This window comes from Hippopotamus amphibius, chromosome 13, assembly GCF_030028045.1.
Source record: "Hippopotamus amphibius kiboko isolate mHipAmp2 chromosome 13, mHipAmp2.hap2, whole genome shotgun sequence".
Taxonomy (NCBI): domain Eukaryota; kingdom Metazoa; phylum Chordata; class Mammalia; order Artiodactyla; family Hippopotamidae; genus Hippopotamus; species Hippopotamus amphibius.
The window spans coordinates 102,981,081-103,045,735 of NC_080198.1; the positions used below are offsets into that span (position 1 = coordinate 102,981,081).

Here is a 64,655-nt window from a genome sequence, read left to right on the forward strand (position 1 = left end):
GCTATCAGCCTTCAGTCCCTCCAAGACAAATGCCTCTCCAGGCTGGCCGCCCAGACCCCCTATTTATCACCATTTAATATATATTAAAGCGCTCTCACCTCTGATCGCGAAAACAAACAAAAAAACGGCATGAATCCCGTGGCAGCAACAGGCAGCGGGCGGGGGGTGGTGGCGGGGTGGCAGCAGCGCCCCAGGGACCTGGGCCCAGTGTGTGGGGGCGCGACCCGCGGCCAAGCCAGCTCTCCCGGGCTCTGTCCCCCCCCGGTCGTCCCAGCATAGAGGAGGAAGTGGAGCGGCCCGTGGCCAGCAAGTGCCCCACCCCCAGGGCCCCCCGGGCAGGTCTCGTCCGGAACGTGTCCACGTGCTGCTCCCTGCAGGCACGAGTGGCCCAGGGTTTAGGGGCCCCTGGTGCAGGGAAGCGGGCGACTCTGCCCAGAGCCACAGCCCGGCGGGGGCCTGGTCTTGCCCCCCCTTCCCAGGGACCCCGTGGTCCCCAGGCCGGGAGAGGGGACACTGAGGCACATCCCTGCTGGAGCTGTGTCGGGCCCTGGGCCTCTGCCAGGTGTTCGCGGGGAGGACGCTTCCTCAGGGAGAAACGGACCCCGTCCAGGAAGGCACTGCAAGCCACGCGTACGCCGCAGCGGGAGACGGCCGGGAGAGGACAGGCCCGTCGCGTCCAGCCCCAGGGCGGCTCTTGACTTATTCACGTGGTCAGTAAAGACAGATGCTGTCACTGGTCCACCCTGGGGCCAGGCACCGCGGGCACGGCGCGCCCCCACGGCACAGACAGAGAGTCGGAGGCTGCAGGTCCCCGGCCCAGGCTCACTGGCGGCCCGCGGCCTCTGCCAGCCTCCCTCCTGGTGGCCGCGGTCCACTCCCCTCCCATCCCACGGTAAGCCCCGCCCCGGGGGTGGAGCCCCGTGGTGGTCGGCAGTGGGGGCTGCTGGGACTGCGGCGGGCGGGGGCGCGCGGGCCGGGCCACTAAATCAGTCCACGCCTGTCACCCTCTCGGGGCGCGGGAGCCGCCCGAGCGGAAATAACAAATGGCTGTCATTGTGGAGCCAAAACCTGTGATTATAATTATCACATCCTCGGTGACCTTGCGTAAACTTTAATCCCTCTCCAATGGAGCATTTAAATAGCCTTCGCTGCGCACCGCAGCGCCCCCGGCCCCGGCGGCTCCCAGGGGGCAGGGACGGCTCCGCCACCGCGCCTGCCGGGCGCTCGCCGCTCGCTGGGCGCTGAGCGGGGCTTCCCGGCACCCACGCCCACCCCCAGCGGGGAGGGGGCTCCCCGCCCCCATTTCCCAGTGGCTGGCACGGGGAGGCCGAGCGGCCACCAGGGACGTGGGGCGCTGGGCTGCCTCCAGGGCCCTCCGATTTGTCCTCTGTGTCCCCAGGCCTCTGGGGTGAGAACAGGGCAGGTCAGAGGCACCGGAGGAGGCCTGGGGCGGGGGGGTGGGGCTTGGCCACTTGGCCGGGACTGTGGGGCCTGGGATGGGGTCCCTCAGACCGGGGCTCCGTGCGGGGATCTGCAACACTCAGCTCTGCAGGCGTGGGGAGAAGCTCGGGGGCTGGAGGCGGCGGGCGAGAGGAGGGTGCGGGACGTCATCCCAGCCTCTCCTGAAGGGGTGGTGGCTGTGGGGGGAGCGGAGGCGGCAGGGGGTGAGCACACACACACACACGTGCACGAGGCACACGCGCCAACAGAGCACGCCCTCACACGGGCACACGGGCACGTGCACACAAGGCGCACGTGAGCAGGCACGCCGACGCACACGTGAACAGCACACCGGAGCACACAGGGGCACGCGCACACACGAACCCGCGTCCACAGGCATGTGCTCCCCCGGCACGTGCACGGCACGTGCACACCACATGCGGTCTCATCGTGCTGAGCGGGGGGCGGGGGGGGGGTGAGGCCCCCCCACCCCCGTGAGGAGGGGGCCAGGAGGAGAGGGTCCTCCGTCCCAGGAGAGCCACCTGCCCGCCAGGGCGGGCCCTGGGTCAGAGGTCAGGGGGTAGGATGTCCCGGGGTGGCAAAGGAGGTCTTGAGGGCCAGGCCCGAGCCCTGACCTCCCAGGACAGGGGGGCGGCAGGTGGAGGCAGCAAGGAGCGGAGCCCCATCTGCCCAGGAGGCCGGGTGGAGGGGTGGGGCGCACAGGCCGTGGGGAGGGTCCCGGCTCCCTGTGGGGGGAAGGCAGGTGCGCGTGGCCCCACGGCAGGGCCGGCCGCACGCTCCAGCACCACTGGGGTCAAGCACCTGTGGGTGGCTTGGGGCGTGCGGGGCCAAAGGAGGCCATGAGGTGGCTGGAGAGCAGGGCTCAGAGCTCGGACCGGGAGGCGGCGGGCCCTCTCCAGCCGGGGAGGCCCGAGGAGCCGCGCCAGCCGCATTCCCGGGGTCGGGGGCGGGAGTGTCTATCCTGGGTCCTCCCCGTCCGCTGGGCCTCAGTTTCCCCCTCAGCCTTAGGTGGGGGCCGCTGCCGCGGCCAGGACTGCCGCGGGGGGCCGGGAGGAGGCGCCTGTGGTCCGGGGCCGGGACCTCCATGACCGCCCGCGGATGCAGAAATGTCAGCCGTGCCTCCCGCGCCCCGGCCGCAGAGCTGCGCCTGAAGCGCGGCAGCCCTGGCCCGCGGTGCGTGGCTGCGCAGCCACATAATTGCCGGCTGCCACGCGGTCACCCTTGACAGGCGTCCCCCCCCTCCTGAGTGACACGCAACCCCCACGGGAGGGTGGGGGGGCGCTGCCGTCTGCTCTTCCGCACGGGGGTCGCTCACAGGAGGGGCTCACCACCAGCCGGCCTTCCTAGCCCCCCACCCCCCCGGACCGCCCTGCGTCCTCTGAGACCCCCCCCCGGAGAAGCCAAGGGTGGGGGAGACGGGGGTGAGCTGCGGGGGGGCGCCGACCGCCACCAAGAGCAGAGGGACCTCTGCCCACGGCGGGAGGACGGCGCCGGGCCCCACCCTCGCGGCCGGCCCCGCCCCTCGGCACGCCACACAGATGCACCACCACATGCTTTCCTCCAGTGCGCACTCAGCCCCGGACCCAAGCTCGGGAGAGCCAGGGACTGCCGGCCCTCTCAGGGGCCTCCACCTGCTCCAGGCTGCCAGAGAAAGACGCGCTCGGCGGCCCGTCCAGCAGTGGGGTGAGGGGGGAGGAGGCCCTGACACGGCCGAGGGCGCCCAAACCGAGGCTTGGGGGGCAGGGACATCCCCATCTGGTTCCAGACACGGGGTACCCGTTCTCCTGTCCACCCACCCACCCATTCGTCTTCCTCGCTCCCTTCATCTGCCGTGCACTCACGCGCCCATCCGTTCACCCCTCCTCCACTGGTCCAGGCAAGCACAGACTCGTCCGTCCGTCCACCCGTCAGTCCATCACCTCCCTTGTGCACCCATCCGCCCGTCAAGCCCTGTCCCTCTCCATATGTCTACACATCCATCCGCCAGCCATCCGTCCATCCATCAACCTATCCAGGCATCTGTTTTTTCCATCAGTGAATTGACATCCATGTGAGAGTCTGGTGCCCAAGAGCGGCTGCTGGTCTTCCCAGGGAAGCAGGGAGGTCACCTGTGTCCAGGTGGGAGCAGGTATGCAGGTGGCTGTGGAGGTGGCGGTGGTAAGAGAGGACGTTCTCTTTTCGTTTATCCTGGTCTCTTGGCGGATGAAGAAGGCAGCTCAGCTGAGGCTGAGGAGGAAGGAGTGTTGGCAGCTTAAGGAGAGAAGTGGGTGGGAGGAGAGTGTCCCAGAAGCAGGAGGTTAAGAGCGCGCGAGTGAGGGAGAGAGCGAGGGAGAAAGGGGTGGAGTTGGATCGCTAGGAGCGCAAAGGACCCCTTGAGGCTGTGGTCATACGTTTACAGAGCGGTTGGCATGGCTGTGTGTGGCTGTGCAGCTGTGGTCAGCTGCTCGGGGCATCCACACCTTCACCCACTGGCCGTCCATCCGTCCGTCCATCCACCCATCCTTCCACCCACGCTCCCTCACTTCCATCCATTCATCACCCACCACCCTCTCTCCCATCCACCCACATGCCTCACCCCTCGTCCATTCCAGGGGACGGTACCGGGGACAAGACACTCTTCCTGCCCTCACAGAGGGCTAAAGTCCGGGGCGAATTGAGGGGACAGTGAGTACGCATGGAGGGGTGATGCCCGTGGTCACTGGGGTGACTGTCCTTCTGTGGTTGCTAGAGGCCCGAGTCCTAGATCCTTCTCCTTCTGCTACATCCTGAGAAGCCTCCTGGACCTCTCACCTCCCAGCTCAGAGGTGGTGTCTCTGAGGCCAGGGACTGGGCGGCGAGCGGGGCTCCCTTCCTTCTACCCACTCACCGCCTTTCTAGTGTCTTCCACTCTTCCAGAACAGGCTTGACCCCAAACCCGCATGTCCTATAATCTACAAAAAAGCAAAACAACATGGAAACGGTCGGCGTCCTCCACACGACTCCAGACTCCCCTGCCCGCTGTGGGGCGCGGGCAGAGTGGGGCAGGGCCGGGGCCCAGGCGTCCCTCCACAGCCCACACCGACAGAGGCGTGATGTCACCCAGCTGCCCCGCGGGGCTGCCTCAGGACCCACAGAGGATGCAGCTGCTCTCAGAGGGCAAAGCCCGAAGCTGCCCCTGGGTCTTTCTGCAGGGGCCTTGGCACAGGGATGTCCAGCGAGGGGCCGGGCAGCCCCAGAGCCTGGCACCTGCGGCGACGCAGGACGCAGCTGTTGACTGAGCATGCAGTGCCCGCCCCGGCCGGCCCCAGTGGGGGCGTGGGGGGGCGGTGGGCCGGGGGCTCTGCCTGGAAGCCAAGGGGCGGCCCCTGGGCTGGGGGTTCCGATGGGAGCCGGCCAGTGGGTGGTGGTGGCACAGCGGCCCACAGAAGCCGCCCAGGCAGGTAGAGCCCACTCCAGGCTCACCCCGCCAGGTGCATGAAGACAGGCTTGGGCGCAGGCCAGGCCGGGGCACCTCCCATCCTGCTCGGGACATCGGCTCCCTCTGCCCCTGCCCGGTGGGCTCCCCGAGACCCTGGTGACTGGGGCCACTGCGCACGCGGCCCCGGCCTCGCCCTAAAAGCCTCTCTTCACACAGAGTGACCTTGAAACCAGGAGTCGTCCCAAGTGATCAAGAGGAGAGAGTACTCACCGCATAAATTTCATGCTCTTCGAAATGACATTTGTCTGCTGCCAGCTCTGCGCAGACAGGCGGGCCGCCCCGTCCTGCCCGCAAGAACCTGAACCCGAGACCTCCACCCTCCTGGCTCCCGCCCAGAAACGCTCAGTGTGGGGCGCCTGCTGGCGCAGTGGATAAGACTCCCAGCTCCCAGTAAAGGCGGCCCGGGTCTGACCCCCAGTCAGGGAACTAGATCCCACGTGCATGCTGCAACGAAGGGTTCACACGCCACAACTGAGGAGTCTGCGTGCTGCAATGAAGGATCCCATGTGCCACAACGAAGGAGCCAGCACACCGCAATGAAGACCTGGCACAATCAAATAAATAAAATAAATAAATAAACATTAAAAAAAAAAAGAAGAAAAGGAACAGTGTTACCACGGCCAGCCCTCCCCTCCCCAGGAGGAAGCAGGACCCCAAGCCCACAGGCCGCGCCCCTGTCAGCCACGGGGGACGGACCTGGAGGACCCGGAGGACCCGGAGGACCTGGAGGGCGGGGCCCTGGAGGAAGATTTGGTGGGAGGCGAGACCCCCGCCACGGCCGCACCGCCCTCCCACCTGGTGAAGCCCGCCGGCCCGTGGCAACCTGGTGCCCCACGTCCCCTCCCACTGGCCCTCCGTCCCTGGGTGACACCCCAGGCGTCTGGTGGCTCGTCCCCCAGGCTCCCCCACACCGCACAGTCGCAGACCCCAGGCAGCCTCGCCAGACCCCGGAGTAGAAAGCAAGCTGGTGGTGGGAGGACACGGTGAGGCTGCCCGGCCCCCGAGCCCGCCCCCACTCTGGCCCTGCGGGGGGCACCGGCGCAGACTGAGCCCTCGCTGGACATCACCGCGCCACCAACCCCGCTTCCGCGCAGAGCCTGGCGCTGTCCCCAGCCTGGGGATGCAGAGGACCGGGCCGAAGGCCCCCGCTGAGGGCCCTGGGGCCTGGGCCGCGGGCCTCACGCGTGTCTGCCCGCAGCACACAGAACCACCCGGTGGCCGCATTCCTCCTCCCGCATCCACCCACTCAGCACCCCTGGCACGGTGCCCCTGGCAGGTGACCTCGCCGTGGCTGGAGGGTGGAGGGCAGGCTGGGGTCCTCCAGAAGGGCTCGCGGGACAGAAGGCGCTGTCTGCCCTCGAGCCTGGGCCAAGGGCACGCATCACCCGCTGTGCCCGGCCGTGGGGAGGCTTGCTGCTGGGCCCGGGCGGAAGCCCTCGCTTGGGGCCTGGGCCACCCTGGGAACACTGGTGAACCAGGCCTCACAGGTCAGGACCCCACACGTGGCCCCAGAGCAGCCACAGGACCCTTGTGGGGTGCAGGCCTGTCGGCTGGGTCACCTCCTGGCTGAGCTCCTGGCGTCCTGGGGCCTCCTGGGCTCCGTGCACGAGGACTCGGGCTGCTGAAGGACCACGGTGCTCCAGACCTCAGGCAGCCCTGACTCCGGTGGGGAGGGGTGTGGGGGAGGCGGGGGTCCCACAGCCGGGTCTCCCAGACTCCTTGTCATCGGCCAGGCCCTCCCTCCCAGGCCGCTCTGCCCGCGAGACGGCTCAGGGAGAGCTGGCCAAGGCGGGTCCGAGGGCTGCTCGGCCCCCAGAGGGCCCGGGGGTGAGAGCAGGAGGGGCGGAGCCGCCCGTGCCTGGGGTCTCTCCCAAACGCACCTTCTGGAAAACCCACCCTTCCGCTGGGGACACCTCGGCTGCGCTGTGCGGAGGGGTCCCCCCGGCAGCCCACGCCTCAGGCAGGTCGTGGCCAGGCGGGGTGGGCACACGGTTTGAAGGCCGAGGCAGAGCCAGGCCCGGGGGCCCATGAGCGGAAGAGGCTGGGGAGTGGGGGGGCCTGGCTCCCACCGCCGGCCCCTCGGACGCTCCAAGGATGAGCACGGATGCCCCTCCCCCCACGGACATCGCTCCCGTTCGCCAGGGCGGGGCCGTCACTCTGCGGTCTGTACCCCAGACCTCAGGGCCGTGTCCTCCCGAGCAGCAGGCCCCGTCCTGGGCCCCCGTCTCCGGCTCCCTGCTCCCACGCTGAGCGGAGCGGTGGAGAGGACGGGGACCCGCCCGCCACTCACCCCAGGATGCCCCTTGGCCCAGCTCTGGGCGCCCCTCGTGCCGCTGGCCCCTGTGGGGGTCTCAGGGCCCCCCCCGTGCCTGGGCCCTGTTCTCGGCGGGCTCGGGCTTTCTGAGCCGTGTGTGAGGGGTCACGGGGAGTGTGGCGGCTGCTGGACACCGAAGTAGGGCGGCCCCTCCGCCAGCTGCCCCTCGCTGAGGCTCTGGCCCTGCAGGGACCCCTTCCCACGGGCCTCCCTCTCATCCCAGCCCCTCCAGGGAGAAGACCCCGCCCATCTCGCCTGCAGCCTCGGGACGCCCACGAGGCCTCAGTCCTGGACAAGCAGCTCACGGCAAGTGCCCCCCGTGCCCACCATGCAGACCTGGGGTCCGGGGGGGAGGAGCGGATCTGGCCCCTGTGCCCCTTCCCCCTCCCCCTCCTCCGTCCCACGGGCTTCCTCGCCCTGCAGGGCCCCCACCCTCTGGGATTTGGACTGGCCTCCCTCTCTGGGGTCCAGGCCTCTCGGGGTGGCTGGTCCTCCACTGTTAGATGGTGAAGGATCCCACCTCCCCCACCTCCACCTTGGCCGTCTAGGGCAGGGGGGCGGCCACCTGGTGGGCAGCATCCAAAGAACCAGCACCAGCGGTGGCCCCTGCCGTGGCCCCTGCCGTGGTCCCTGTGCACCCTGCCCCCCGTGGGGTCTGCTCCACAGGCCCTGGTGCGGAGGGGTGGGGCCTCACACAACGGGAGCCCCCTGCAGTCAGCAGGACCATCGCAGGAGGAGACGGTGCTGCACCCTCAGGGAACCGGCATCCGACACAAGACACATCTCTCACAAGACACATCTCTTCCCAAGACGACTGCCCCGGCCCAGCGCCCTCTGCGTGCGCAGTGAAGGTCCCACCTCGGGCGGGAAGGGAGGGGCCGCTTCCGGGAAGGGCTCAGCCTGGCGGTGCCTCGTGGGCTCACCCCACGGAAGCCCGGTGGGCGGCCGTTGCAGTAACAGGTAAGTCTGCCCTGCAGCAAGTCTGCCTTGGCTTTGCCTCTCCGAGGGCTGCCGAGGAGGCCACCTGCAGGGCCGTGGACGGGCGGGCGTGGCCGAGACACCACCCCCCCCACCCGTGGGTCAGGCCGCTTGGGGGCTGGGCTCTGGATGCCCAAGTCTGGAGGGGGAGACAGAGAAGAAAGGGAGGGGTGAGGGCAGATCTTGGCTCCCACAGGGACCCTCTACTGTCACTTCCTCCGACTTCCTCATTCTCGGCCCAAATCCCCCGTAGGAGGCACCACGGACGACTGCCCTCCCCGCCCTTGGGCACAGCCCAACCTCACCCCCACCGCAGGGCCAGGCACCTGGCCGAGCTGGGCCAATCACGTTGCTGCTTCTGGGAACAGAGGCAGGGCCTTGAGCAGAAGGGCCCTGTCCCAGGAGAACAAGAGGCCAGCGTGGCCCCAGGGAGAAACAGAGGGGCGCTGCCAGGGCGCCTGTGGTGCAAGGGGCAGAGACCCCAACTCACAAGGCAGCAAGGGGTGCTCCACCTCAAACAGCCAAGCGGGCCAAGGACATCTGCTTCAGGCAAAGTTTGATCCAGCAGCTCAACGTGTCAGCAAGGAGCAGGTTTTCTCTGCCCTTTGGGGTGATTCAAGAGGCCTCTCTGAGGGAGGGCCAGGGCTGTGAGTGGCCATGGGAGGGCCGAGGCGTGAGCCTCAGCTTGCACCCTGGGCTGCAGGGGACTGGGGTGGGCCCTACGGGGCGGCAGAGGAGTGGGAAAAGGGGCGTTCAGTTTGGGTCACGCTGGGTCCTGGGAGCACAGGGCAGTTGGTGGAAACGGGCGGGAAGGGGGCTGAGGAGGCCCGTGGGAGACCCCTGCACTGTGGTACATGGCGGACCTCCCTGGTTCCCGCATGAATGAAGAGGCGCACCTCAGGTGCAGGAGGGGCCGCCTCTGCGAGCCTGCAGGGGTCACAGAGGCCTTCACCCCCCAGCAGAGCCCTGGAGGAGCAGGGGTCCCCGGTCCCATCGGTGGGGGGTGTCCCCGCTCAGGACGTTGGGGTGAGCCACACGTGAGAGCTCCCCAGAACCATCAGGGGCTCTGGACGGGCAAGTGGGGGTGGGTCATGGCATCCCGGTCCCTGGCTGAGCTGGGGGGGGGCCATGGCGGGAGGCCACGGGTGGGCGGCCGGTGGCTCTGGGCGGGAAGACTTTACCTGGGCCCCCCTGCGAGGACTTCAGGGCGCCCTCTCCCCGCCCCGGCCAGGGACTCAGCCTCCCTGCAGCTGGACTGTGGTTCCACCTGGCCACACAAGCTGCGTGGGCCCAGGGCCACAGGCCCGCCCTGGCCACTGAGGTGCCCGCCGATGGCCGTCTGTGGGGAGCCGCTCCGCCCAGACCCTCGCTAGGGAGCTCGTGTGCTGGGAGTTAGTAAGTTCATTACCTTCTACAACGTGATAAGCCCTGTTCCGATTGCTGCATTAAGGGACAGGACGGCCAGATTATAAATTACAGGGATGTGCTCGCGTGTCTGTCTCGGAGGCCAGGCGGGAGAAGTTAATTATTTTCACAGGTCCAGAGAGGGCATGGGGCCATCAGAACGCCTGGTTCCAGGTCCGGCCCAGAAGGACGCCGCCCCCGCCCACCCCGCGTTCCGAGGACCCCACGCCCGGCCTCCCCGGGGGGCCTGCCAGCCTCCTTCCCCGCTGCCAGGGACGGCTGCACGGGTGTCTGCGGTTTGCTGGTTATCCCTGCCCGTGAAGCGGAGTGGGCCGGGCTCGGCGCTCTGAGTGGCCGGTGGGGCCATCCGTAACCCTGAGGGATGCTCAGCGATCTCTTTTTCTCCCCCAATTGCCCACTGCAGCCTATATTACAAATACATAAATCATAATGTTTCAACAAAAGCAAAATTTAATTTTCTCCTTTCAGCCGTTATCGGGGCCGGGTGGCGTACGGCAGGCCGCGCGTGGCTCATCTATTACTCCCGCTCAATGGGTAATGGCAGGCCGGGCCGATTGTCGCAGCTTTGTTAGGGCCCTGAATGTGCGCGCAGGCTGAGGTGGCCCAATCTCTCCCCATCTGTAATAGATACACAGGACTCTATTATTCCTTGCCAGAGCAAAATTAAATAGTTGTGTGTGCGCGGGGTGGGGGCCAGGGCTCCTGGGAGGCGGGGGAGGGGCGTGCCAGGGGGCGGCCAGCTCACCCCGCGAAGGCCAGCCCTGAGCCTGGGCAGGAGCGCCGGCTTCCTTGGGGCCCTGGCGGCCGCCAGGCCTGGGGGCGGGGGCAGCTGCCCTCTCGGACCCCAGATGCAGCCGGGACTGGCTTTGGCTCAGCAGTCAGGGACCCCACCTCCGCGGCCTGGCCGCCTGCGCATACCCGCCATTCGTGCGCTGGGCCCATTTCACAGACCCAGGAAGCCGAGGAAGCTGCTGCAGCACCCCGCGTGGACCTCCTTGCTGGGGAGACGTCCTCGGGCCCTGGTGCTTCCGGGTGAGCTGCCTGCCGGGACTTGGCAGCCGGAGGCGCCAGGACTCCCACCCCTGGAGAAGCCCCACTGGATCCTGGGGTTTGAACCCAGGGTCTGTGTGATCAGGGCGGCCAGGCAGGTCGGGCTTGCAGAGACGGGCTCTCACGCCCCTCCACCACCAGCCCGTGCCCCTTTCTGTCCACTGGAGCCCCCTCCTCCACACAGCCTGCGAACACACGTCCAGCGCCTCCAGGGGCGTGTCCCCTGGGCCGCGTGCCCACCGTGGGACTGCCCCTGGTGGCTCTGAGAGGCAGGAGGCAGGAGTGTGCGCAGATCAACCCCTCGCCCACCTCCCCGGTGAGTGGCACAGGGGCCCTGACCCTATTCCCAGGGCAGCAGACAGGCCGGTAGCGCCTTGTCCAAGGCGCCAGGGTGGAGCTCACACCCGTGCCGTACGTGGGGCCCAGGGCTCCCCCAGGAATCCCAGGGCCTGGCTCCGTCCTACAAGAGCCCAGGTGGGGATGGGGCAGGGGGGCCCTGCCTCGAGCCCTCTCTGAATGGGTGGCTGTGGCCCTGGGACCAGTGACCATGGCCCCCAGCCCCTCCTCCTCCGAGCAGGACACACCCTGCACGGGGAGCGGGGGTGGGGACCCCCAGAGAAGCCCCGCCTCCGGCGTGTCCCCACGCCCACTGCAGCCCACGTGGTGCAGGCTGGACGGCGGCCCCTTCTGGCTCCCGGGAAGCGAGGTCCACCACGGGAGTGCGGTCGCACTGACACATGTGCGAAGGGTGCTTCCTACCGTGTCCCCGCGTGCGCGTCTGCAGGTGCGCCCCGACCAGACAGAGGTGGAGCACGTGCGGGGCCGTGGCCACTTCTCCCTCAACCCCGTCCTCTTGCCGTCAGGCCCCTGAGGACGCGCCCAGCCCTGCCCCGGGCTGCCGCGCAGGGGTCCAGCAGGCAGCGCCCACAGGCCAGAGCCCGAGGCCGCACGTGCCCTGGGGCCGCCACCGCCGGGGCCCACGGACGTCCACGTGCCCGGCCTCCCCAGCGCCACGGCGTCCCCGCAGCTGCACCTGCTCTGGTGGAGCCCACCTGGCGTGGGGGAGCAGGGGTCCTCAGGCCCCGTGGGGCTCCCCTGGACCCTACACTCTCGGGGCTGCCCAGGCCCCGACCCGGTCCAAGGCAGCGGCGGGGCCCCCGTGGTCACCGCGGCAGGAGGGCTGCGTGTGCACACAGCGGGGCCCGGGGGGCGGGAGGGAGTGTGAGAAGATTCTGGTTTTCTCTACTCACGCCCGCCAAGTGCTGTGTCTTTTCATGACTCTCAAGCAGATTTCCTAACTTCCTGCTCACCTGTGGCTATGACAACTCAGTAAGCAGCCCGGCCCCACGTCACAGCACAGGGAACTAGCTTCGCTGTCCTGTAATGAACCACCACGCAAAGGAAAGTGAGAAAGAGCCGATAGAACTGGGTCACTCTGCTGTACACCCAAAACTAACACAATGGGGTAAATCAATTGTACCTTAATTTTTAAAATAGTTATAAACAATCAATAAATAATGTAAAACAGAGGGAATTCTCTGGTGGGCCAGTGGTTAGGACTCCGCACGTTCACTGCTGTGGCCCAGGTTCTATCCCTGGTCTGGGAACCAAGATCTCACAAGCTGCCCAGCGCAGCAAAAAAAAAAAAAAAAAAAAAAAAGTTTTTTAAATTAAATAAATAAATACATACAATAGAGACCACCCAAAACCTCAGGTTTAAAACGCTCATCACACACCTGATTTTGGACTGGGCTCCCTGGCCCCCGAGGGCAGACTCCAAAGGGCTCAGATGAGTGACCAGCCTGCAGGTGCTCCTTCCCTGCGTCTCCGTCTGTCCCCTGGCAAACCCTGGCCGAGCACCTCCCGTGCGCAGGGCCCCGTGCCGGGCGCTCAGGGGAGGCCGGGGAGCAAAGGGACGACGGTGCCCGCCTGTGTGGAGCTGGCGTCTCGGGGACAGAGAGGACCCACGAACATGAGACGTAACCTTGGTGTCAGGAAGTGACAACTGTGGGGTTGGAGGTGGCGGGGAGGCGTGCAGGGACGCGCCGTCTCCCGTGGGGTGGTCCGTGAGAGCAGCGACGTGAGGGAGGGCGGGAGGGGACGGCGGGGAGGCTGGTGTGGCCGACGGGGGTGGTGGCCAGGCTGGGGGTCCCCGGGCAGCGCACACGCTCTAAGGACCGTGCAGGGGTGGTGACGTCCCTGTAGCGAGAGTCTGAGAGGGAGGAGCGAGGGTGGTGTGTGTAAGGACCCCCGAGCAGCGCGGAGAGCAGACCACGGGCCGGGGGGACACGAGGAGGAGAGGCCGGGGCCACCGCCGTGGCCACGGAGACCGGAGGCCTGGCCTGGCAGTGGCTGCAAGGCCGTGAGAAAGATCAGGATCAGGTAGTGGGGTTTGTCCATGAGAGAGAGAGGGCGGGCGGAGTCATGATGACGTGCAGGTCTGGGCCTGAGCAGCTGCAGGAGGGGACAGGGCGGGAGAGCAGGTGCCGCACGCTGTGCGTCCTCGGGCCCTGAGATGCCGGAGATGCTGCGTGGTGGCCGGAGTCCTGGGCGTGCGGAGAGCGCGCTGGAGGCACAAGGGTGGCGTCCCGCCTACGCCACGTGACCCAGTGAGACTGCAGGGAGCGCGGGAGCAGGGAGGGTCCACCCTGAGCCCTGGGGCGTCGCTCTTAAGGGTCAGGGAACGGGGAGAAGCCACAGAGGGGATGGAGGAAGGACCACGGGGAGGTGGGCGGGGCCGGCGCACAGAAGGCGTCCCCAGGAGGAGGGAGGGAGGCGGGGAAGGGGCCAAGACGGGGACCCAGAAGGGACCGCTCGGAGGTGACACAGGGCGGTCCCTGGTGACCTTGAGGGGGTGGAAAACCTGCCGAGTGGATGTGGGAGGAGGAGGGAGCTCCGTGTAGGGCCAGGAGGGAGGAAGAGGACCTGCATTTGCCCTCCCACCGGAGACAGGGAACAGACGCGATGAGACACGTGAGGCCACGGCTTTGCAGGCCCTGGACACCAGGCCGGGCGGACAGAGACGCTGAGGCCTGCGCAGCGAGGGGAGCCGGGCGCAGGGCTCGCTGCCTTAGGGGCCTCCCGGCCGCGGCCCGGGGGGCCGGGGGAGACACAGGGCGGGGCTGCGGGGCAACGGCCAGCAAACCTGTGCGCACCTGGAGCTCCCGGGCGGGGGCTGGGCGCAGGGAGGACGCTCAGGAAGCAACGAGCCACACGTTCCCGAGTCGGAGGAAAACGACAGCCCGCGGGTCCCGGAAGCTCAGCGGCGCACGCAGAGGGCCCCACACCAGCGGTAGCGGAGGAGAACGCCGCGGCCCGTACGAGGACGTTTCTCTCTCCCCGGGGCGTGTGAGCCGGGAGATCTTGGCGCGGCGTCTTCAGAGAGAAAACCACCACGGTCAGCCTGGATTCTGCGCACGGTGGCGAGAACACCCTTCCAACCCAAAGGCGCAGTGAAGGCTTTCAGACGTGAAAGAGCGGGGGGAGTTGAGGCGCCGCACCCCTGGCGTGTCCGGGGCGCCTGCAGCGAGCACGCCTGCCCCAGGGAGTAAGGAGCCCGGGTGCTAACTACGGGGACCGGGTGTCTCAAGCAAAACGGTAAAAAGTAATGATGTGTTGTGAACACTGGTGACGTGTGACACAAGCAAGGAGCACAGAGACCAGGAAAGCAGACCCCGGAACGTGCTGGGCACGGCTCCTACGTGACCCGTGAGGGCGTGGAAGGTCACCTGGAAGCAGGCAGACAGGAACTGGAGGTACACCTTACAAACCCCAAAGCAACCCCCGGAAGGGCAAAATCCAGGATTAGCACTGACAAACCAACGAAAGAGAGTCGTGAAAGAATACTCAATCCAAAAGAAGACAGAAAGAGAGGGAAAAGGGACCCCAGGACAGATGGGACAAACGAGAACAAAAAGAAGAGGCGGGTTTAAGCCCAGACGCATCGGTATCGCAGGCCGTGCAAATCGTTCGACGCTGCAGTGACACGGCGAGGCCGTCTGCGCGGATAACCTCCGTGAAAGCCATGTAAACGTGACAACATGACCGACAGAAGGGTGGGAAGAGATGGACTGGCTACATGAACCAAAACTGGCGTCACTGTGGAGAGTCCTTAAAGCACTAAAACAGAGCTACCACGTGACCCAGCCATCCCACTGCCGGGCACGTACCCGGAGAACACCGTCATGCAAAGAGACACACGCACCCCAGTGTTCACTGCGGCACTGTTTACAATAGCCAGGACGTGGAAGCAACCTAAATGTCCATCAACAGATGAATGGATAAAAAAGATGTGGTACATGTATACAATGGAATATTACTCAGCTGTAAAAAGCAATGAAACTGGGACATTTGTAGAGACATGGCTGGACCTAGAGACTGTCATGCAGAGTGAAGCGAGTCAGAAAGAGAAAACCAAATATCGTGTATTAACACGTATATGTGGACTATAGAAAAATGGTACAAATCAACCGGTTTGCAAGGCAGAAATAGAGACACAAGTGTAGAGAACAAGCATATGGACACCAAGTGGGGAAAGCGGGGAGGGTTGGGGGGGAATGAATTGCGAGATTGGGATTGCCATACATACGTTACTAATAAGAAAAGAATATCAAATTGTACACTCTAAATATATGCAGTTTATTGTATGTCAACTGTATCTCAATAAAAGTTCTTCAAAAAAAAAAGAAAGCTGGCATGACTATATTAATATTAAAGTAGATTTCAAAGCAAGAGCATTACCAGGGATAAGGAGGTCATTTCATAATGATAGAGGGTCATTTCACCAAGAGGACATAAACATTTTAGATGTTTTGCAGCCAATAACAGAGCTTAAAATACTTGGAGCAGAAACAGAAAAACACAAGGAAACATAGACAAAGCCACAGTTGTCATCAGAGACGTCAACACCCTTCTCAGTCAGGGACAGGGCAAGTAGAAAGCACATCACGACGACCCTGGAAGCCTCGGACGCGCTGTCACCGAGCCGACCTGACTGACGCTGGGGCACTCTGCTCAGAACAGCAGATTACGAGAAATCCAATTTTTCCAAGTACACCAGGAACACTTACCAAGAAAGCCCATGTTCTGGACCATAAAGCAAGTCATACAGGTCATGTTATTGACCACAATAGAAATAAACTTGAAATCAATAACAGAAAGATACCTAGAAATATCCTAAATATTTGGAAACTAAAAAACTTACCTCTAAATAGCCCCTGCCTCAAAGAAGAAATCTAAAGGGAAATGAGAAAATATTTTGAATTAAATGAAAAAGAAAGTACAGCATGTCAAAAATTTTGAGATGCAGCTAAAGTGGTACAGTACTGAGAGGATAAACATCTACATTGGAAAAAAACAAAGATCCTAAATCAATGACCCCAACTTCCACCTTAAGAAACAAGGGGAGGACGTCCCTGGTGGCGCAGTGGTTAAGAATCCACCTGCTAATGCAGGGGACACACGTTCAAGCCCTGATCCAGGAAGATCCCACATGTCACAGAGCAACTAAGCCTGTGTGCCACAACTACTGAACCCATGTGCCACAACTACTGAAGGCTACACACCTAGAGCCTGTGCTCTGCAACTAGAGAAGCCACCACAATGAGGAGCCCATGCACCACAATGAAGAGTAGCCCCCACTCTCAGCAACTAGAGAAAGCCCATGTGCAGCAACAAAGACCCAACACAGCCAATAAAAAAAAAAATCCAATAAGTAAATAAATAAATTAAAAAAAAAAAAGAAGCGAGGAGAAAAAGAGCCACTCACTGAGGTCAAAAAAAAAAAAAAAAAAAAGATTGATACTTTAGTTACATACCTCCTATACAAGAAAAGCTCAAGCCCAAATAGGTCTCATGAAGAAATGATAACAATTCTTTAGGAACTGTTCCAGAAAATTGAAGAGAAGAAAATACTTTCCAACTCTTTCTAGGAGACAAACTTTACCCTCACACCAACACTAGGCAATGAAAATAAAGAAAACTACAGATCAATATCCACTATGAACATAAATGCAAAAATTGTTAAAATTTAGCAAATAGAATCCATCAATATTTTCAAAGGATCATGATCAAGTGGGACTGATCTAAGGAATGCAAGGTTGGTTGAACTCGCAGCAATCAAAAATGTAATTCACCACAGCAGACTGAAAAAGAGAACCTTATGACTAAATAGACAAAAAAGTCATTTGATGAAATCCAGCAATCACTTCTCATAAAAATCCTCAGTAAAATAGGCACAGAAAAGAACTTCCTCAACCTGATACAGGGCTTCCCTGACAAACCCACAGCTGCTGCCACACTTAGTGGTAAAAGATGGAACACTTTCACCGGAACATTAGGAAAAGGGCAAGGATGTTTTTCCCCAGTTTTTCTATTCAACATGGTACTGGACATTCTAGCCAGTGTGGTAAACAAAAATGAAGAGCACCCAGATTGGAAAGGAAGAAGTAATTACTACACAGTGTAGATTGTCTGCGTAGACAACCCTATGGAATCTACAAAAGAAGCACCAGAACGGATACTTCAGCAAGTGTAGCCAGGCCGCAGGATGCAGGATCAGCACACAAAGATCAATTGTATTTCTGTATACTAGCACCAAGCAATTGGAAATTGAAAATCTAAAGCAGTATCTGCAATGCTATCAAAAACATGAAATAAACGTTTCACACACCGTGAACAGAATGTGTGTGAGACCTGTACACTGAAAAATACCAATCATTGCCGAGAGAAATTAAAAAAGAGCTAAACACTGGCAAGACAGACCGCGACCACGGGCAGACGACGCGATACCATTACCACGTCTGCAGCCTCGTTCACCAGCCGTCCAGGCTGGCTGGTCCGTCAGGGGGCAAGACAGAGACTGTGGGCCAGCGGGGAACACAGGCGGGGAACGTTCGGGACGCGGTGACTGATGTGTGAGGGAAACGCCAAGAAGGGAAAGCCTGGGGCCCAAGGAAGCCTGAGACTGGGAGGCCACCTCGTCCGAGGGTCGGCGAGACCCTGCCTCTGCCTCCCGGGCCCGCGCCAGCACTCAGTGCCCAGCTGGACCACGAGGCCCCAGCAGCCCCGGGCACCCGGCCCTGGGAAGCCCCCGACGTAGGGAATTTCTGGGCTGCCCCTCAGGCGCTGCCCCCACGGGAGGAGTGACCCCCAGTGGCTCCTGGCTGGGAACTGGCATGGCTGGAGAGTGGCTTTTGGGGAGCGTGGACCCCTGCTGGGGTGTCCCCCCCCCCCAGGGACTTGCTGGCACAAGGAAGGTGCTGAGAGCTCTCTGTTGGTGGGGTGGGCGCCGCCCTTTTGGGGTCCAGGAGACTGTCTGTCTGAGGCTGTTGGTTCACCTCCACTCTGCCAGCTGTGATGGCAACCACCTTTGCAGACGGGGCAGGAGCAGGAAGGCTGGTCCGATGGAGGGGTCACGGTGAGCCCAGCCCCGCACCTGCCCTGACGGAGGAGGGAGCCGGAGGTGGGGGAGGGTGAGCAGCCAGGGCAGAGAGACCCAGAGGGCTCGGGAAGGACCGATGGCCAGACCCTTCTGCCCCCCCCCCCCCCGCACGGCCCCGGCCTCTTTCTGCCCCACCCCCACTGTTTGGGGTGTGGGCCCTGCTGAGCCACGTCACCCCTTCCAGGCTGCCGTCCAGGTCCACTCAGCAGGCACTGGCGCCAAGGTCTGGGCGCTGCCACACGCCGGGCACAGGGGTGGCCACTCTGTCCTCCTGGGGCCAGCGGGATGCTCTAGGGTGTCCCCACAGTTCCCGGGAAGGGGCCTGGGGCTGGGCTTACTTGGGGGGGGTCTTCTGCGCTGGGCTCATGAGTAGATGGGACAGTATCGAGGGGCATTGGGACAGCGTGGAAAAGAGGATCAGGACCTGCCCAGCCACCCCAGGGCACCCCCCAGGCTGCTCCCTGGCCCTGGGGCACCCCTGCACGCCCCTCGGCGCCCTGCCGTCTCCTCCTGCACAATCACGGTACAAAACTCAACCTGAGCTGAGCCCCTCCCACCCCACATGCACACCCTCCGCCCACCTGCCTGGACCCTCACCCGCGCCGAAGGTGGAGAGAAGGCGGAGAGGGGCAGCTTGTCCAAGTGCGGCAGTGGCTCCCCACTGGGGCCCAGCAGCCCTGGAAGGGCTGAGTGAGTCGGTGGGGAGGGTCACGGTGTCACGGGAGTGACCCTGCCTCCTGGCGCCGCCCCTCCCCTTCTGCAGCGTGTCCCTTCTTGTGGGAGAGCCAGGTGATGGGATCCAGAGATCTGTTTTCATACTGCGGTGTAAGGGACCACCCGCCAAGCCTGGCCTGGAGGCCATGGGGGAGGAGCAGTCACAAGAGGGCAGGTGGCAATGGAGAGGTTGGGAGCTTGGGGGCCAGCTTGGAGACCTCTCCGCCCACCCTCCCCACGCCCTGCCCCCGGCCTGCGCTGCCTCCACGCTTGGAGGATGGGCACTGAGAGGTGGGCTGTCTGGCAGGGAGCCCCACAGGCTTAAACGAAATGGGGGCGTGGGACTTCCCAGGGGGCGCAGTGGTTAAGAATCCGCCTGCCAATGCAGGGGACACGGGTCTGATCTCCGGTCTAGTAAGATCCCACATGCCGTGGAGCAACTGGGCCCGTGCACCACAATTACTGAAGCCCGAGCCCTAGAGCCTGTGCTCTGCAGCAAGAGAAGCCACCACACTGAGAATCCCGTGCACCACAAGGAAGAATAGCCGCCCCCCGACCCCGTTCGCCACAACTAGAGAAAGCCTGTGCACAGCAGTGAAGACCCAATGCAGCCAATAAATAAAGAAATAAATTTATTTTTTAAAATAAATAAATAAATGGGGGCTAGTTTGGGGAGCACAGGGACCCCCCCCCCGAGACGTGGCACAGAAGCGGGGAGGGGAGGAGGGAGGGAGCGTGGTGGAGAGGTCGTGCACAGCAGGAGCTGGTGCTTTCTTCTGCCCTGTCCTCCTTTTCACGCCTCACTCCAGGTCGCGGCGGTGCCAGCTGGGTGCTCGGGCAGAAACAAGCTTACTGGTGAAAAGCAGAACGTTACCAGTCCGGGGCTTAGACTCCTGAGCCAGAGACACACGGCCAGCCCGCCACTCACCCCTGGGAGACCACACACAAGAGTGACCATCATCGGGCCCTCCCAGCGCCTCTCAGCGGTCACCGTGCCGGCCTGGGGGCCTCAGCCTCCCCCTGCCCTCTTGCCCGCCATGGGCTCCCACACCCCAGCGCCAGGCCTGGGAGCTGCTCTGGCTGCTGGGTTCGCTGCCCTCTGACCCCCCAACCCTCTCCAGGGCGTGCACGTGGCAGGGGACCTGTTGAGCCACAGGACCCTTCTGAAACTGAAGGATTAGCCACCAGCAAAGGGAACAGCATCTCCATGGAGGGAACAGCATGAATGAAAGCCATGTGCTAGGAGGCGACTGTGAAAACCAGGACTGGACAGGGCCAGCTTGGCTGGAAGGCAGAGAAGAGGGGACCCCAGGTCAAGGGGTGGGGGAACAGCGAGACCCTGGTGGGGCAAGGCTGTGACCGCATCCTGGGGGCACAGGGAGTCACTGCAGCGTTGTAAGCAGGGGGTGATGGCAGGTGTCAGTCCAGGCTGAGATGAGGGTGAGACAGTGGGAGGGGACGGAGGGAGAGCTGAGATCCTTAGGAGGAATGCGGGGCGGTGAGTCGGGGCCCCCCGGGCAGAAAGAGCTGGACAGGGGACCCTCCGGTGCTCGGGATTGGGTTTGGGGCGTCTGGGACCGCAGATGGAAACAGTGAGTGGACAGTGGGGACTGGCCAGAGGCGAGGCAGGGTCCAGCTCGCCTGAGGAGGGAGGGACGAGAAGGGCCGCCTGTGTCCCCGCAGCCCCCAAGCCCGGGGAGGACAGAGAGGGGCTCCCTGGACGTCCTGCCCTCCTCCAGGGCTGACGGCCACCCTAATGAGGCCGCAGCCCCGCTTCTCGCTTCTCGGGGGAACTCGGAGGCCTGTGGAGCCGGGCCTGTCTGCGGACGCAGGGAGGGCAGGGTTGGACAGGCCGAGTCAGACTCCCTGAGGGCAGTGACCTGAGACGGTCCCCTCCTGGCCTGGCTCACCCGCCCGGACGCCCAGCGGGGCCCCAGCCACCTCAGTGCGTTTCTGATCCGCGAGATCAGCTCCCCTCCTGGGAGGACAAAGGCCGCGGAGCAGGAGTGGCTGTAAAGCTCCCAGAGAGGCTGCATGGGCGCACTTTTAATTTGTGACTAATTTGTTGCACAATGAGGTCGCAATTTCCTAATTGTGATTGCCATTTTAATTTTACTCATGGCTGTGCAACCAACAGTGTAGAGTCTAGTAATTAAAATTAATTGTACCTTCACCTGCATATTTCTACTAGGCTGTTAAATGTAGTCTGTAAGCTCAATGATTTTGCTCCCTGAAAGACGCCGAGTTCACTTCTGCCACACGCGCTGACTCCCCGCTCTGAAGGCAGCCTCGCCCTCCAAGGGGGCCGGGGCCCGCCTCTGCCCCGGCACCTTGCTTCTGGCAGGGCCGGGAGCGAGGAGCCCCCAAGGGCTTTCCCGGGGCTTATAGAGCTCTCATGTAATGAATTACGGACGAGTTATTAGGCTCCCAAATGGTACGTGGGGATTTCATGAGTAACCTTGGAAAGCCTAGACGGGCGTCCTCCCCCAAATTGAGCCCATGAATGACGCTCATGGCGTGTGCGGGACACCGTTTCCTCAGCGCGGGCATCCTGGTGGCCTCAGAGGTGCGGAGGGCACCTCCCTCTGAATTCCAGTTGCCCGACCTTGGACTCAGGTATCGAACATCAGGTGCAGGGAGCCCTCGGATGCTGTCACCCGTAGTCACCTTCCCAGCGGGTCCCTGGGTCCCCGGGAAAGCAACCCTCCTGGGCAGGGGGAGCGCGGACAGGCCCTGAGACCCAGCCCGGCTGTGCCCTGGCAGCACCTCGGCTCAGCCAATCAGACGTGCCCTCCCAGGACCCCAAACCCACGGGCCACCTCAGAAGCTGGGAGGTATGGGTACCATGGCGGCAGCAGCTGGGCAGCACAGCTGGCAGGACAGGTGGACCCTGAGCTCGTGCCAGGGCGTCCAGCCCATCCACACCCTCCACTGTCCGCCTCTGGAGCTAGCTGGAGTGGGTTCCACAGTTTGTGACGAGGATGCCACCTGACCTGGTCACCATCCGGTCTAGAGCGGGGCCTGGGGGGAGCCTGGTTGGGGGTCCCGGCTCCTCCTGCTCCCCACAAAGCTGCGGACAGGGCGGTCATGACGGGTTGAAGGTTCTCCAGCCACCTGAGCCAGGAGACCCCGCTTGCCTGCGCCCAGGCCACAGTGTATCTGGGGAGGGGTCCGCTGTGACCGTCCTTCCTCTTCACTGAGGACGACTTGGCTCCTGAGTGGGCAGGAGGGAGGGCTGGAGCCTCAGCACCAGCTCGGGGAACCCGGGGACAGTCGCATCTCCATCCACCCGTCCACCCCTGGGCCCACCCCCCACCTGTCCTCCGACACCCGTGTGACTGCCCCTCCGCTTGACACCCTAGGTGGCTCCTGTCACCACGGGATCGAGGCCAGCCCCCCCACAGCCTCTGAGGCCCCAGCAGCTCCTGCCTCATCGCCCTTCACTGACATTGTGCCCCCCTCCTTCCCTGTCCTCAGCCCAGAACCTCTCCCCAGGTCTTCCCCTCGTGGCCTCCTCCCCCAGGAAGCCCTCCCTGACCACTCAGGCAGGGCTAGGCGTGCCCGCAAGCGCCAGACCCAGTGTGCACACCCCCAGGATGCCCCCCCACCGGATGCAGCCCCAGGGCCTTGCCCAGCTCCCCCGCGGGCCCGCTTCAGCTCTACAGACGCTGGGGGGTCAGACCCTTCTGCCCTGCGGCCTCCCCGAGGGCCCAACGGCGGCCCTTCCGTCTCAGCTCAGCACCGCCCCCGCTCCTGGGGCGCAGGGCCGCAGCAGGGGGTCCTCCTGGGCCCCTCCCTCACCCCCTGCCCACCCCTCCGCGCCCTCTGACCCTCACTCCCTGCCACCCCCAGCTCCATCCCCCGCAGCTGGGGTCCAGACTCGCCCACGCCCTGGCTGCCTTCCCGCTCCGGAGCCCCGCCCACCCCCAGCATCTCTCTCTCTCTCTCTCTCTCTCTCTCTCTCTCACACACACACACACACACACACACACACACACACACACGCAGTGTCCTCTGCTTCCTGTCAACTAGACCTCGGGGCCTGCCCCCGTCGTCGCTCTCTCAGCGCCCATCACCGGACGTTGCACGCGGCCGACAAGCAGGACGGGGCACTGCTGTCCCCGCGGTACCCCTGCGGCCCGAATCCAGCGCGTATCACTGAACGAATGAATGAATGCCACACAGCTGATCAACGGAACCCGCGGTTTCACACGTCTTCTGTCCACTGATTTTACACAAAAAGCAACCACATGCTCTAAGACCCGTGGGAGCAGATTCTGCGGTGCCAGTGAAGGCAGACACTCGGCCACGTGGAGCCACTGGACGGAGCGGTCCAGCCTCGGGCTTTGTGCTGGGGTGACCGCCCAGCCCTGGCCCACACCTGCTGCTCCCTCGTGCCGAGAGTGGCCGGTGAGGAAGGGTCAGGGCTGGGGGGCCCCTGCCCTAACTCCGAGCGGGTGTGTGGGGAGGGTGGCAGGCTTTTTCCGGAACAGCGGGGTCGGTCCAGGGCAGGGACAAGGTGGGTGTAGGGCTGGGGGGCAGGTCAGGGAGCCCAGAGCTCAGGATCCCAAGAACAGCTATTTACGGGCCAGGGTCCCACCCCACCCCTGCCTGGAAGCCCCTCAAGGGTGGGTCCAGAACCTCCAGTGAGTGTTGCAGTCAGAAGGCATCTTCCCCGACGCCTGTCCTTGGCCTCCCCCAGCCAAGCTGTCCTCCCCCCCGGGGCGACTCCTGGCCTGCTTCCAGGGATGCCTCCTTCTCCAGGCCCAGGGCCCCCGGGTGGGGTGAGGGGCCAGGGACGCAGTCACTGAGCACCGACTGTGTGCTGACACCACTCTGGGAGCTGAGAGCCAGGACAGACACACACTGTGAGCTGTCAGTAGCTGCCTGGGACAGACAGTGCCCAGGGGAGGGTCACAGTGCAGGAGGGAGGGGGACCTGGAGAGGGGGACAAGAGACCCTGGGAGGAGTGTTCCGAGCCCGGAGAGACGGTGGGGACAGCACGTAGGGCAGGCGGGAGTGCAAGGACAGCGCCGGGGGCCTGGAGTCGGAGGGGGAGGGGACACAGGTGGGTGGTGGCAGGGGTGGCCCGGCTCCAGGGAGGCAGGACTCCTTGGGGCCGCTGAACAGAAGAGGGCCCTGAGCTGACCGTACCCCTCCTTCTGTGCAACCAACTGAGTGCGGGGTCAAGGGTCTCGGCCCAGAGAGCGATGGGCTCACCTGGGAGGGGGGCGAGCCCTGGAGAGACTCTGGAGGTGGAGCCAGGAGGGGCAGCTGCCAGCGGGAGAGGCGGGCGGAGTGAGGGGTGGGGGCCACAGGCGGGGCTGAGGCCAGGGGTCCCGGCCTGGACTTAGGAGTCCGGAGCTCAGGGTCAGGCCCTGCCCCCGCTCGGAAGGGCCGGGAGGTCCCGAGGCCGGAGGAGGGTGTGTGCCCCGCAGGGCGTCGCATCCGGAGGTCCTGCCCTGGACTGTGCGGTGGAGGGAGACCGGCCACGGGGTCTGGGGGGAGGGCACCGGGGGCCCCCCGCTCCCGCCCAGCGCCCCTCCCCCCCAGCCCCGCGCCGGGCGGCCTCCCGCGCCCCTCCCCCCGCCCGGGAGGCTCGGCGCCGGCGGGACCGGGACACGGGGACACGCGCGCGGGGACCGCTGACATCCGTCAGCCCCGATAACGGCGCGGCGCCGCCGACGCCGCGAGCGCATTAATCTTCCCCAAATTAAAATCTGCAGCGCGGCGTTTAAGATTGAGGCCACCACGGTTCAGCGCGGTGTGACCGCCGATTTTGATAAAAGTGTTTTAAGAGAGGGAGCCGGAGCTAGACTGCATGCGCCGGGCGCCGCGGGAGAGGCGCGTCCCGGACAGGGGACCCCGGCTCCGCACGCGGGACCCTCCCGGGGCGCCCTGGGTGCCCAGCGGGGAGGAGGGGAGGGGGGAGGAGGGGGGAGGGGAGGAAGGAAGAGGGGAGGAGGGGAGGGAAGGGGGGGAGGAGGGGAGGGAAGGGGGGTAGGAGGGAGGAGGGGGGGAGGGGAGGAGGGGAGGAGGAAGGAGGGAAGCAGGGAGGGGGGAGGAGGGGAGGAGGGGGGAGGGGAGGAAGGAAGAGGGGAGGAGGAGGGGAGGGGGGAGGGGGAAGGAGGGGAGGAGGGAAGAAGGAGGAGGGAGGGAAGAGGGGAGGAGGGAGGAGCGAAGGGCGGCGCTCGGCCCTCCCTCGCAGCCGGCAGCTTCCGTCGTCGTTTGGCAACATTTCCTGAGCACATGCTCTGCGCACCTGCCTGGATGCTCCCCAACCCCGAGCAGAAAGCCAGGGCAGGCTCCGCCCCAGTCAGGGTCTAGGCCCCTGCAGCCCCCAGGATGGCTCAAGTGGAGGGTGGGCTGGGTGCCTGGTCACCTGGGGTCAGGGGCCTGGGGGAGGGGCGCTGTGGGCCGCCTGGGGGAAACGTCACCAGGCTTTCCCTGTCCCCGCAAAGAATGCTGCTTTCTCAACTCTCTTCCAAGCCGGCTTTGCCCTCATCTCAAGGTCAGGGCCAAAGGACCCTCCTCGGTGTGGTGCCCCTCCCCAACTCGGTCACTCACCTGCCCTCCAGTGCCCTTCCCATCACTGCCCCTCTCTCTCCTGCACCTATCTTTGGAGCAGGGCCTGGCCCCCCACCCAGGGTCCCCTCTGTCCCCCAACCATCCCCAGTGTTGGTCCCAGCCAGTCCCCCACCCATTCCACAACCCTCCCAAGCACAGCCTCACTCCCTCCAGCTTCTCCGCATGGAAGCCTGGCTGGCTAGAGCTTCACCAAGTCAGCAGGGGGTCTGGAGAGGCAGGTGAGACACGGGCACACCCAGGCTGTGAAAGAAGGCACAGCACTAGGCTGGAGCCCTGGCCAGAGCAGGGCCAATGGTTTGAGAAGGAGCTCTCCTTGAGGGCTTCCTGGAGGAGGGGGCTTTCTCAGTCAACCCTGAGGAGGGAGTAGGAAGGGACTAGCATGGGCAAGATACAGAGGCACAGAAGTCCCAGTAGGGCTGGAAAGGGGAAAGGAGGGGTCGACAGCCCTGCAGACAGGATGGAGCAGGACCAGGGAGGGACCACCGGGACTCGGGACTTGGGCAAATCCGGGAATGCCCCGGAGGAGGTGGGCCGGCATCCCCTCCGCTGGCTGCGTTGTTGACAGCTTCCGCCTTTTCTTACTAAGTTCAAGCCAGAAACACGCAGTTCGCATCAGGCATCTCCTGTCTGTCTCTCCTCCCTGAGCAGCTGTGAAATTGATATTTAAAACGAATGGTACGGCGCCCCCAGGGCAGCCAGGCCAGGCAGCACCGGACAGCACCGTGTTCATTCCATCTTGCCTCAGGCTCTGTCCGTGACCCCAGCCAGGAGATTAGGGGGCTGAGGACAAGAGGGGCTTATCTCCCGAGGACAGTGGCTGCCCCACCCCCGCCTGCCAGCCGGAGCCCCTCCCCCAGTTGCCGGGCAGCTGCCAAGCGGCCCCCTCCCTGGAGAGCGGCCCTCCCATCTCATAACATCCAATTACTGCCCCCGACGGCTGTCTGGGGCTCAGATCAAATCACTCGGCTGCAGTGAGGAGCCTCAAACAGGTCAATCTCAGCCGGTTAGACACGGTGTCCGCCGCCAGGCCACAGGCAGCCCGCCTTGGGAGGCAGAGGCGCGAGCGTGGCCAGGGAGCCCAGTGGACCCCAGCTCCTCACTGGGGTCAGCTCTGGTTGCCGTTCAAGGCCGGGTCCGAGAACATCGTCTGGGAGTGCAGGGCGCGGTCAGGTGTGCACAGGCGGGCGGTGGTCTCTAGAAAGGTCACCAGCAGCTGGGACTGCCAGGCTTCCTGACCCCTTCGCAGTCCGTGTCACAACAGTGTCCCTCCGAAATTCTTCCCCACCCAGAACCCACGACTGTGGCTTGCCTGCACAGACAGGGTCTTTGCAAATGTGATTAGTTAAGCTGAGGTCATGGTGCAGTTGGGCGGGCCCGCAGTACAACGGCAGTTGTCATTATAAGAAGAAGAGAAGAGACGCATGCGGGCTGAAGACAAAGCAGAGGTTGGAAGGAAGGCCGAGGGTGGCCGGCCGCCAGCAGACACGGGTGAGGCAGGAGGGATCCCCTGAGAGCCTCCGGAGGGAGCCCGGCCCTGGAACTCAGCCCTGCAACCTGCCCCCTTGGCTTCAGCCTCCTGCCCTCTAGACGGGAGAGAGATCTCTGTCCTTTCAGTCCACCGGGTTGCGGTGTTTGCCACGACGCCCCAGCAGGTGAGTGTGGCCGGTGTGTTGGCGAAACGCCCTGCCTCCGGGCGCACGGCTTCTCTCTGCCTCCCCCAGCTCCCCGACCTCAGCCCAGTTTCTCCTGTGGCCTTTGAACTTCCCACGCCCAGACCCTGCTGTCTGTCCCCGCCTCCTGGCCCTGCCGCCCGCCGTCCACCCAGAACCCTCAACGACTCCTGCCCGCCCCTGCCAGGCCGCCCCACAGGGGCGGGTCCGCTTGGTCCCCACTCCCACCCCAGGGACTGTCAAAAGCTCACTTAACACAGCCCCCGGCCCCCGGCCCCTGGCGGGTGCTCACAGACGCTGCTCTCTGCCCCTCAGGGCTGGCAGCCGCCCGGGCCCTCCTCCGGGCCCTCCTCCGGGACCTGGCGTCTCAGCCTGGAGCGGGAGGTGTCACCAGCTCGTGTGGCCGCTCTCCACCTGCAGCCAGGCCCCAAACGTCAGGCCCTCCTGCCATGGGCACTTAAGCTCACCTATGGCCCTCCAAACAGGTAGGGACTCCAGTTTGAGTAACTGCCTCTTCCTTTCTACCAAGCTATTAAAAACCTAGTATTGGGACTTCCCTGGTGGCGCAGTGGTTGAGAATCCGCCTGCCAATGCAGGGGACACGGGTTCCATCCCCGGTCCGGAAAGATCCCACATGACGCGGAGCAACCAAGCCCGGGCGCCCCAGCTACTGAGGCTGCGCTCTAGAGCCCGTGAGCCGCAACTACTGAGCCCGTGCACAGCAACCACGGAAGCCCACGCGCCTAGAGCCTGTGCTCCGCAACAAGAGAAGCCACTGCACTGAGAAGCCCGCGCACCGCAAAGAGGAGTAGCCCCTGCTCACCACAACTAGAGAAAGCCCGCGTGCCGCAACGAAGACCCAACACAGCCAAAGACACCCCCCAAAACAAACCCCCCTAGTGTCCCGTTTAATCGAATGGCAGCAGCGCGCGGTCCGCAAGGCGGGTGCTACTCCCATTTCACTCCCATCACCCTCGCCCGAATTCACTCACCACCACCACTGTCGTCACTGCCATCAATTCCTTAATTATGCCTCTTGTCACCTTGCTACTGTCACCACCACGGTGCACATCACCGCCACCCTCACCATCCAGAATCCACTTCAGCCGCAAAGCCAAAGGCCACGGCGTCGGGAGCCTCGCCCAAGGCCGCTCCAGCGGTTTGTGGAAGAGCCAGGACTCAGACGCCTTCGGGCCTGACTTCCGTTCTCCCCCGGCCGCCCCCCAGGGGGAGCATCGCCTCAGCGGCCCCCGGGTCGCCCCACCGCTTCCGCCCCCGCTTGGACACGTGCTGTGGCCTGGGCCACAATGGGTTTTGCTCGAGGCCTGTGCCCTGCCCACTCCCTCAGCCACGTCCCGGCTCCGTAAGGCTGGAGGGTCCTCTTCCATGACAGCCGATAAATAACCTGGATTTAATTGAATTCATATCGACAGCGTGTCATAGCTCCTCGGTGCTCGAGCCCGCCCAGGAGGGGTGGCGAGGGGCGGAGCCGTGAGGTTATTGCTTCAGACACACGCCCTCCGCCCCAAGCAGCGTTTCGGCCTTATGATTACAGGAATAACGAGAGCAGCGGACGCGATCTCGCCGTCCTCCACAGCGCACACGGCCAGCTACATAAACAGCCAACGTCTTTTGTCCCTGTGGGCTGTTTGTGGGTAATTAAAATCAATAGGCGCTTCCTCACATGGCTCCTCAGCCTCCTCCAAGCTCAGGGCTCGGGGCTGCCGGGCGTCAGAGCAGCAAGCGGCCGGTCCCCCTGCGCCCCCGGGACCTTCGGAAGCGGCCACAGTCCCCGAGGGGGTGGGACCGGGGTCTGTGTCTGAGGGCGCAGCCAACGAGGGGGGTCCCGGGGACCACCACGGGCAGGACCCCCAAGTGGGGGGCTTCCCTGGGCTCGGGGTCTGTGGGGAGGAGGGTCAGAGAGGGCTCCCCACCCGGTATGGGGTGCGCTGCCCGCACTCCGCCGACGCGGTCGGTGGACGCATCGACTCCGGAGGGGCATGCGCCCCCTCCCAGTGCCCTGCCCGGCAGGCACGCCCCGTCCTTGCACCGTCCCGGCGCGGCACCGGGGCGGCTGTGCGCTCGGTCTCCCGACAGCTGCTCGGCAGACGGGCGCCCGGGGCCTCCGCGTGCCAGCCCGGCCCGGACCCCGGGGGCGCGTCCGGTCGCCACACATGGAGCACACGGGTGCTCACGGGCTCTGCCGGGAAGGGCCGGCACGGGGCACAGGCAGCAGGAGGACACCTAGGGGCCAGGGCACCCAGGGGACACGCTGGAGACAGAGGCCAGGCGTGGCCGTGAGGACGGGGGGCCGCGGCGCGTTCCAGAGGGGCCGCCGGGAGCACGGGGACCACCCCGAGCGAGCTGGCGGGAGACGCGGATCGGGGGACTGGCCTGCGGGGCGTGCACCGGGCGTGGGTGCAGACAAAGCGGACGAGGGACAGGACCGACCCTGGGGGTGGAGACGGGGGTGGGGAGGCCGGCCCGGGGCCTGAGCAGGTGGGGGGCGGGGGCTCCCCGAGGACGAGCTGGGGTCAAGGGTCCTCCCGTGTGCTGGTGCCACGCTCAGCGGTCCGTCGATGCCACCCAAGTGTACGCCCCCCTGAGGCGGGGACCGCACCTGCGCAGAGAGCAGGGGGCCGCTCGGGGCCACGCGACTGGCGCCTCGCCCTCCAAGACAACCCCCGCCCATGCGCCCGCCCCCTCCCGCGACCGCCGAGGGCAGAGCGGCTCTGCCCCCGGGCCCAGCCTTCCCCTCCGCGGGCCTGTCGTCTGCTGTTGGCCACGCGCCCTGGGGGTCTCTGCCCAGCGACCCTCCTTCCTGGTCACTCCTGCCCGCGGTGCCCCGGTGCACGTCCCGGGGACCGCGTGGTCACTGACAGCCACGTCCAGCGGGTCACTCGCTTTCGTCCAGGCTGGGGTGGGGTGGCAGAAGCCACAGCCCCAGAGGGAGGGGCTTCTGGTTGTTCCCCATCCGTCCCACGGCGTTTACATTTATTTTTATTTATTTTTTTACAATAAACTGCATATATTTGAAGTGTACAATTTGATATTTTTTTCTTATCAGTAATGTGTATATGGCAATGCCAGTCTCCTAATTGTTTTTGATTTCTTTACTGAACTCTTACATTTCTTCACTGTGTCTGTGCTTTGGCCTCTGAAGGGCCCTGTGCCCCTGGTCAGGGCGAGCCTGGCCGCTGCCACTGCAGTGCGGTGAGGGTGCTGGCCCGAGGCCGGCGACCACAAAGGCCAACCTTGGAGGAGCCCACAGCCCCGGGGGCACCGCCCGCCTGCTGGCCCCTCCAGCCCAGCCCCCCGCCCAGGGGCTCCTCCGCCTCCCCTGGTCAGTCGCCCTGGGGCCCCGCGTGGTGCCGGTGCGCGTCTGTCAGGTCCCGCTGAGGTCAGAGCCAGCCCGTGCCAGGCAGGTCCCGAGCAGGAGCTGACGGTGGGCAGTTCCTCCAGGGACACAGGGTGACCGGAGGACCAGCGTCCACCCTGGGAGAGGCCAGGGCTCAGGGGCGCACTGCGAGGCCCACGCGCCCACGCCCCTCCTCCCAGCCTGGCGGCCCCAGGGCTCCCCCTTCGTCCGAGCACAGCATGTGTGTCTCTCTGGTCTGGGGCACCCAGCGTGGCGCCCCTCGGGCAGGCTCTGCCTCCCCTCCGCGCTCCCCAGCCTGCTCCTGGCCGCCACCTGACCTCAGGGCAGAGAAAGGTGCGGCCACCGGCTCGGGTGCCACAAGGTCCCGGTGCCGCCCCGAGTGGACCTCAGCTCCCACGGCCGAGTTGAGCGCACCGGGGAAAAGGACATCTCGGTCCAGCCTGGGAGCACGTCGGCCCCTGGGACTGGGCGGAATGAGGCATTCACCGTCGGCAGATGTGGTGCAGCCGCGTGGCCGCTCCCTCTCAAGGCCCAGGGGGGCCCCCAGCTGGTCCTCGAGGTGGAGGAGGGGGCCTCCCTCCTGGGGGCTCAGGCTACCCGTGGTTTAGGCAGGAGCTGGCTCAGTGTCGCCCGCCGCGTCTCCCCAACCCCGGGAGGCCTTCAGGTCCAGCTGGCTCAGGGGCACCATGCTGCCTGCCCGCGAGCTCGCTGTGCAGGGCTGCTCGGGCTCGGCTCAGGGCCTCTGTCCACCAAGCACAGCTGGTGTGTGTGTGTGTGTGGAGGGCAGACGTGCGGGAAGCTCACGTGAGGCCTTGGGAGCGGGGAGGGCCCGTCTTGGCTGCTGCAGGGCCAGGACCAAGCCCCTGACTCTACCAGACGCGCCTGTCCTGCCCCCATCTCGCTGCCTGGCTGCCCACCCCACAGCCAGGGTGAGGGGCTGGGGTGGGGGGCGGCCTCCCTCCTCACACTCCTGTGCCGCTGTAGCGTGGGGTCACCCGGCACCGGTGCGGGCTGTGGCCGGAGTGCCCTCCGGGGGCTGGTGGCCGCGGGCAGCTGGATGCCTGCAGACAGGAGCCCCGTGGGGACGGCCCGGCTCAGGGCCCGCCTGGGGTGCCTCGGGCCCTGTCCTCCAGGGAAGGCACGGGGTGACCAGTGAGCACGGGGCCTGGCCCAGCCCCTAACGACCCTCTTCCTCCCGCAGGAGGATGGGGGCAGCCGGGGACCTGGGCTCCCTTGAGCCCTGCGGAGACCCTGGGATGCCCACATTATGGGTAAGGTGAGCTCACGGCACAGTCTCAGCCCACTGGTGGACGCAGGCGGGCCGCCCCTGCCGCCCCTACCCACCGGGCAGCGGGCGGCCCTGGCCCCAGGCCTTGGCAGCTGGCAGCCCTGAGAACAGCAGCGGAGCCGGTGTGCAAGCCGCCTGGCCCTGCCCAGCGCCCAGCGGCGGGGGCCCCGGTGGGGACAGGGCAGTGTTCCCCTCACCCCGCTGGGGCACGTGTCCTGTGAGTCACGCCCTCCCTCCCGCCAGCCCTCCAGGGAGGTGTGGTGTCTACAGGTGCGTCGGAGGGGATGAGCAGGACAGGGGGTCTGTGGACCCCAGTGCTGGGGGGGCGGCCACATGGGCGCCGCAGGTGTGCCGGGTCTGGCAGCCCATCCACCGGGGGGAGGAGGGGTGCGCCTGGGGCAGTGGGCTCCGCGGGGCACCGGGCGCTCGGTTCCGCTCAGCAGGGATCACGCCGGCCGCCCGGGAGCCTGGCCACCGACCCTTCCACCCTCGGAGCCCAGGCCTCACCCGGGCCCGCAGACACCTGCCGCAGGGCCGGGGAGATGCCGCTCTGTACCAAAACGGCGCATCGACTGGGCCATCTTCTCTGCACCGTCCTTCTTAGTTAACGGAGACCTGAACTGAAGTGGTGTCCGGGGTGGGGGTGCTGACCAGCTGGGAGGACACGTCCCCTGCGGCCCTCGCAGGACAGTGGTCCATGGGCCAGTATCGCGGCGGCCCTGCTCCGTGTGGCGCCGACCTCTGTGCACGCATCAGCTGCTTCTTAATTAACGCTCTGCTTTCCCGCCCCCAGCACGGAGGCCCCGGAAGAAAGAGGAGGCGTCGTCGTTCCTTCCGGAGCTCCACTGGCTGCTTCGGGGTCCCTGCTCGAACTCCCCCCCAAACCCCCGCCGGTGTCTCGCCCGGCCTCTGCTGTGTGACCATGATCCTCCCAGGTCTCGCCGGGCGCTCTGCTCTCCAGTCCACCCCTGCCAGGCTGCGGCGGGAGGGAGGGGCCTCCAGGGAGGGCAGGGCCGGGGAGGGGGATGCCCAAGGTGGGCGGCGGCCGGGGCGAGGCCGCAGGAGGGCCGGGCGTGCGGACGTCCTCTTGCAGGCCGCCGGGGGCTGCCAGCCGCAGCCCTGCCCCCACGGTGGGAGCTGCTTGCAGGCCCGCGCCTGGGGGGGTGGCGGGCTGTGCCCCCCTGCCGGCCCCCGGGACAAGGGCTGCCGCGGTAAAGGGCCCGGAGGCCACCAGCATCGGGTCAGCTGCACAGGGAACGTCCCTGGGGCCCCAGAAACGTCCTCCGTCAAAGCCCCCTGAACGTGAACCCAGCCGGCCGGGCCCCCGCCCTCCGGGCAGAAGGCTGGTGGGGACGGAGGAGGGGTCCCGTTCAGCCTGGGCGGGGGGCACGGGGGCTCCCAGAAGAGGCAACACGGAACTGAGGCCGAGGTCCTAAGGCCGGAGGGTGGCGGGGGGGAGGCAGAGGGGTGGGTGGGGGGATCGGCGGCTGAGGACGGGGAGGGGGTTGGGGGGCGAGGTGGGTGGAGGGTGGGCACCGGGAGGGGCGGGTGGAGCGCCCATGGAGGCGGTGGCTGGGGGGTCCCCTCTGGGCGGCTCTGCAGGCTGTGTCCCCAGCGGCGGCTGCCTGAACCCCCGCCGGCTGGCCCCCGAGGGCGGGCGGGCACCGCCGGGCAGGCCTGAGGCCGCGGCCCTGCAGGAGCCTTCGTGCCCGGGGCCCCACCACCAGGCGTTGCCTGGGGAGCAGCTTGCTCCCAGGACCCCCCCGTGAAGCAGGCTGGACCCCACGCAAGGGCTTTCACGGCGCACGAGGAGGGAGACGGGGTGGGTGGGCCGCACAGGAGGGCGGCAGAGACACACGCCCACGATGCCGACAGAGCCACGGACACACACGCGCACTCACGACACACAGCAGCCCCGGGGCGCCAGCACACGAAGGCTCGCGCCTGCCGGCACGCGGAGGCTCCCTGGTGCACGCACACGTGTACATGTGAGCCCACGCACACACACGCATGCTCACACACGTGTGCACACCTGGGGTCAGGGTTCCGGCGCCCGTGTGAGTCCTCCGCCTCCCTGGCCACCCTCGGAAGCCGTCTCCCCGCCTGAAGGCGCCCACACTTGCAGGCCTGTCTCGGGGGGAACGCGGTCCAGGGAAACGCTGGCTCTGGCCCCTGGCCGGGGGAGAGCGCCTGGCGGAGGGGTCTGGGCGTGGCTGCTTCCGTCTGGACGGGCCACGCGGGGCTCACAGGGCGGCCCCAGGGCAGGCTGGGACCAGGCTGTACCCCAAACTCCCAGCCCAGGGAGGGGCGCGCGCAGAGCCCCGTGCCGGCGGGCAGCCTTGCCTCGGCCAGCCCGTCCCCGTGCGGGGGCCTCCGCACGCGCCTCTTCCCAGGCCTGTCGGCTCCCAGCCGTCCCTCCACAGCCCGGGCAGCCACTGCCCCTCGGGGGCCTTCCCTGATCCCCACTCAGGGCTGAAGCCCGGGCGCCCCTCGCGTCCTGTGCTCCCGATGTCAGTTCCGGGGCCCCTCCCCCCGAGGGAGGCTCCCCCCGGCAGGAGGGATCTTGTGCGTCTCTCCGTGGCCCAGAGCCAGCCAGGCCCAGCCCCGTCCTGTGCGCGCAGGGCCTCCCTAGAGAGCAGATCTCAGGGTCCCTCGCCACGTCCAGGACTCCCGGGTGGTCACAGGGCACGGCCGGTCGGGGAGGGCTCCTCCCCCAGCCTGGGGTCGGGGGCGCATCGCCAGAGCCGGCCGCCCTGTGTGCGCCCACACGGGACAGGGACGCCAGAACGGGCCTCCCTGGGGCCGTGAGCCGCAGCCAGGCCGGGGCCGGCCGGAGGCGGGGGGGGGGGGGGGGGGGGGGGGCGCTGGGGAGACGCTGACCCGTGCGCGCGCACGAGCCGTGGTGTCCGCGTCGGGTCGCGCGGGCGGGCGCGCAGGGCCCCCGCCGAGGTTCAGGAGCGAGAGGGCGGCCGCGCCTGCATGCTTTATTCGCTGACAGTATCCATCTTTCCAAATTGATTTTTGATATCCGTAGTGACCTGGAAGGGAGACTCGGTGATAACTCTCGGAAAGTGGAAAACAATATTATCGCCACAAATATGAATCACTGGCCGCCAGGGTAAATCTACTGTGCGATGAGTTATGTGACCCTGTGCTCCTATAATTCTTGGGAATTTTATAGAGTCAGGAGAGCCTGTGGAGGCTGACAAGCACTTAACAGCCATAGCCGGTCCCCAACAACCCTCGGGGCCACATGATTTAGCCGCCCGGGCGCCGCGGGCCACTCCGTTCTGCCTCAGGAGCCGGAGATGACGGGCAGTCACTCCCGGACGCGCGGGCCTCACGCGTCCATGCTCGTCATTCTCGGGCTGGAGACACACCTGCCGCCCCACCAGGAACAGCAGGACCGCCGGGCCCCGCGGGAAGGGGGTGCAGACCCGTGTGGTGCTCGCGGAGCGCCTGCACACCCTCCGGGGAAGGGGGGCCCCTTGGGGCTCGCCTGGCCCAGCCCAGAGAGGCCCAGGTGGCAAAAGGCCAGACGGCTGAGTCAGCAGGCACCGCCTTGCTCCCCAACCCCGACCGGTGAGGACCAGGGGCCTCGCTGGGGGTAAACCCAGCAGGACGCGAGCTGTGAGCCCGTGGTGGCAGGTGGACCAGGGCTCCAGAGGCCGGGGTCCTCCCAGGCCAGGCGGCGTGGAGGGGGTCCAGGGCCGTGCTTTAAGCCCGGCCTGCGGCTACGGCCCGCTGGCCAAACAAATGAACGAGCGGGTGCGTGAGCAGGAGGACAAGTGCACACAGACCCGGCCTGCAGAGGAGGCTGGGGGGCGGGCGCGGGGAGGACGGCAGTGGGTCTGGGCTGACGAGGGCCCGGGGAGGGCACCCGGTTCCTCCCTCGTCTGCCCTGGCGAGGGGCGTCGGCTGGAGCCCAGAGGTGGGGTGCCAGAGGCCAGGGCGGGGGGAGGGGCGGGAGGTTGGGGGCAGGGGGGGCCCGGCCGGGGGAGGAGGGGCCGCTGGACACGAGGCTGCACGCAGGGGCTCCCAGGGGTGCGCGGGGACCCGCCGGGCAGTGACAATGACGGTGAAGGCTCCAGGGTCACTCCTCCGAGGCCCCAGCCCTGAGCCGGACCCCGGGTGGGGTCTGGGCAGGGGCCTGAGGGAGACGCATGGCCCCTGTCGGGGGTCCCTCATAATAAGGAGGAGGTCCCCAGCTCTGGGCCACGTGCCCCGTGGGGCCCCCCAGGTAGGGCTGTGAGGACCGTCGGGAGGCGATGGTGACAGGGGGCCCCAGGCGGGCGCTGCCTTGGTCCTGGCACAGAGGGGTCCTGGGCTTCGGCCCTGAGGACGGCCTGGGCTGGTTCCAGCAGGCATGCCCGCCCCCCACCCTCACCCGGACGCACGCGACTGTGGCCCTGCAGGAGGGGCCCGGGAGGCTCCTGTTTGGGGTGCCAGGGTTTGCCCCGGGAGCCTGCTCAGGCTGAGCCCCCGGGTCCCTCCGTTCCTGGGACACCCTAGGGATCTCCCTCGGTCCTGGGGCCTGGGACCGACGCAGCCCACAGGGTGGCGGGAAATCCGGCCACGCTTCCCGTGCCAGGAGCCGTGCGGCGGGGACCGGCCAGGCTCCTGCCCTCCCCTCGCAGCACCTGCTCAGCTGGAGGCAGGGGGGACGTGGGGACAGGGGCCCGGCTGTGGCTGCCTCGCTGCCAGGCTGGTGGCAGCAGGACTGGATGCCCGCGTCTCCCACAGAGCAGGGGGACAACAACACAAATGTCATTTAATTTACATGACAAAGTGGCAGCATTACGGCAGGCTGACAGAACGCCCGCTCGGGGCAATTTCCGAAAATTATTTACACAATGTAATGAGTTAAATGTCAGCGCTGGCTAATTATGTTTATGCTAATTGTTCATTAGCCCCATAATGCAGACAATCTTAATTAACAGCAGTTATGAGTGTGGGAGGTGGGCTCGCCGCAGCCTCGCTCGGAGGGAAGCCCGCCGGTCGGCGCCTCTGGCCGCAGCCCCGGGGGGGGGGGGGGTCCCCTGGGTCCAGGATGGGGGTCCTACCAGCCCGCCCGCGGCGGCGAGCCCCCTCGCCCCTTCCTGCCCCGCGGGAAGGTCCCCACTGCCTCCCCCAGCCACGCGCCTCGGTCTGCCCCCCGTGGGACGGCCAGGATGCCCGGGTGCCCTCTTGTCCCCTCCCCCACCCCACAGGGGGCCACCACCTCCAGAGAGAAATGGAACCTGTGGTCCCTCGCGCCAGGCCTTATGGCCTGGGTGCTGTGGCCGAGGGGGTCCCGCACGAGCCCCTCCTGTGGGAGCGGGAGCCCAGGCCGCCATCCCGTCCCCATCTCCAGGGGCCTGGAAGACAGGCTCAGCTCCTCGCAGGGACGGGACATCGAGACGAGCGGGGATGGGTGAGGGAGTGTCGCGGCCCTGGGCCCCCACCCGGCCGGCCGCAGAGTGTCGCTCCCGGGAGCCTCGATGGCCGGGCCGCGCCCGGAGCCGGGTCCGCCGTGCGGCAGGGGCTGCACAGGGCCCAGCGGGGGTGCGGACGGACGCGGTGGAGAGCAGCCCAGGGCCGCCCCGCTGAGGGCCCGAGCCCGAGCCTGGAGCCCAAGCCGAGGTAACCCCTTCAGAGGAGAGCAGAGCGGGCGGGAGGGCTGGCCCTGCCGGGCACGGTGAGGACACAGGGACACGAGGACGCGGCGTGCCCAGCACTGTCACCCACGTCAGCCTGCCCCAGCACGGACCGGGGCCGCGGCCGGGGGACAGGGGGCCTTGAGAACAGCTCCCCAGTGTGAGGCTCAGCGCCCACCGGCGCGTCTGCAGGGACAGGCTGCTGGGGGGCACCGAGCGCCACCAGCTTCCTCTGCTTGGACTGGACGGGGCCCTGCGCCGAGGCTGGGCTCAGGTGGGGGCAAAACAGCAGGTAAGCGGCACCTCCACGGTTCCTGAGCTGCTGGGAGTCACACACGCGCTCCACGCACGCGCACACGCGCACGCGCACACGCGCACGCGCACACGGCCTGCCTCACGCGAGCATCACTCCAGGTCTCCTGCTTCCTAGACCTGCAGTCACAGCAGGCTAGGCTCTTCGAGGCTCCACAGGAGACAGACTCTGCAGGGGTCCCTGGTGGGAAGACGGGTGTCAGTGACAGGAAGGGGTGAGGGGTCCAGGACAGAGTTTCCCTGAAAGGCTGCCAGCCAGGCTGAGACAGAGGGGGAGGGGGAGGCAGACAGACAGACAGAGAACATGTAAGAGCAAAAGTACACTTACCAGGAAAATTTTGCCAAAGAAGAGACAAAAATTTGACCAAACAGTTCTCTATGAAAAAAAATGGATTTGCAGATAAAAAGGGCTTCAAGAAATGAATCAAGAGTCAAAACAGAAATACAAACGCTCAAGAAAGAAAGACAACGAAAAGGAATGACAGGGCTTCCATGGGGACACAGTGGTTAAGAATCCGCCTGCCAATGCAGGGGACACGGGTTCGAGCCCTGCCCCGGGAAGATCCCACATGCTGTGGAGCAACTAAGCCCGTGCACCACAGCTACTGAGCCTGCGCTCTAGAGCCTGTGAGCCACAACTATTGAGCCCATGTGCCACAACTACTGAAGCCCACACGCCTAGAGCCTGTGCTCTGCAACAAGAGAAGCCACCGCAATAAGAAGCCTGCGCACCACAGTGAAGAGTAGCCCTCGCTGTCTGCAACTACAGAAAGCCCGCGTGCAGCAATGAAGACCCAGTGCAGCCAATAAATAAAGAGTAAAAATAAATAATTTAATTTAAAAAAAGAAAAGAAAAGGAATGACAGACGAGCTGACGGATCTCAGGGAAAAAGTGGGAGTGAACAACACAACCTGCGTGTGAGACACCCGACCTGTTGATTCAAACAAGGGCGCGTGGACGTAGCGAAAGAGGGCCCCTGCCACGGAGCTGGAGCCAAAGCCGGGGGCCACTGAATCAGCGGGGCCACGGAGCCAGAGCTGTGGCGCTTGGACCCGTCCAAGAAGCGGACGCCCACAAGACAGGCATGGACACCAGCGCTTGCCTGATGGCATCCTGAGCGTGAACCAACCCAATTACAGCACCAAAATTCCAGGAAATTTTTAAAATTAAAGAAACACGTCCCTGAAGAAGGAAAGGTTTGGAAGGACACAGCGTCCCTAGGAAAACAAGGATAGAGATCCACCAACACTGACCTGAGAAACACGACTGAGGACGCCGGAGCCGAAAGAGAAAAGGATCGAGTCACATCTGCGGGAGAAAAGCAGCGGGCGTCAGGACGCCACTGAGAGTTAGAAACCAGGCGGATGGTCTCACATTTCTTCAGCAGAGAAGGTAACCAGAAATGACACCTTCTCAAGCATCAGAGAGACACTTCCTGCAGGACCCACTGAAAACCAACTCAACCAACCTAGAGACACATGGAGAGACCACGGGGGAGGGACCCGCACAGAGTTCCTTGCAGTGCAGAAAAAATAGTGAGACAACCGTGAGCCTGAGCTGAGGGCTGCTTGGGAAGAGGATGAACCAGGCAGACACGCAGCACCCAGGGACCCCCGCAGGGAGGGGAGCAGGGGCTGGAGCCAGAACTCGCCCACCACCTGGAGCAGAGCGGGGGCGGCCGGGGCCTCAGAGGAGACGCTGGCCTGCGGAGGGCAGCCCACCGCCCACCGCCCACCGCGGCCACGCAGGGCGGGAAGGAGGAGAGCACCCACGTTCAACCCCAGCTCCTGGTACGCAGGCTCCGTGGGCACCTGCGGCTCACCGTCTGACCGCCCCGCTTAACCACGCCCCCAGGGGGAGGGGTCAGAGGCAGACGGCTTCCCGCCCCTGGAGGGAGGCACTCCCCTCTGCTGGAGCACACGAAGGCCCCCTCCCAGCCCCGTCTCCTGCTGCTCTCCCCAGTCTGGAGCCCTCGACTCCCTCCCCTCATGGTCTGGAGGGCAGGACAGACAGGCTGTGATGCCTGATGAGGACGACAGGATGGAAGGAGGGGCTGGGGGGTCCGGACACCTGCCCAGGCGGGGCCCGAAGGACGAGGAAGCTGTGCCCTTTGGTGGTAGAGAAGGCTCCAGTATCAGACAGATGTGAACGCAAACCCTACTTCCTCCACTTAAAAGCTCTGTGACCTTGAGCACTTTCCTGCACCACCATGAGGAAGGTTGGGATATATATTTACAAAATGAGGATAATCACATCTCCCTGGCTGGGCTGTTGTAGCATGAGGAATAAATGTGCAAAGTATCTAGCCTGCAGTAGACGCTTGAGAAATGTCACAGGTGATGGGGGTGATGGTGGTGGTGGTGATGGTGGTGATGTGATGTGATGGTGGTGGTGTGATGGTGATGGTGGTGATGTGATGGTGGTGATGATGGTGGTGGTGGTGGTGATGGTGGTGATGTGATGGTGGTGATGGTGGTGGTGGTGGTGTGGTGGCGGTGATGTGATGGTGGTGGTGATGGTGGTGGTGGTGATGGTGGTGGTGGTGATGTGATGGTGGTGGTGGTGGTGATGGTGGTGATGTGATGGTGGTGGTGGTGGTGGTGGTGGTGGTGGTGATGTGATGGTGATGGTGGTGATGTGATGGTGGTGATGTGATGGTGGTGGTGATGGTGGTGGTGGTGGTGATGGTGGTGGTGGTGGTGATGGTGGTGATGATGGTGGTGGTGGTGGTGGTAATGGTGGTGATGTGATGGTGGTGGTGATGGTGGTGGTGGTGGTGATGGTGGTGATGTGATGGTGGTGGTGATGGTGGTGGTGGTGATGGTGGTGATGTGATGGTGGTGATGGTGGTGGTGTGATGGTGATGGTGGTGATGTGATGGTGGTGATGATGGTGGTGGTGGTGGTGATGGTGGTGATGTGATGGTGGTGATGGTGGTGGTGGTGGTGTGGTGGTGGTGATGTGATGGTGGTGGTGATGGTGGTGGTGGTGATGGTGGTGATGTGATGGTGGTGGTGGTGATGTGATGGTGGTGGTGGTGGTGATGGTGGTGATGTGATGGTGGTGGTGGTGGTGGTGGTGGTGGTGGTGATGTGATGGTGGTGGTGATGGTGGTGGTGGTGGTGGTGGTGATGTGATGGTGATGGTGGTGATGTGATGGTGGTGATGTGATGGTGGTGGTGATGGTGGTGGTGGTGGTGATGGTGGTGGTGGTGGTGATGGTGGTGATGATGGTGGTGGTGGTGGTGGTAATGGTGGTGATGTGATGGTGGTGGTGATGGTGGTGGTGGTGGTGATGGTGGTGATGTGATGGTGGTGATGGTGGTGGTGGTGGTGTGGTGGCGGTGATGTGATGGTGGTGGTGATGGTGGTGGTGGTGATGGTGGTGATGTGATGGTGGTGGTGGTGATGTGATGGTGGTGGTGGTGGTGATGGTGGTGATGTGATGGTGGTGGTGATGGTGGTGGTGGTGGTGGTGGTGGTGATGTGATGGTGGTGGTGATGGTGGTGGTGGTGGTGGTGGTGATGTGATGGTGATGGTGGTGATGTGATGGTGGTGATGTGATGGTGGTGGTGATGGTGGTGGTCGTGGTGATGTGATGGTGGTGATGTGATGGTGGTGGTGATGGTGGTGGTGGTGGTGATGGTGGTGGTGGTGGTGATGGTGGTGATGTGATGGTGGTGGTGATGGTGGTGGTACAGTCTGGACAAGAGACAGAATAAGAACAAACCTCCATCTACCGAGGCCATGAAGCTGTGTGACAGCCTCACAAGCAGTCACTTGCACCCATGTTTCTACCCGCCAGGGTCTGCTTCTGCCCGCAGGCTCGGCTTGGCTTCTCTCCGTGTGACGTGGCAGGAGGCCCGCTTGCTGTCCCTCTAGTGAGAGGGATCAGAGGGGCGCACGCCACCCCTCACTCTCTCCAAGAGACGCGGCCTGAGGGGTGTCAAAGGGTCATCCGTTTGCTGGGCCTGGTGGCCGAGGAGGGGGGGGTGGGGCGGGGGCAGCAGGGAGCAGGGGGGCCTCGCGTCAGGCCGGGCCAGCATGTTCATTCTCCTCTGTGTGGCTCACGCCCTGGGATCCGTCCCGCGCCTCTGTGTCTGGGCACGAACCAGGAATGTGTGCACCTTGGTGAGAGGACCCAGACCCAAGTGGCCCCGGCGCCCCCCGGCAGAGGGCATCCGGGAACTGCAGGAGCCCCTTGGGGGAGGCCAGTATCCTGGCCAACCCGGCCCAGAGCCACGGAGACAGCGGACAGAGCCCAGCAAGGGCGTGCGGTCCACGCACGATTCCAAGGTGTGGGGCGACCTGGCGACCCCACCACAGACAAGCTGATGCAAATCGTGGGCCGGGGTTTAGAGAGGCCACGACACTGTGAGCCGCGGACGCCAGGGCCACTAACAGTGAGGCTCGGCTTTAGCATCGTTTACGCCAAACAGTGATCTTGAGGCGGGAGATATGTGGGCCCCAGGCTGAGCGGCCGGAGTCTGTCCCCTGTGGACAGAAGCTCCCAGGCAGTAGCAGAGAGGAGCTGAGCCCCGCCCAGGTAAGAGAGGAAAGACCACACGTTCCTCACTCTCGAGGTCAAGGAGACCTTCCCGACGACGCACGGGCAGAAAGGCTCCTTGAAGGTCCAAAAGGGAGGCAGTGCCACCCCACAGTAGGTGATGCCGGCCTACCCACGGGCCTCTGCGCTGGAATCCATCTTGGCTGAGAGACGCGCACGGACACGGGGAGGACCCTGCGATAAACCAAATACAGACGCAAAGCCAGGCGCAGCGAGGTGGCTGGCCAGAGGAAACCGGAAGAAATGCCCCAAGAAAGCGATTCAGGCTCCCAGGAGGGCGCGACTCTCTCTCGGAGCCCACGCGTGTGTCTGTCCACACGTGCCCGTCTCCTCCCAATAAACACTTCACGTGTCTCACTGCTTTCCATCTCTATGTGGAAATTCCTTTACACAGCTGGCGGCCAGGGCCTTGGCGCGGGCCACAGGTCTGGCGGCCAGGACTCAGCGCTCGCACTGCCACGGCCTGACTTCAGTCTCCGGCCGGCAGCAGGAAGCCGGCTCCAAGCCGCACAGGCCGGGGCCACCGGGGTCAACCTCGCCCTCGCCGTGTGGCCGACGCCTCCCGAGCAGCCGCGGTGCTCCGCAGCGAGGGCCCCGGTGGAGGAAGCGGACCCCTGCCCTGGGCCCGTGGGGACGGCTGCCCCCACCCGCAGCACCTCTCTAGCTCCCTCACCTCCAGGCCCAGCCCTGGGGTCTCCCAGGGCCCCCTCTGTCCTCTGAACACAGCTCCCCACCGGCCGTGACCCCGCCCGGCCTGGTGCCCCATCTTTCCGGCCCCTCCCTCAGCCTCTGGCTGCGCAGCTGGTCCTGGAGCCCCCCCAGCCCCTCCCCCAGCCCCGCCCTCGGCCTCCCCTCGTCCAGGCCTCGCCGTGTGTCGTGGGGGCGCAGGACACCCCCGCCCCCGGTGTCCAAACCTGCCTGCCCCACAGACGGCAGAAGAGGGACCTCAGCGTGTCAGGGGACGGTCCCGGGGCCTCGTCTGAAGGACTCCCCTTCGGCCCCCGCCCCCGCCCCGTCTGGTCACTGCCCGAAGCGCCAGCCGCGCTCACTCCCGCCTGCAGGTCCCGAGGCCCGCGGCGGCGCCCCGGGCGCGCAGTGCTGCTCTCAGCGCTCCGGGGGGTCTGGCGTCTGAGGCGCTGGTCCCTTTCCACCCGCTCTTCCCTCTGGCGCCCTGTGGACGAGCGGGCTCCTCTCAGGGGCCTGGCCTCTCCCCCACTGCCTCCCCCGGCCGCGCCGGGCGCCAGGGCCTCGCGCCAGCAGGGCCGTCACCATGTGCCATTTCAAGGTCCACCCCCCCGGCCGCAGCCCGTGAGGATGCAGCTCCCCCCGCCCCGACTCCGGCTCGGCGGGCGGCCCCACAGCTGTGCCGGCTCCAGGCCTCTCCAGCAGGAGCACAGCCAGGGGGCCAGGCCTGAGCCCCCCATCCTGGCAGGAGGGATGGAGGGAGGCCGGAGACAGGCCCCGAGGTCTGGGGGGGGGCTGAGGCCGCCCAGCTCAGCCCACAGGAGGTGGCGGATGGGCTATATTTTCCCTGAATGTGACAGACACTTAAAGCAGAGAGGGGGACTCACAGCCCCTGTAAAGCTGTTTTTATTCCTGCCAACAGTCATAAAAGTGCCACTCGCGGAGCCTCCTGTTTCTGGGTCCCTAACTTTGCAGAGACGGCGTTTACAAGGAAGCTGCCTGACCCACCCACGAGGCCCTCGCGCCGGGAGGTGGGTGCCCACACAGGCTGCCACCTGCATGAAGCCCGGGGGTGGGCAGGGCAACCCCCAGGGTCCCACACCGCCCACGGAGGGCAGCCTAAGGTCCCAGCAGCTGCGCCGCTGGCCAGGGAGGGTCTGTGACGCTGCAGGGTTGCACTCCTGGTCAGGACAGGGCCCCCACAGGGCCTCCCACCCGAACTGGAAGCAGCACGGCGGTCTCATCCCGCCATCGGTCCATCTGTCCTGCTGGTCCCTGGCCTCAGTGCTGGGTGCCTGTCCTGGGGACAGACCCTCCCCCACCACACGGCCCCCCAACCTGAGCTGTGCCCGGGGGGGGGGGTGGAGAAGAGGTGACACCCGGCAGGGGGCCCTGGGCTGGCGGCTACAGGACCCCAGAGGGGGCGGGTGAGGGCAGCACTGGCCACCCAGGCAGACACGGAGCGGGTACTTCCTGATCTGCGTGCACTTAATCCCAAGGTGGAGAGGGCTGGGCCAGCACTGGGGGTCTCAGGAGGAGCCCGGGGCACGGCCCCCTGGGGCAAGACCTGGGGTGCAGAGCGTGAGGACCGCGCTGGCGGGAGCGGAAGTGGGCAGAGGGCGGGCGGGGGGGGAGGCCACCTGCTGGGGGGGTGTCAGGGACGGTCGGGAGGCCCCGGAGGCTCTCCGGATGTGCAGCTGGAGAGGGGCTGTGGGCGCCGGGACACCCGGAGGGGCCTGTCCAGCGGGCAGCAGGTGGACAGGCCTGGAGCCCAGGAAGAGAGCCTGCCTGGGGGGCACGCAGGAGGAGACTGGGGGCGGCTGTGGGGCCCAGGGGCTGCGGGGGTGACAGGAGAAAGACAAGCGCATGGCCCACAGTTGGCGCAAAGGGGAGCAGACCGTGTCGGGACAGCAGGAGGCCCCCAGGGAACCCGGCCGAGCCCAGCCTGACCCGGAGCTGCGTCAGCACAGAGCCTCCGGCAGGCCCGCCGGGAGCCGGCTCAGCCCCAGCTGGCCCTGAGCAGGGGAGTGCGTGCGTACTCAGTCCTGGCCTGGCGCCGCAGGGCAGTTTGGGCCCGTTGACCTTGACCTTGATGTGAAGCCCGCCCTTCGCTACACAGGCAGAAACACTAGCGGCCCCCAGGCCACCCGCTGCCGTGGAGCACGGATGCCTCAGATCCGACTCCCGGCAGCTCCTCTGTCAATCAGAGCCTCGGCCCCGCGTCCCCTGCCCCGTTGCTGTCCTTCCCGTAACTGCAAAGTCAAACCCCGCTGGTCAGCGTCAAGGTGGACACTGGACACCTCATAACCACACCCTCCTCTCCTGTGCAGGCTTCAAGGTCCCCGAGGCCCATGCGCGCAAGGGAAGCGCTACGTTTCGATTTGGAGCTGTGACGGGCTCTCCGAGACACTTGGGGGCGGTGGGCCAGGCCCTCCGGGCGCCTGCGGGTGTGGGCGGGGCTCCTCCACCCAGGATGGAGGGGCTGCGAGGACACTGCAGTCCCTGCGGCCCCTGACCCGGAGGTCCCCATGCGGCCCGGGACGGACCCTCCACACCTGTGGGTTTCTCTCGGAAGGGTGCCCAGCACCACATGTGAGCCCGGCTTCCCAGAGCCGCAGACCAGCAGGACGGGTCTGTGTACTGACTGGTCCCTGTCACAGAACCGGCTTGCATGCTGGGGGGTCCGGCTGGGCAGGTCAGAAACCCGCAGGGCAGGCGGGGCTGCTGCTGGGGTCTCACTGCCTCCAGGAGCCCCTGCCTCGGGGAGGCTGCAGGTCACTGGGGGGGGTCTTCCTCACTTCTGTGGACAGAAGCCCGACGTGACCTGCACCTGCTGAAGACCCCCCGGCATCACCGGAGCGGCGCCTGCCAAGGCCCCATCCCGCCTTCAGGGAGCTCAGGGCAGGGCTGGCCTCAAGGCCTCAACCACATCCCCCCCCGCCACACACGTACACTCACACACACACACACACACACACTCCTGAGGACAGCGGGGCTGGTGCGGCAGCCGGCGAGGGCGAGGGCGGGGCCGGAGCAGGGACCAGCCAGTGCCCCAGGCCACCCCCTGCCCGCCCTGGCAGAGGAGCCCCCTCGGCCGTCTGTGGCTCCACCTCCCCCTTCCTTTCTCCTGCCCCCCCAGCACTTTCCAAGGTCATCAGTGACTCCCCTCCCCAGACCAGGGGTCGGCCAGCTGGCACCACGGATGCCCGCGCTCAGTAGGCCCTGGCCCGGCCGGGTGCCCACTCCGGCCCAGACACCGTCTGCCCTGGAGCGAGTCCTCCAAGCTCAGTGGCCTGAAGACGGTGAGGGGCGCTCTGGGGCACCTGCGGGGGTTCCACGGGGCCTGCTGGGCGCCGCGCACAAGCTCGTGGCCCGCGTGGGGTGGGTGTCCCAGGAGGCCTGGGGCCACCCAGCAGCTGGAGGGACGGGCGGGGCCTCTCGCGCCCAGGATGCGGGGCTCAGACCTGCCCTGCTGCTCGCCGCGCGCCCGCCGCCTCGGGGTCACCGCACACCCGCCGCCTCGGGGCTCACTGCCCCTTTGGCCGTAGCACCCTGACCCCACTGCTCTCTCAGCCAGACCGTCCCCGACTCTGGACCCCAAAACCCAGCTGCCTCCCCGAGGCGTCCACTTGGCTTTGCAGGTAAACACGTCGAAACTGAACGGTCCACCCGGCCCCCGGCCCCTGCCCTCGGCCCCTCCCCCGCCGCCCCCTCCGGAGGAGGCCCTCCCGCTGGGTCCCCCCGCCACGCCCCGCAACCCCCCCAGGTGGACCTTGGACATGCACAGGACCCGCCACACCACCTCCGCGCACCCTGCACAGGGTCACCGGCCCTGCCTGTGGCCCGGCCCCTCGGGTCAGCCACAGGGACCTCCTTATGAGTCCCCAGACCTACAGGCTGCCCACATCCCTCCCGTGCACCTCGCCCCGCCCCCTCCCCACACCTCCTCCTCCTCCCCCCTCCCCGACTCCAGGCCATCCCGCCCCCATTTCCAGCCTCCCCTCCTGCCTGCCCCCGACCCAGGGCCTCCCTCCTCTCTGACCTCCTCCCCCTCGAGGGGCCCCTGGTCCCACAGCCGCTGCCCGGAGCCCCTCAGGGTCCACCGGAGCCACCTGTCCGCCCTGGAGCTCGGCCACCTGTGGGCAGGAACCACGGAGCGGCTCACTGCAGGGTCCCCGGGCCCTGTGGAGGTTTGCGGATGGACAGACGGACACCCGCTCTGGAACCGAGTTCCCCTGCTGACCCACAGCAGGGCGGTGGGGGAGGCCCCCTGTGCAGGAGCCCAGCCCAGGCCCTGGGGCTGCTGCCCACATTTCAGCTTCCACAGCCGGGACCCCCAGGAGCGCGAACCCAGGGCCCCTCCCAGGCCCCAGCGCTGCAGGAAGCCTGTTTCGTACGCCCGATCCTCCCACCCTGCAGGCCCACCCTGCCCCCAGGCCCACGAGCTGTGCCAGCCGCCACACGGGGCCACCCAGACTCTCTGTCTCCTCGAGGGGCTGCCTTTGGCCAGATGTCCTGCCCCGCGTGTGAGCTCGTGACCAGGGCGGCCCCACAGACGGGTAGCTCAGGCTTGCCGGCCAGGCTGCCCCCGGGGCTCAGGCCTGCTCTGCAGTTCACGGAGCCTCACTTCACACCCTCCTCCCCGCAGAGGTCTGTCGGCCTCAGCACTGGGACTCCAGCCCTGATGCCAAGGAACGATCCTGAAGGAGAGGCTGGAGACGCCCACAGGACCAGCCCTCCGGCCTTCTGGTGCCACGGTCAGCCTGACGGACGGAGCTGAGAGGCCACCAGGAGACCGTGCCGAGGTCAGGCCCCAGGCGCTTGCTGCAAGCCAAGTTGTGTCGTACATGCTTCCAGGATGCCCACCAGAACGAAGCACGTCTAATTCTTGCAACACCCCCTTTTCAGATCAGTAAACGGAGGCTGGGGACCCATGCGGTTGTCACAGACCCCACTCGTTAAAGGCCTGCCTGGTTCTAGCCAGCTCACAAGAAGGAAAGCCTCAAAGACCAGGCAGGGACATCCAAAGAGTTCCAGAACCCTCACCCACCGCGGTGGACAGGCATCCTGCAGCCCAGGGGCTCGGCGGCCCTGCCCGGATGGGAAGCAGGACAGCCATGGGCTCCTTGCTTTCTGGGTCCCCATCCACCAGAGTGCAGACAGGCTGGGGGACAGGACCCCCATGAGAGGAGACTGGAGGCAGGACAGGCACTGCAGGTGGCTGTCAGACCCCCCATCCCAGACCACCTCCCCTCCCACCGCCAGCTCTGCCCCCACCCCGCCCGGGGCGAGGGAGGGGCCCAGTGGCGGTGGTGGTGGTGGTGGCGGTGGCGGCGGCAGCAGCAGCGACAGCGACAGCAGTGTCTCCTGTCTCCCATCTCCCAAGCTCTCTCCTCAGCCTCTGGGGCCCCTGCCCTGGTCTGGTCATCCCTGCACTGGTGCCCAGCCCCCCAGCGCTCACCACTGTGCTTCAGACCAGATCCCCAGATGAGCGGATGGACTGATAACATTGCCGTGAGACCAAACATGCCGTCACACAGTTTTCCGAGCCCAGCAAAATGATGGGGTGGAGGCAGCGGCTGGCCCAGCGCACAGCAGGTGGTGGTGGCGGTGCTGGTTCAGTAGCAGTTGTATCGCGTGGCTTTAACCGCCAACTCAAGGACCAGCACAGCAGCCGTAACACACGGGCCTCGCACAGGACGGGTGGGCATGGGGGGTCAGTTAAAAGCCAAACCCGAAGGCCTTCAGCCGAGCAGACACCAGGAGGGGAGGCTGTGGGGAGTGAGAGGGTGTGAGGATGAAATGCGCCACGCGACGTGGGTCAGTGCAGAGCAGGGTGGGGGGTACCGCTCTTGGGGGAAAGAGAGGGGAGAATGTGGACAGCTATGCTGATCTGCTTCTATCTTCAGAAAGGAGTGATAGGAAGGTAAATGGAAAGTGAATTAAAGCAGTCACAGGGGCAGAGAGAACAGGGTGGAGGCTGAGACGGAAGTAAGACATCCGGGTCACGTGATTTTGACATTGGAACTATGCAAAGGTTCTACATAATAAAAATTTTAATAAAAAAGGAAAACAGCAATCCACAAAATTTTAAAGCAAAATGGAACCAGTGAACCTAACTCTGGTATTAGGAATTGCTCCGAGTGACTGCACCGCCCCGTATCTTCACGTGTGTGTCGAGCCCACTGTAGTCTAAGGACAAACAGAAGAGCTGCAGCAAGAACCCTAAGCTGTGCCTGGTAGTCCTGTTGCTAATGCAGACATTGGCACTGCTGCTGTGAAATTACTGTAGGTGTGTTATAGGCAGGTAAGTAATTATGTTAATGTCATTAGGAAACAGGATTTTTAGCATAAGAGAAAAAAATGAAATTGCAAATCAAAGAAATGAAATTTAAAAGTGTAATCTTAATAAACCATCTGAAAATGAAACTGAGAAAACAATTCCATTTAAAATACCATCAAAAAAAAAAACACTTAATAAATTTAACCAAGAAGGTGCAAGATGGGTACACTGAACACTATGAAACATTGCTGAGAGAAATTAAGACCCGAAGAGACAGGAAGATATCCTGTGTTCATGTTTTCAAAGACTTAATATTATTTTAAGATAATGGTACTCTCCAAATGGATCTTCAGGTTCACTGAAATCCCTTTCAGAATCCCAGCTGACTTCTTTGTACAAATTGACAAGCTGTTTCTAAAATTTCTGTGGGACTTCCTAGGTGGCGCAGTGGGTAAGAATCCGCCTGCCAATGCAGGGGACACGGGTTCGAGCCCTGCTCTGGGAAGATTCCACATGCCATGGAGCAACTAAGCCTGTGCACCACAACTATTGAGCCTGTGCTCTAGAGCCCATGAGCCACAGCTACTGAGCCCATGTGCCACAACTATTGAAGCCCACACGCCTAGAGCCCGTGCTCCACAACAAGAGAAGCCACTACAATGAGGAGCCCGCCCACCACAATGAAGATCAGCCCCCACTCGCAGCAACTAGAGAAAGCCTGTGTGCAGCAACGAAGACCCAACATAGCCAATAAATTAATTAAATAAATAGATTTATTAAAAAATAAAGAATTAAAAAAAAGACTATTTTAAAAATTTCTCTGGAATTGCAGGAGACTTGGAATAGCCAAAAGAATCCTGGAAAAGAAGGAAAAAGTAGAAAGACTCACTCTCCCCAGTTTCAGAGCCTATCAAGCAACAGTAATTCAGATGATGTGGCCCTGGTACAAGGACAGACACAGAGACCAGTGGACTTGAATAGAGTCCAGAAACAGAGCAGAGGACTACAGTATACCAATTTTTGACAAAACTGCTAAGACCATTTAATGAGTAAGGAATAGTCTTTTTAACAAATGGTGCTGAGAAGACCAGACATCCACATGTAAAAGAATGAAGCTCGGTCCTTACCTCATACCACACACAAAGATGAATGCAGGTGGACTGAAACCCACGCGAGAACCACAACTACATAACTCTCAGATAAAAAAGATAGGGGTGAATCGTCCTGGTCTCTGATTTGCCAATGACTTCTTAGATATGATACCAAAAGCACGAGCAACAAAAGGAACAATAGACGAACTACACTTAAAAATATCTGTGCTTCAAAGGACATGATCAAGAAAGTGAAATGACATCCCAGAGAACGGGAGACAATATCTTCACATCGTATATCTGATAAGGGCCTTATATATTGACTATAAAAAGAACTCTTAAAAAAATTCAATAACAGGTTTCCCAGGTAGCACAGTTGTTAAGACTCCACCTGCAAATGCAAGGGCCACGGGTTCAAGCCCCGGTCCCGGAAGATGCCACGTGCCATGGAGCAACTAAGCCCGTGTGCCACAACTACTGAGCCTGTGCTCTAGAGCCCGTGAGTGACAACTACTGAAGCCCACGCACCGTGACGATGAGTAGCCCCCGCTGGCTGCAACTAGAGAAAGCCCATCCACAGCAGCGAAGACCCAACACCACCTTAATTAATTAATTAATTAAAAAATTCAATAACAAAAAGACCAAATAATTGTTTGCAGATAGGCAAATGATCTGAATACACACTTTTTTTTTTCTTTCTTTCTATTTGGCTGCATTGGATCTTAGTTGCAGCATGTGGGACAATTCATTGTGGCACACGGGCTTCTCCAGAGCATGTGGGCTTGGTAGTTCCGGCATGTGGGCTCTCTAGTTGTGGTGTGCTTGCTCCAGAGCTAGTGGGCTCAGTAGTTGCGGCGTGTGGGCTTAAATGCCCTGTGGCATGTGGGAATCTTAGTTTCCTGACCAGAGATGGAACCTGAGTCCCCTGCATTAGAAGGCAGGTTCTTAACCACTGGACCACCAGGGAAGTCCCCTCAATAGACATTTCTTCAAGGAATATGTATAAATGGCCAATAAACACATAAAAAAGATGCCCAATGTCATCAGTCATCAGAGAAATGCGAATCAAAACCACAACCAAATCTCACACCTTAGGACGGCTCGAATCAAAAAGTCAGACAGTAATGAGTGCCAACAAGGATGTGGAGAAATTGGAGCCCTTATACGCTGCTGAAGGGAATGGAAAATGGTGCAGCCACTTTCAGAACAGTTTGGCAGTTCCTCAAATGATGAAACACAGAGTTACCCTGCAACCCAGCAATTCCACCCCTAGGGATAGACCCAAGGGAAGTGAAAACGTATGTCCACACAAAAACTTGTACATGAATGTTCCTGGTAGCATTATTCACAATAGCCAAAAAATGGAAACTGTCCAAATGTCCAACAACAGATGAGTGGATAAACAAAGTGTGGTAAATCTGTACAATGGAATACTATTAGGCAATAAAAAGAAGTGAAGAACTGACACATGCCACATCACAGAGTCCTAGAGGAGAGGAGAAAGTATAGAAAAAATATTTGAAGAAATAGTGACCCCAAACTTCCAAAATCTGCTGAAAGACATACATTTACAGATTCAAGAAGCTCAATAAACTCCAAGGAAGATAAACTCAAATAAATCCATGTCCAGAAATATAATCGAACCACTGAAAACCAAAGACAAAGAAAAAAACCTGAAATCAGCCAGAGGAAAGTAATTACTTATAGGGAAACAATAATAAAAGAGACTGAATTTCTTGTCAGAGACCATGGAAATAAGGAGGCAGTAGAACAAGATGTTTTAAGTGCTGGCAGATATGAACTGTCAACTCAGAATTCTATATCCAGCAAAAATGTCCTTCAAATATTAAGGCAAAATAAAGACACTCTCAGACAAAGGAAAACTAAGAGAATCTGTTACCAGCAAATCTGCTTTAAAAGAAATGCTGACAGGGTTCTTCAGGCAGAATGAAAGTGATAGCAGAACGAAACTTCTAACTTTAATAATGAAGCAAGAGAAAACATAAATATCTGGGTAAAGTCCTATTTTTCTTCTTACTGTTGAAAGGGAAAATGATAACATCATCTAAGGGAATTTTGAATGTATGTAGATGTAATAATGAGACAGCTACAACTAAACAGGGAGGATAAAGGTGGGTTTTTTTTTTTAAGTAAATTTATTTATTTATCTATTTATTTACTGGCTGTGTTGGGTCTTCCTTGCTGCACACGGGCTTTCTCTAGTTGTGACGAGTGGGGGCTATTCTTCATCGTGGTGCGCAGGCTTCTCATTGCAGTGGCTTCTCTTGTTGCGGAGCACGGGCTCTAGGCTTGTGGGCTTCAGTAGTTGTGGCACGTGGGCTCAATCGTTGTGGCTCACGGGCTCTAGAGTGAAGGCTAAGTAGCTGTGTTGCACGGGCTTAGTTGCTCTGGGGCATGTGGGACCTTCCCGGACCAGGGCTCATGTCCCCTATATTAGCAGGCGGATTCTTAACCCCTGCGCCACCAGGGAAGCGCTACAGGTGGTTTTGTATGAAGTTTTCTACATCTCACTTGAAGCTGAAAAATACTAATTCTAAATAGACTGTGACTTCGGTATCTATATTATAATCTCCAGAACAATCACTAAAAACAATAATTATACAAGGAAACATAGCAAAAGGCCCAGTAGATAAAGTGGGATACTCAAAAAATAGAGATATTCATAAAGAAGGCAGGAAAGGGAAAACAGAGGAAGAAAAATGAGATGAACATGCAGCAATAATAAGGTGTTCGCTCTGAATCCTAACACATAAGTAATTGTATTAAATGTCAATGGTCCAACCACCCGTTTAAAGACAGAGGTTTTTACACTGGATTAAGAAAAATCCCACTACCTGCTATCTACACAAAATCCACTTTAAATATAAATATACAGTTACATTGAAAGTTAAAGGCTGTGAGAGAAGTGGCCAAGATGCTGGAGTCGGAAGACCCTGAGCCCACGTCCCTCCATGGGTGCCCCCAAATCACAGCTGCTCACAGAGCAACTATTGACGAGAAAGCCCTGAAGACCAGCAGGAAAGGTCTTCCACGTTTGAAGATATAAAGGAGGAGCTACAACAAGACATGCAGGGGGGAGGCACAAGGTAGCCAACAAACAGGAGGATAATGACAACTGCTGAGGTCCTCCCCAAGGGGCAACGGGTCTGAGCCCACATCAGGCTCCCCAGCCTGCGGGTCCTGCCAGGAAGAAGGGCTCCCAGAACATCTGGCTTCCGATGCCGGAGGGGCTGAATTTCAGGGGAGCCAGAGGGCTGGGGGAAGTAGAAACTCCACTCTTAAAGGGGCTCACAGAGCCTCACACACTCTAAGACCCAGGACAGAAGCCGTGATGTGAAAGGAACCTGGGTCAGGCCCACCTGCTGATGTTGGAGAGCCTCCCACAGAGGCAGGAGGCACCTGGAGCTCCCCCTGGGGACACAGATGATTGGTGGTGTCCACTTGGGGGGAGCTCATTCTACCAGAGGACACTGGTGCCAGCAAGGCTAGTCTGGATCCTTCTCTAGCTTACTAGCACTGGGCCAGCCCCACCTACCCACAGACCCCCGAGCCCACAGCTGCCCCTGCATACAACACTGTCCACCGGAGGGCCCAGGACCTGGCCTTACACCCCAGTGTCCTGGCTCAGGACCAGCCTCACCCATCAGTGGGTGGGCACCAGTCCCAGGATTCCCTGGGCCCTAGCACTGCCCACCAGCAGGCCAGCACCAGCTCTGGGACACCTGGGCTCCACCGCCAGCCACCCAAGGATCCAGCACCACTCACCAGCAGGCTGACACGATATCTGTGACACAGGCCCACATACCAGTGGCCAGCAGACTTTGCCCAGGCAAAGCCTAGCAACCAACTGGACCAAGGGCCAGCCAAGCCTACCAGGCTACCCACAGTAGTCAGCCTGCTGCTACAGGAAGGCCCCCGCAGCCCACATAGGGGGCACCCCTAGAGCATATGTCTCTAGTGATCAGAGGGGAGTGTCCTGTTTAGCCCCAGAGGGATCTTCTGCAAAAGGCAACTTCTCCACAGTTCGGAAATGGAACCAACCTACAAATACATGGAAATAAAAATAGCAAATTAGGCAAAATGAGGCAACAGAAGAGCATGTTCCAAAGGAAAGAACAGATGAAACCTCAGAAGAAAAACTAGATGAAGGTGAAGTGGAGATAAGCAATCTACCTGAGAAAAGATTCAAGGTGACAGTTGTAAAGTTGCTCAAAGAACTCGGGAGAAGATTGGATGAACAGAGTGAGAGGTTACAAGTTTTTAACAAAGAGTTAGAAACTAGAAGAACCAAACAGAAATGAAGAATACAGTAAGTCGGGGCCTCCCTGGGGCACAGGGGTTAGGAACCCGCCTGCCAGTGCAAGGGACACAGGCTCCATCCCTGCTCCAGGAAGATCCCACATGCCGCGAAGCAATGAAGCCCGTGCGCCACAATTACTGAGCCTGTGTGCTGCAACTACTGAAGCCTGCAACTAATGAAGCCTGCGCACCTAAAGCCTATGCTCTACAACAAGAGAAGCCACCAAAACGAGGAGCCCATGCACCACAATGAAGAGTAGCCCGCGCTCACCTCAACTAGAGAAAGCCCGTGTGCAGCAATGAAGACCCAACACAGCTAATTAATTAAATAATTAATTTCAAAAGAATACAGTAAGTGAAATAAAAAATACACTAGAAGGGGGCTTCCTAGGTGGCACAGTGGTTAAGAATCCGCCTGCCAATGCAGGGGACACGGGTTTGACCCCTGCTCCAGGAAGATTCCACACGTTACAGAGCAACTAAGCCCGTGTGCCACAACTACTGAGCCCATGTGCCGCTCTACAACAAGAGAGGCTACCGCAATGAGAAGCCCGTGCACCACAACAAAGAGTAGACCCATTTGCCACAACTAGAGAAAGCCCACATGCAGCAACAAAAATCCCAATGCAGCCAAAAATATAAATTAATCATTTAATTTTAAAAAAAGAAATGTTAATGGGAATTCTATGAGCAGAAAAGACCATAATTAGAAATATGAAAGTTATGAAAGGAAAAATCTCATTGGTAAAGGCAAATATACAGTAAGGCAATAGATCAACCAGTTACAAAGCTAGCAAGACGGTTAAAAGACAAAAGTAGTAAAAATCATCTATATCCACAACAAGTAGTTAAGGGATACATGAAACAAAATAATGTAAAATATGTAAAAAGAAGTAAATGGGTGGGGGAGGGTGAGTAAAAATCCAGGGTGGTTAAAATGTGTTTGAACTTAAGAGATAAGCAACTTAAAATAATTATATATGTGTATAACAGATGCAGAAAAAGCTTTTGAAAAAATTCAGCATCCACTTGTGATAATAAAAAAACTCTTATAGAGGGAACACACCTCAACATAGTAAAGATCACATGGAAACAGTAATGAAGAAGGCTGAAGTGGCTATAATAATATTAGATGAAGGAAAACTACTAGGGGTAGAGACATGATTAACCAAGAAGACATAAAAGCCTAAATGTGTATTCACCTAACAACATAACCAACATGACCTTCAAAACACATGACGCAAACTGGAAGGAGAAACTGCAAACCCACAACTATGCGGGGACCTCAACGGTCCTCTCTCAGGATCAGTGGAGCAAGCAGAAGACCACCAGCAAGGAAAGAGAAGAGCTGAACAACACCATCAACCAATGTTCCCAAATGACCTTGTAGAACAACACTCCATCCAGCAGCAGAAGACATTCTTTTCAAATGCACGTGGAACACTCTCCAGAGAGACCACATCCTGGGCTATGATACCAACCTAAGAGATTTGAAAGGATTCAACTTATATAAAATATGTTCTTGACCACAATGGAACTGAACTAGATGTTAATAACAGTAAGATATCTTTAAAACCCCAGATGCTTAGTGGTTAACAAAATTCTAAATAATCCATGGATCAGAGGAGAAATCTCAGGAGAAATTAGAAAACATTTTTGAACTAAATGAAAATGAAAAATTTTAAATATCAAAATTATTTGTGGATTGCAGTTAAACCAGTCCTTAGAGGGAAATTTATAGTATTAAATATTTATATTTGAGAAGAAAGACTGCATCAATGATCTAAGCTTCCCTCTTAGAAAACTAGAAAAATAAGAGCACAGGAAACCCAAAAGCAACCAGAAGAAAGGAAATAATAAAGATGAAGCCCAGATCATTGAAATTAAAAACAGAAACACAGACCTCCTACGTTGCGCAGAGGTTAAGAATCCACCTGCCAATGCAGGGGACACGGGTTTGAGCCCTGCTCTGGGAAGATCCCACATGCCACAGAGCAACTAAGCCTGTGCGCCACAACTATTGAGCCTGTGCTCTAGAGCCCGTGTGCCACAACTGCTGAAGCCCAAATGCCTAGAGCCCATGCTCCACAACAAGATAAGCCACCACGAGAAGCCCGAGCACCACAGTGAAGAGTAGCCCCCATTCTCAGCAACTAGAGAAAGCCTGTCTGCAACAACAAAGACCCAATGCAGCCAATAAATAAATAAAATAAATAAATAAATTTTAAAAAATCATAATTAAAAAAAAAAACCAGAAACACTTTAGATAAAATCAGTGAAATCAAGAATTGGTTCTTGGGCTTCCTAGGTGGCGCAGTGGTTAAGAATTCACCTGCCAATGCAGGGGACATAGGTTTGATCCCTGCTCCAGGAAGATCCCACATGCCTCGGAGCAACTAAGCCCGTGTGCCACATAAAAAAAAAAAAAAAAAAAGAATTGGTTCTTTGTACAAGGAACTCTACTCAATATCTTGTAATAACCTATAGTAGAAGAGAATGTAAAAAAAGAATATATACATTTATGTATATATGTATAACTGAATCCCTTTGCTGTGCACCTGAAACTAACACTACGCTATAAATCAACTATATTTCAATAAAAATTTTTAAAAAACCAAACAATTGCTTCTTTGGAAAAGCCAATTAAATTAATTAATCTCTAGCTAGACTGAAAAGGAAAAAAAAAAAAGAGAAGACACAAACTACCAATAGCAGGGGTAAAAGAGAGCCATCACTACAGAGCCCACAGACATTAAAAGGATGATTAGGGATGATTCCACACATCCTAATTCAACAGTTTCGATGAATGGACCAATTTCTTGAAATCCACAAACTATCAAAGCTTACCCAAGAACTAATAACCTGAATAGCCCTCTATCTACTAAAGCAATTGAACCCATAGTTAATGACCTTTCAAAAAAGAAAACTCCGAACCCAGATAGTTTCACTGGCAAATTCTACAAAACATCTACAGATAAAAAATAACCCCAATGCGACCTAATCAGTTTGAGAAAATAGAAGAGAGAACACTTTCCATTTTATGAGGGCAGCATCATCCCAGTTCCAACAGGGGACAGAGACAGAACCAGATAAGGAGCTACAGCACAGCACCTCTCATGAACAACCACGCAAAAATCAACAAAACACTAGCAAATTGAATCCAGCAACAAATAACAAGAACAAAAACGTTGTGACCAAGCGGGGTTTCTCCCAAGAATGCAAGATCGGTCCAACATTGCGACACCATTACCGTCCTCCGTCCCAGGAGCAGACGAGAGAAACCACGTGATCACGTCAGCGGATGCAGAAAAAAGCCTTTGATGACATGCAGCATCTGCTCATGATAAAAACTCGGAAAACCAGGCATAGGAAGGAGCTCCTAAGCCTGCAGCTATCGTAAATTTTTAAAATTTCAGTCCAGTGGTCGACTGCTAGTAGAGAGAAATGTGATTGACTTTTTTGGGTCATACCCTCCGCGTTTCCTAGCTTCTGAGTCCCGGGAACTCAGCCTTGGGATTTTCTGTGCGGGTAATCGTATCGTCTGAACCTGGGACAGTTTCGTTTTTCCTTCCCAATCTGGATACCCTTTATTGGCTTGTTCTTCTTGCCTGAAATACTTACAGGCAAAGGGACTCGATCTCTGAAGATACGGTTTAAAACATTCCAGAAAGAAAAGCGTGGCTGTGAATGGATGAACTCACAGTGACAAAACATCAGTAACTGCTGAATCTGAGTGACAGTGTAAGGGAGCTGATCATACTCTTCTCTGTTTTTCTGTGTGTGTTTGAAATATTTTATAATAAAAGATTTTTTAATCTATTACAACACAACAACCGCAACATCTGAACACATAGAATAGGGGTGAAGGCAGTTCATAGAACCCACATGTGACCTGCATCCTCACCAGCGTCTGCAGAAGAAAAATCGCGGCAAGACAGCAGATCTGCCCACCTCACACCTGGGAGCTCGGGCCAAGCGGGGCCTTACTGGAAGGCATCATCCACTTCCTTCCCTTCAGCCCAGCAGCTCTGTCTGTTTTCTCTTAAAGAGGGGACCAGACTTAAACCAGGACCCCCACCACTGCTCGCAAAGCACCCCGAGGCCACCTGCGTGATGAAGCGCTCTGGCCTCGGGATGGAGGGTACCCAGCCGTGGCCGCAGGCAGCGCCGTCTTGGCTCGTGATACAAAGTGGGGCAGAAGAGCGGCCGCCACAGCTGGACACACAGCACCAATGTGTGTGTTTCCAAAAAAGCAGAAAATAGGATAAAGGGAAACAGGAGAGATGTGAGTGGGCCCACGGCTGTGCTGCAGGATGGCAGGAGACATTGCGGCTTCTCTGCGCTTGTGTCAGCACGTGTCCCCTCTATGGTCAGAGGAGAGCACAGCAAGGCCGGGCCGGGTCAGCAGGGGGGTCACGGGGCTTCCTCCCGCAGCCGCGAGCCGCAGCCCCCAGTCAGGGCTCCTGGCCCTTCACCCCCACTGGCCTCCACCTCGGAGGCCTGGCTGTGCCGCCCCCTCTCTGCTTACAGTGCCCTGAGCTGTTCCCAGATCTGCTGTGTCAAGGGAGGTGGGAGGGGACCCAAAGGCTCCCCTGTGCCATCTGTGCGGTGACAGAGGGCACCCAGAAAAGGCGCAGGGAGGAGGCCCGGGGGGCACAACAGGGGCGTCTGCACTGGGGCCTGGAGAGCGAGGTGGCTGTCAGGATCCAGCTCTCGTGTTTGAGACCAGGAGCACGTGGACAAAGGCCTTTCCAGCGATCATCGGAAAATGAAGCAACCAACAGATAGTGAACGCCGAAGGTGAGAATTTTCTTCTGTTGAATTCTTCCATTTTCAGTAAACAATTAACCAATTAAATACTACAATGCAAGAAAAGGAAAAGGTAACGGGTTGGTAGTTTTAGATCATATTAACGTACTTTAGTAAACTGTCAATCTGGGAATAATTTTAGGTCCACAGAAGAGTTGCAAAGTAGGGCAAACAGGTCTGGTTTACTCCTCCTCTCCCCCCCAGCCCCGCCCAGGGGCTCAGCACCTCCCTGCCCCCCACTGCATGCCTGTCCCCGGAGAATCAGGACTGGGACACTATGAAGGAAAACCCAGGTGGGGTTTTACCAACTTTCTCCCACTGATGTCCTTTCCCGCCCCAGGACCTAGGGCAGGACATCGGGGCGCACTGGAGCACGCCCGCGGGGTCCGCTCCAGGAGGCGTGGGCACGGCGCCTAGAACGGCAGTGAGGTCGCCACGTCCTGCATCTCCGTGTCTTTATTTGTGGCCTGCTGTTTACGCGTGGGCGCGGGTGGAACACAAGGATGGCGACAGATGGGGCCTAGCGTGGTGCCCACGGCTGGCCAGTCCAGGGCCGGGAGACCCCGGGCTCCAAGCCAGCTTCCCCGTGAGGCGGCGCTCGCAGCGGAGCAGTTGAGAAATGTGGAGTCGGAGGTTCGCAGACATCCCCGCACGGCCCACAGGGACCGTGGCTGCCGTCCCGAACGTAGGCCGACAAAACATTTCTTCTGGGTGGGACTATTGATCACTGACATTGTTTAGAGTCTCGGCACGGGTGAGGGCAGGAGGAGGACCGCCTGCTGGCGGCCCTTCTCCCGCTCCCCGCAGGCAGGGCGCCCTCCTCCCGCCGCCCCACAGCAGCAGCCCGGCCACGAGGAGGGGCCCGCAGAGGGCCGGCTGGGCAGAGGCCTGGGGGCTGACAGGGAAGGGAGGCACCAGCCGCGAAGGGGGACAGCCCTGTGTAGGTCCCCACCCCGTCAGGACGTCCACAGAGGGTCCGGTCCCCGGACTCCCCCGAGGCCCAGGGCTCCTGCGCAGGGCGGACCCAGCACCCTGCCCCACCCTCCCAGCGGCCCATCCTCTCAGCGCCCGACGCCTGAGAAGCAGCTCACGTGTGATTTTAGGGAAGGGTCCCAGCGAGGGCGGGGAGGCCTCCCGCAGCGGGAGGATGGGCCGGGGAAGGAGTGGCTTTGCTGAGCACAGCTGCGGGCAGTGCACCCACACGTGGTCCTCACCCCAGGCGGCTGTGTCCTGCTTTTATGCACAGGACAGCTGCGTTCGCCAGCACCAGCCCGTCATCCCACCAGCAAATCAATACTCATCCTTTGGGGCAGACGTGCCGGAGCAGCTGAGACAGGGCCTTCAGGGAGGTACCGCTGGACACGAAGGTCAACGAGAAGATAGGGGTTGGCAGGCGGAAGGGGAACAGCTAGTGCAAAGGCCCTGCGGCGGCAGCAGGAAGGCCTCCTGGCAGATATGGGGGCCCGGGGAAGGGAGCGGAGAGGGGGCGGGATGGCGGCCGGAGCAGGCCCCTCACACGACGGCGACAGCCTCGGATTTTGTCCTGCGTGTCGGGAAGAGGCTGCACAGGCACGCGGTGAGACACGTGACCTGTGCTCTGAGCATCTCGGAGCCAGGAACCCTCCGGTCCAGGCCCTCACTTCAGAGAGAGGTGGCGAAGCCGTGGGGCCGGACGGGGACCGGGACATCCCTGCGGGACGTGCAGACCCTCCCCCTCCCACAGCTGCTTCACAGCAGCCCCACGGCCTGTGACCCCACAGACGCCTGGTTCGAGGGAGCCGGCTGCGTTGGGCCGGATCCGGGCCCGGGCCGCCAGGGGAGGCCGGCGCGGCGGGCGGCAGCGTCCTAGGCCTGCACGCAGCCGGGCTGCACCTGTCCCCAGATTAGATTTCTCCTTTCTCATTACCACCGTAATAGGTCCTTCAGACCTCATTCCAGCCCGAGATATTATCTGACCCGTATAATTAATTAATTATAGCCCAAATATTATAGATTATTAAAAATAGCATAACTAATAGTGTAATATCTCAAGCTGTCGACTTTAATAGTCAACATTGTCTTGGTAGCGCTTATCAGCCCGGGACACCCGGTGAGAATATTGATTCCGGGTAATTTTAGCCGTCATCTGCCATCCTGACGGCGAATTGTCAGGTCCTCACCCAAGCCGGGGCTCATTTGAAATCGTTAAACCGCTGTGCGGCTCACAGTGGATCTTAATGTTTCCTTTTTCTCCCTCTTCAATATGTTTCAGCAACAGAGGAAAATAAATAGAGAAGTGGAGAGAGAGGGAGAGAGGGCGGGGAGGCGGGGCGGACTTGTCTCTCCCCCCGGGGACCCTGGGCTCCCCCCACCCTCCCCCAGCACGTCTTCTCCGTCTTCTCAGGGATTCTCCTGGCCCAGCTGTGCAGGGGGAGGGGGCTGAAGGACAGGGCGGAGGGGGTTAGAATCAAACACGCAGACAAGACGGGCTGTCGTCTGGCCCGGAGAGGAAGAGCCGCGGCTGCCCTCAGGGTGGGCTCCACCTGGTCTGTACCCCAAAGACCCCCAGACCCACACAGGCTACAGCACACAGGTTACAGAGATGGAGGGTCAGACCCACACCACACACACACACACACGGATACACACACACGGGTCCACTGTGCGCACACAAGCGCAGTCACACAACACAGATGGACACACACAAACACGTGGACACCCAGACACGCATATGCAGAGTCACAAGTGTGAATGGACACACGGGCACCGTCCGTGGACCGCAAGGACACACCCTCAGCCACGTAGACTCACGGAGGGCTTCCTGGCCTCCCGGGTGCAGACACAGAGCGGGGTGGGGGCGGCGGGGGCAGTCCTCAGGAGACCAGGCAGTGGACAAGCACGAGCCCCTCCCAGAGCAGGCCACCCCCTCGCCACGTCCTGCCCTGCTTCGGGGCAGGAGGGCAGCTGCGACTGGGGAGCCGTGGGGGCGGGGGCCTCAGTCTCCCCGCCAACACCCGTGTCTCCAGTCCTGCGGCTCAGCGGCCCGGGGACACGCACGTCCGTGATCACGCGGCAGCCCTCGGACACGCGCCCACCCCCCACCCTCCCGCGCACACAGCCCCACCCCCGCCCGGGCCCCCGCCCCCGCCCGGGCCCCCGCCCCCCGCAGACCCCACCCCGGGACCCCAGGAGGCCCCTGCGCACCAGAGTCGCTGCTCCCAGGCTTCCCCGGGAGCGTCACTCAAACCTCTGACGGTGGTTCCTGCGAGTGCTGATAGTAATTTAATAAGCGGGGAGCCACGCAAGAGGCACGAACCTCAATTAAGCTCATTACGCGGCCTGACCGCCCCCATGTGCCCTCCCGACCTGCGGCCTCAGGCCCCGTGAGTGTGGCGGGGCGGCTGGGCACAGAGCACAGCCTCTGTGCGTTCATTTCCTGGACACCTTCTGTGTACCTGGCCTGCGCCCTCAGACCCCCCTCTGGAAGGGCGGGTTCCACATCTGTAAGCTCCAGGCTCCCCACCCCCACCCCTTCCTCCCAGCACCGCCCAGCTCCCCTCTGCGCTCTCCTCTGGGCCAGAGGAGGGCACCCTCTCACCTCCCTGACCTTCCCCTCCCACCCTCCCTCAGGCTGTGTCGGGGAGGTGGTCACCGCCTGCCCTCCCTGGTGGCTGGGTGACTCCCCGGGCTCCTTGAGGGCAGACCTGCCAATCTCTGAGCCCCCAGACCCAGCTCAGGACCCACCCTGTCAGGCCTGTGGTGGACAGTGCAGAATGATGGGGGAAAGGTATGGGGGGTGGGGCACGCTGTGACCGTGGTGGCTGAGCAGTGGCCAGGCGAGCTGGTGGACAAGTGGAGGTCTGGTCACAGGGGGAGGAACGGATGGGAGAGCCAGGTGAGCCAGGAACAGAGCAGACAAATGGGTGGGTGCTGACAAGGCCGTATTTTCTCAGCCCTGCTGCGTGGACTGTAAGGTGTGCCACTGTATCAGTCAGGGTTCTGCTATACTCTTGCTGTGTAACAAACAATCCCAGCGCTCTCAGTGGTCCACAGTGATGGTCATTCACTTCCTGCTGGCGGGCCCAGATCAGCTGCCAGTTGGCACACCCTCCCCTGCCTGGCTCATCAGGTGGGATTCAGGCGGCCTCCACACCTTCATTCCCAGTCCCAGCTGAGGGGCCGGCAGCGCCCCGGAGCACGTTCTGATGGAAGACATCGGAAGCTGCAAGGAGCAGAAACACAGAGGCCTCCGAAGGCCTGGGTGCAGAAGGCCTGGTCACTCCTGCCCGTGCAGGTCACGTGGCTGAGCCCAGATTCAGCAGGTGGGAAGAATCCTTTCCCACTTGGAAGGCCTTGGCAGGGAGGGAGAAGGAAGGGAAGGGAAAGTTGGGGCTAAATTATCCAATCGGTGACATTTCCGATTTAATTAGAGCTTTTCCAGTTGGGTGGGATGGGGGGTGAGGGGGAAGGTGCGTTACTGTAAATGTACACATGCGCACAGATGCATCCAGAACTCAGCTGCGGGCCAAGGCACTCGACCCCGTGGGGTGATAATTCCTCCCTGTGCAGAGACGCCCCAGGTCTGTCTCCTAACATCTTACCCCTGGGGAGGCCCAAGCAGAGCCAGAGGCAGTGATTCAGGTGCCTGGGGTTTACTGAGGCAGGAGAAATCCAGGAGGGAGTGCAGGGAAGGCAGGGAGAGAACGGAGCAAGGATGCCGTCTGATAGTCCTGCCCCGGCAGGAGGGGTGGCCCCTCTGGGACAGGCGCCTCCTGTCAGTCAGGGGCAGTTCTCCCAAGCAGCTCCTGGGTGTGAGCTTGACCCACCGCACTCAGCAGCTGGAAGTGGGGATCTGGGCAGGGGTCTGGGCAGGGCACCACCTGCGTCCACTGCACCAGGCAGCAAACTGGTCAGTGCGAGCCACACGGTCAGCAGAGGACAGAGCCAAGGTGGCCAGGGCCATTTCCCTCTTCCCAGGGGCAGGACAGACAGACTCGGGAGTCAATCCGCTATGGGGTGGAAGTGCGGTGACGGGAGGAAACTCCCTCCTCCTTCAGTGCTGCTCCTTCCAGTCTCCCTTGTCAGTGTCAACATGCTTGTGCACTTTGCATCCTGTGTCTGCTCTGAGAGAGGACATGGAGCTAAGTGTGACACACACACAACGTCCAAGAGCCCACAGTCTGGGGCCAGAGCCACAAGTGAACACA

The 64,655-nt window shown here is 61.8% G+C and overlaps 2 protein-coding genes across 2 annotated transcripts; both read left to right on the plus strand.

Moving 5' to 3' along the window:
* Positions 1-2,545: 2,545 nt before the first annotated feature.
* On the plus strand, positions 2,546-8,081 carry LOC130834527 (basic proline-rich protein-like). Its single transcript, XM_057704666.1, has 9 exons — positions 2,546-2,634; positions 2,779-3,144; positions 4,632-4,755; positions 5,558-5,744; positions 5,818-6,405; positions 6,666-6,878; positions 7,094-7,329; positions 7,422-7,538; positions 7,899-8,081. The coding sequence occupies exons 1-9, from the start codon at positions 2,546-2,548 to the stop codon at positions 8,079-8,081; spliced, it is 2,103 nt and encodes a 700-aa protein (XP_057560649.1).
* An 18,768-nt stretch (positions 8,082-26,849) lies between these two features.
* LOC130834528 (collagen alpha-1(I) chain-like) lies at positions 26,850-32,369 on the plus strand. The gene is made up of 12 exons (XM_057704667.1): positions 26,850-26,916; positions 27,016-27,080; positions 27,414-27,583; positions 28,193-28,461; positions 28,795-29,314; positions 29,426-29,597; positions 29,668-30,018; positions 30,308-30,472; positions 30,800-31,239; positions 31,462-31,587; positions 31,679-31,748; positions 31,794-32,369. The coding sequence occupies exons 1-12, from the start codon at positions 26,850-26,852 to the stop codon at positions 32,367-32,369; spliced, it is 2,991 nt and encodes a 996-aa protein (XP_057560650.1).
* Positions 32,370-64,655: the final 32,286 nt, after the last annotated feature.

Excerpts from the sequence above, each read along its gene's own strand:
- LOC130834528 (XM_057704667.1), top strand. The coding sequence starts at position 26,850 with ATGCGGGCTGAAGACAAAGCAGAGGTTGGAAGGAAGGCCGAGGGTGGC. Across the intron at positions 27,081-27,413 it reads TTGCCACGACGCCCCAGCAG|GGCTGGCAGCCGCCCGGGCC; the intron begins GTGAGTGTGGCC and ends TCTGCCCCTCAG. Across the intron at positions 30,473-30,799 it reads TGGGGCCCCGCGTGGTGCCG|GGCAGAGAAAGGTGCGGCCA; the intron begins GTGCGCGTCTGT and ends ACCTGACCTCAG.
- LOC130834527 (XM_057704666.1), top strand. The coding sequence starts at position 2,546 with ATGACCGCCCGCGGATGCAGAAATGTCAGCCGTGCCTCCCGCGCCCCG. Across the intron at positions 2,635-2,778 it reads CGCGGCAGCCCTGGCCCGCG|GAGGGGCTCACCACCAGCCG; the intron begins GTGCGTGGCTGC and ends GGTCGCTCACAG. Across the intron at positions 6,406-6,665 it reads TGGTGAACCAGGCCTCACAG|GCCGCTCTGCCCGCGAGACG; the intron begins GTCAGGACCCCA and ends CCTCCCTCCCAG.